The sequence below is a fragment of the Primulina eburnea genome, chromosome 18, assembly GCF_022965805.1.
Source record: "Primulina eburnea isolate SZY01 chromosome 18, ASM2296580v1, whole genome shotgun sequence".
NCBI classification, from domain to species: Eukaryota; Viridiplantae; Streptophyta; class Magnoliopsida; order Lamiales; family Gesneriaceae; genus Primulina; species Primulina eburnea.
In genome coordinates this window covers 23,031,130-23,103,218 of record NC_133118.1, presented here as the reverse complement: position 1 = coordinate 23,103,218, position 72,089 = coordinate 23,031,130, and the positions used below count along the sequence as shown (strand labels likewise).

The following is a 72,089-nucleotide window of genomic DNA, read 5'->3' as shown; positions in this document are numbered from 1 at the left end:
TCGGACGGACGGATTTCTCATAAAAGGCGTAAGGATTTTCAACCCTTTTTTCAGAAACATTTTCTCGATTTTCTGTTCGTTTCCTTCCTTCTGAACAATGAAGGATTCGTGTATATATATATATATATATATATATATATATATATATATATATATATATATATATATACATGCAAGAGGACGAGTGGCTCATTCCACCTATTACACGTCTCGCGCATATGCGCGACATCATCGGCGCATATGCGCGAGACCTACTGGTCTCGGCGGATAAGATTCTCGGCAGCTCGCGTATATGCGCGCCCTTTTCCGCGCATATGCGCGAGGTCCTCTGCCCTCGTCGCGCATATGCGCGCATATGTGTTGCGCATATGCGCGAGGCTACTGTTCCTCGCACACTTTTCATGCATTATCTCGACTTTTCCGGTCCGATCCTTTCCGTCTATAATCATATCAATTATCCCCAAATCATTTCAGATTAATAGGATAAAATCCTCGGGCCTTACACTAGATACTCTATTTGCCGAACTCACTTCCATGGGGCATAAAATAGGTGAAAATGAACGTGCGGAGCTTCTACTTCAAAGCCTACCAGATTCATATGATCAACATAGCCAACAATATTCTTATTGGCTTTCTAAGATTCGACGATGTCTTAACTGTGATTCTCAGAGAAGAAAGCCGCCCAATATCAAGGAAGATAGGTTGGTAACTTCGAAGCTGGCAGAGGCGTTGCCGATGATAAGAGGAAGATTTATGGACCGTGACTCTAGTGGAAGCTAAAGATGAGGTAGATCAAAGTCAAGAAGTAAGAAGAAAAATATTTACTGCTTTAAATGTGGCAGTAAAGGGCACTTCAAGAAAGAGTATACGAGTATCGATAAAAGTTCTACAGGAAATGTGGCCAGTACTTCAAGCAGTGGTGAAATATTATTCAGCGAAGCAACAACAGTTGCAGAAACTAGACAAAAATTTTGCGACACGTGGATTATGGATTCAAGAGCGACGTGGCACATGACGTCTCGAAGAGAATGGTTTGATCATTATGAACCAGTCTCAGGAGGATCTGTATTCATGGGAAATGATAATGCATTTGAAATCGTTGGGGTCGGTACTATCAAAATTAAAATGTTTTATGGAACCATTCACACCATACAGGATGTATGACATGTGAAAGGACTAACGAAAAAACTTTTGTCCTTGGAGCAATTGGATTATATAAGGTGCAAAACTCGTATCGAGAACGAGATCATGAAAATCGTGAAGGGTGCGCTTGTGGTTATGAAGGCAGAAAAGGTTGCTGCAAATCTGTATGTACTTTTGGGAGAAATACACAAGGAGACAGTGTAGTAGCCCGAATGCCGAATTGGGTAATTAACGGATTAATGGTGATTAATCATGATCGGAAGGTCCGAAGATGGTTCGGAAGCACCGAAAAAGTTCGGAAGGTCCGAAGTGAGTTCGGTGGATCCGATCATTAGGTGTCAAGAGTTGATCGACACGTGGGAGTTCGGACGTTCCGAAGTGTAGGTTCGGTGGATCCGATCATGAGGTGTCAAGAGCAGCTGGACACGTGCATGTTCGGACGGTCCGAAGTGTATGATCGGAGGATCCGATCATGAGCTGTCAAGAGCCAATGGACACGTAGCGTTCGGACGTTCCGAAGTGGTGTTCGGAGGATCCGAACATGGCCTATAAATAGTGGTCGGATTTCCTCATTTTGACTCGCCAATTCAGAGAGTTCCATAGCATTTCAGTCGTTTCTGACAGGTTCTAGTCGTGTTCCGAGATTTGGGCACTAGCGGGGAGCTGCTGGTCTTGTAGCAGAGCTGTGCTCTAGTTGGGAGCTAGCGGCATCAGCGGGCTAGCGACGGACGAAGGTTTGGAATTTTATCAGTATTTATCTCAGGATTATCTAGTTAAGTCTGGTAGATAAGTTTAGTGATGGTTTTCACTTGATGAATAGGCTTGGATTAGACCTGTTGTCTGGTGGTTCCAGTGGATTAGGATTGCTGTGATAGAGGTACGAAAGTACTATCCGAGATATCCTGGTTGAGTATACATTCTTATATGTGTTGCATGATTATGTGGTGCATTGATATATGTCATATGATGCATGCTATTATGTCACGTTTATTACTGCACGTTGCATTTCATGTTGAGCCGTATTCTCCTTTGAGATAGCCTTTACTGTTGAGCTGTATCTCTTTCGAGATAAGCTATATCTTGGGGCCGCTCAGCCCTGTCTTGTGGACGCATGGACACCGAGAGTACACAGTGGCCGACGGGTCGGGAGGGCTTCGGTGGTCCGGGACATTTTTAGGTCCACGTCTGTCTTGTAGTGGATGCAGTGACCCAGAGGTGTACCGCGCGGCACTATCCACTTGGCGCCTCTAGACTGAGCATTGTTGAGATCCTTTTGTGATTCCTGTTTCTTGACTACCCCGGTATCATGATCATAGCATGTGCATTTCATATAGGTCTGTATACTCATACTTTTGTACTGGGCGTTCTTATCGCTCACGTCCTCGGTTTTGTTTATTCTTGGACACCCCATTCCCACGGGGCAGGCCTCAGGTTGGACAGCTCAGGAGGAGCAGGAGGAGGACGTTGAGTAGCTGGTTGGTTTAGTTTTTCGGTATTGTTTTGATTTGATATGGTTGTATTGGATATTTTATTTTGAGTTATTCTAGACTTCGATTGGGTTGTATAATCGGTATTGTTGTTGACTTTTCCGCTGTTATCTCTGATTATTGTTAATTAAGTTAGTTGCATGCTTAGTTCTCAACTAGTAGGTGATTCTGGAACGGGTCACTACATTTATGGTATCAGAGCATGCAAAGATTTTTGGGACATTAGTAATTCTGTTTTGAGGATTTAGGAGTTGATTTTAGTTTCCTTTCAGATGTCAGGAGATGGAAGCAGTCACGGTAGTGTGGGACATGGCCGTTATGGCGACGATGAGGCTGGCCGAGAACATCGTCGTAGAGATCGTGATGGAGGACGTCACCAAGATCATGATGAAAGGAGACGTAGGAACCGTGTCAACATTATAGATTTAATGAAGATTGGCACCAACAGAGATGAAAGAGTTGAAACAACAGTTAGCAAGGTTAGCTAACGGAGACCACACATCTGGTTTTGCATTCCATACAGATGGAACCTTGTGTCTGTCAGGAAGAATTGTAGTTCCAGAAGATTCTAAATTGAGAGACGAGATTTTATCTCAAGCTCATAGGAGTAAGTTGAGTATCCACCCTGGAAGTATGGAAATGTATAAGGATTTGAAAACCAAGTTTTGGTGGAAAGGTATGAAGAGAAGTGTTTACCAGTTTGTAGCCAAGTGTTTGGTGTGTCAGCAAGTAAAAGCTGAACATCGAAGATCAGGAGGATTACTTTAGAATCTCCCTATTCCTGAGTGGAAGTGGGAGCATGTAACGATGGATTTGGTCACCAATTGCCGTTGCCTTCTAAGAATTGTAATGCAATTGGGGCTGTTGTGGACCGACTGACTAACTTGTCTTAGTGCAGTGGCAGAGTCGAGGTACTGAAGAAGCCACTTGGGAGTTAAAGAATCGTATGCGGTCAGAGCATCCAGAGCTCTTTTGAGTAAGTACTGTAAGTTGTACTATGGATGTATGTTTTTCCGTTGTAAACCAAATATCAGTTGTGTTTAGCAACAATTGAGATGTAATAACAATGATTGTTATTTCATTTTGTTCATCCTCTAAGCCTGATTTCGAGGACGAAATCGTTTTAAGGGGGGGAGAATGTAGTAGCCCGAATGCCGAATTGGGTAATTAACGGATTAATGGTGATTAATCATGATCGGAAGGTCCGAAGATGGTTCGGAAGCACCGAAGAGTTCGGAAGGTCCGAAGTGAGTTCGGTGGATCCGATCATTAGGTGTCAAGAGTTGATCGACACGTGGGAGTTCGGACGTTCCGAAGTGTAGGTTCGGTGGATCCGATCATGAGGTGTCAAGAGCAGCTGGACACGTAGCGTTCGGACGTTCCGAAGTGGTGTTCGGAGGATCCGAACATGGCCTATAAATAGTGGTCGGATTTCCTCATTTTGACTCGCCAATTCAGAGAGTTCCATAGCATTTCAGTCGTTTCTGACAGGTTCTAGTCGTGTTCCGAGATTTGGGCACTAGCGGGGAGCTGCTGGTCTTGTAGCAGAGCTGTGCTCTAGTTGGGAGCTAGCGGCATCAGCGGGCTAGCGACGGACGAAGGTTTGGAATTTTATCAGTATTTATCTCAGGATTATCTAGTTAAGTCTGGTAGATAAGTTTAGTGATGGTTTTCACTTGATGAATAGGCTTGGATTAGACCTGTTGTCTGGTGGTTCCAGTGGATTAGGATTGCTGTGATAGAGGTACGAAAGTACTATCCGAGATATCCTGGTTGAGTATACATTCTTATATGTGTTGCATGATTATGTGGTGCATTGATATATGTCATATGATGCATGCTATTATGTCACGTTTATTACTGCACGTTGCATTTCATGTTGAGCCGTATTCTCCTTTGAGATAGCCTTTACTGTTGAGCTGTATCTCTTTCGAGATAAGCTATATCTTGGGGCCGCTCAGCCCTGTCTTGTGGACGCATGGACACCGAGAGTACACAGTGGCCGACGGGTCGGGAGGGCTTCGGTGGTCCGGGACATTTTTAGGTCCACGTCTGTCTTGTAGTGGATGCAGTGACCCAGAGGTGTACCGCGCGGCACTATCCACTTGGCGCCTCTAGACTGAGCATTGTTGAGATCCTTTTGTGATTCCTGTTTCTTGACTACCCCGGTATCATGATCATAGCATGTGCATTTCATATAGGTCTGTATACTCATACTTTTGTACTGGGCGTTCTTATCGCTCACGTCCTCGGTTTTGTTTATTCTTGGACACCCCATTCCCACGGGGCAGGCCTCAGGTTGGACAGCTCAGGAGGAGCAGGAGGAGGACGTTGAGTAGCTGGTTGGTTTAGTTTTTCGGTATTGTTTTGATTTGATATGGTTGTATTGGATATTTTATTTTGAGTTATTCTAGACTTCGATTGGGTTGTATAATCGGTATTGTTGTTGACTTTTCCGCTGTTATCTCTGATTATTGTTAATTAAGTTAGTTGCATGCTTAGTTCTCAACTAGTAGGTGATTCTGGAACGGGTCACTACAGACAGAACTAGCTGTTGCATCAAATGGTTCAAGAGAAGAATTAACAGTGTTATGGCATAGAAATCTCGGGCATATGTCAGAACGGGGGTCGAAAATTTTCTCAGAACGGAAGCTGCTGCCGGGACTTACAAAAGTATCACTACCCTTTTGTGAGCATTGTGTTACCAGTAAACAACACAGATTAAAGTTTGACACTTCTACTGCCAAAAGCAAAAGCATATTGGAGGTGATTCATTCGGATGTTTGCCAAGCACCAGTTGTATCCCTGGGAGGAACGAGATACTTTGTCTTGTTCATTGATGATTCTCTAGGAGATGTTAGGTTCATTCAATCAAGAAGAAATAAGATGTTTTCCAAGTCTTCAAAGATTTCAAAGCGAGGGTTGAACTTGTTTCTGAAAATAAAATCAAGTGTCTGAGGACTGACAATGGAGGATAATATACTAGTGACGAATTTGATGCATTTTGTCAACATGAAGGCATCAAAAAACAATTCACGACGTTTTACACACCTCAACAGAATAGAGTGGCAGAGCGGATGAACAGAACCTTGTTGGATAGAACAAGAGCTATGTTGAGTACTGCGGGTCTAGAAAAGTCATTTTGAGCGGAGGCAGTCAAAACTGCTTGTTTTATTATCAATCGTTCTTCTTCACTGGCAATTGATATGAAGAATCCGATGGAGATGTAGACCGAGAAGCCAACAGATTATTCTCATTTGCATACATTTGGAAGTTCGGTGTACGTTCTGTACAATGAGCAAGAAAGATCAAAGTTGGATTCGAAATCCAAAAAATGTATTTTCTTGGGTTATGCTGATGGAGTAAATGGGTTTCGCTTGTGGGATCATATTGTTCACAAGTTTGTCATCAGCAAGGATGTTATCTTCGAGGAAGATAAACTAAAGGGAGACAAAGGCAAATTGAATTCAGAAACTACTATTTCAGGTGGAAAATAAGACATACGAAGGTCAAATTTCTTGTGAAGCAGTACCAGAGCAAGAAAAACAAGAACATGTTGAGTCTGAAGTTTCCAGTGTGAGGCAGTCAACTCGAGACAGAAGACCACCAGGTTGGCTTTCAGATTATGTCACTGAAAGCAATATTGCATATTGTCTATTATCATAGGATGGTGAGCCATCAAGTTTCCACGAGGCTACTCAAATCCCGGATGTATCCATGTGGATGATAGAAATGCAAGAAGAGTTGAAGGCATTAGACATGAATAAAACTTGGGATTTTGTTACACTACCACAAGGGAGGAAAGCTATTGGAAACAGATGGGTCTATAAGATCAAGCGTGATGGCAATAACCAAGTGGAACGATATCATGCTAGATTGATGGTAAAAGGGTATGCTCAGAAAGAAGGCATTGACTTCAATGAGATATTTTCTCCTGTGGTTCGGCTTACAACAGTCAGAGTGGTGCTGGCATTATGTGCGGTGTTTGACCTACATCTAGAACATCTAGATGTTAAAACATCATTTTTTCATGGAGATCTTGAAGAAGAAATCTAAATCCTCCATCCAGAAGGTTTTGCGGAAAAAGGCAAATAGAACTTGGTTTGTAGGTTGAACAAATCTATGTCTGGTCTCAAACAGGCGCCGAGGTGTTGGTACAAGAGATTTGATAACTATATCATGAGCCTTGGATACAACAGACTAAGTGTAGACCCTTGTACATATTTCAAGAGGTCTGGTGATGATTATATTATTTTGATGTTGCATGTGGACGACTTGTTGGTAGCAGGTCCCAACAAAGATCACGTCCAAGGATTGAAGGCACAGTTGGCTAGGGAACTTGATATGAAGGACTTGGGACCAGCAAACAATATTTTAGGGATGCAAGTTCACCGAGACATAAGTAACAGAAAGATTTGGCTTTCTCAGATAAATTATTTGAAGAAAGTCTTGCAACGCTTCAACATGCAAGATAGTAAACCAATTTCGACCCCTCTTCATGTTAACTTCAAGTTATCCTACAAGATGTGTCCTAGCAGTGAAGCAGAGAGGATGGAGATGTCTCGAGTACCATATGCATCAGCAATGGGAAGTTTGATGTTCTCTATGATCTGTACAAGACCAGACATTGCTCAAGCAGTGAGAGCAGTTAGTCGGTATATGGCGAATCCTGGACGAGAGCATTGGAGCACGGTTAAAAGGATGAAGCATAATTCATGCATGGTAGAATTTATTTCATGAATTTTTAAAATTTCATGCATTAGGGTTTCTATATGCATTTCGTGCTCGAACGAGAATCGAAGATCGGAGAATTTTCAAGAAAATTATTTTATTACATGATTAATTTTTATTAATTATTATAAGATGTGTTAAAGATATTTTTCAAGAATTGGGCTTTTTTGGCTAATTTTACCCACCTTAGCATAATTTTTAACGGTACGTAAATTTTATCGAATCGGGGGACTTTTTGAGGGTTCGGCTAATATTTTAAAAAACTTTCCAGCACGAAATATTTTCCGGGGTTAGGTTTGGACTTAATGGGCCTACTTTTTTAAACTTTTTGGGCTTAAAACCCTTTTAATCATTTTTCATTTAAAATTAGAGCCCATTAGTTAACTTATTTCTATTTAATAACCCACTATTCAAACCCTAACCCTACCTCCCTCACATCAGCCGACACTCCCCTCCCCCACCATCTTTTTTCTCGTTTTCAGCATCCCTCAGCTACTAGGCTTCGGCCAAAGGGTTTTCTTCAAGAGAAAAATACTCCCGGTGTTTTCCTCGTCTCGTTTTTGTTCAACAAACATCAAAGGAACGTTTTGTAACATCTTTTCTGCATCATTCACGTATTATATGTCTGTCGTGTATGCATTATGCATGAAATGTTCTGATCCAACATGATACATGAGATTTGTTCGGGTTACTTGCATGTTATCGCGTTTCTTTGCCTTCTACTCACGTTTTTCTGCGTTTGTGCAAGGAAATACTATATGATGGGGTTTAGGTGCTGGAGTTGGAAGCTTGGTCAAGATCGGTGAGTTTGAGAGGGCCAATCGAAATTGGTGGTTTGTGCGTTGGGGGGGAGGGGGGGCTCGATCGTGTTTCCGTTGTTCTGGCTGCGCGAGGGCCTTCAGCCCTGGACCAGACCCTGGTGGGTCTGAGTTGGGGTCTAGAATGGCTCGAGCCATGCTGGAGTTGAAGGAAAGATCGCTCGAGCCAAGTGGAGAAAGATTAGCCGTGGTAGGAGCTTTTGATGAATCTCGGTTCTTCAAAGATAGCAGCGTTCATGGGACTGGTTGCTTGGTTCTGGTAGGTTCCTTAAGGTCTTGTCTAGGTCCTAGAGGTCTTGGTTCGGGGTTGGAACGGCGGGTGGTTGGCTAGGGGCATGATTTTGGTAAGGTGAGTGAGTTAAGGTACAAAATAGGAAAGGCCGAAATTGTGGCATATTTTTTGGAAGGTGATTTTGGGCCTGATATTAAAATTTTAGGATCCTTTAAGTGTTTATTAGTTATGGTAATAATTTGGGAAAAATTCGGTTAAGTTTTGAGTCGATTCGGGTTAAAACCGGGACTTCGGTCCAAGTTTTAAAACAAATCGATGAAGTTCTGAAATGAGTTCGAGTTTACATCTAGCAACGTTTTTAAAAATGTTTTGGGACATTTTAAGGAGTTTGGTAAGCTTCGGGTCAATTTTAGAGGTCCAAGAGTAAAACGGAAATTTTTGGGTTTCCGGGTTTCGAGGGGCAAAATGGTCATTTTGCACCCGGGGTGAGATTTTGGTACTGACAGTGCCCTAAGCACCATTTTATCATGTTTTAAATTTTATGCATGATGTTAATGATTTTTTTGAAATTACGATTAATACGTTGAATGCTTGGTTTAATAGAAAATTAATATTCATGTTTTTATTAAGTGGTGTATATGATGATGTTTTTGAAGGATGAGAATTGGTTGTGACTGACTATGTATACGTATATGATGACATGGGATGACCTTCTTTGACACGATATGATTTTACACGACACGTTTATGTAGGGGTGTGCATTCGGTCGGTTCGATCACCGACCGAACCGAATTGTCAATAACGGAACCGAACAGAATTTTATTTTGATAACCGAACTGACTGAATTAGTTTTAATAACCAATCATAAATTAACCTAATTAAAATTGGTTATTTCGGTCGGTGACCGAATTAACCGATATTTTTTTAAAAAAATAAATTAAATATAAAAACATTAAAAATATTATAAATTATATAATAAATCTATTTTTTTAAAAAAATTAATTTATTATTCGGTTAATTCGGTTAACCGATTTTTTTTTATGAAAACCGAAACCGAACCGAATTAACCGATTTTTTTAAGCTTTCAAAACCGAATTTCCGAAATAACCGAACCGAATTTCCGAATTGGCTCGGTTCGGTCGGTTATCTCGGTTTAACCAAGATTTTGCTCACCCCTACGTTTATGTTATGTTTTTAAGTTCAGAAAAGATATGTTGAGTATGATATTTTTCATTGTTGTGTTCAAGTACATGTACTTGTTATTTCTGATACAGGTTTGTTGAGTCTTTAGACTCACTAGGTGTGTGTGATGCAAGTGAGCTTGATTCTGGGGATACTAGAGGTGTCGAACTCTGAGTAAGTAGCCCTGGTGAGGTGACACGACCTGTAATGTACCGTACTTTTAAACATACTTAAAATTTACGGAAAAATAAAAATTTTCTTAAATAAATATAAATCCTTCAAATGGCGATAAAGATCAGCTGCTCGTCCAAAATATTTGCAACAAAAAAAAGATTACTAATATAATTTACAAAATGATTGGTTCAAACAACGTAAAGAAAATCTCATGAAAATCAGAGTATTTGAATCAACATGCATAATTCTTAAGAACGTAGGCGGTCCTCGGGTTTAGCCTCCTGCTCAGTCCGAGGTGGCTCATTGGTCCCACCCCTCGTCTCCTCATACTCGTCCTCACCTGCATCGATCAAGTCTAGTAAGTTTAAAGACTCAACATGTATAAACTGAAGATAATAAGAAATACGTAATAAACCACATGCATCTTTAAAGTAGAGCGTACATACTTAAAAACTTGAACGTACTTGCATAAACATAGACGTGCCATCGTATAGTAAAAATTTTCATAAACATACTTGCATCATAAATACTTGAACATGCATATACTTTATCATTTTGCGTAGAGATATGTTTCAAAGTAAGTGACTCATACATAAATGCGCTTGATCAGACAAAACCACAGTACTGGGCTGGTAGGGAAAATCTACTACCGCATACATGAGATCCCCGATCATGTTTATCGGGTGGATTGGTCCCTGATCATGCTTTACAGCTTTCCAATCCTGATCTAAACCCGGTCATGCTTTACCGGGGTGGTTACGTCCTCGGCCACGTTCCCCGACTTCGAAACCCGTTCATAATTGGTTAAAAGACATTTAGCATACCTCAAAAACATAAAATATTTTTCCTTGCACGTCGTCGTTGGTCCTTCGGTCATTGTATAGTGAGATGTGAACATACTAATACATTATGCATGCCTGCCCAAGACCAAAATTTAAAAATAATAATAATAATTTCCCAAAATGCTTGGCGCTCGGGCAGTAAAATCTCGCGCCGCCCTGCGCGAACATTTTTGAAAACCAACACAGTTTGAGCAGTCACACGATAATGATCATAATTCACTTGTTTCTTGTCCAAAAATTACGAATTTACTATCAAATCAAAGTTATCAAAGAGTATATGTTTTATATGGTGAATGTTTTTCTAGAAAATCAACCTAAAATTCACAGTAATCAAAATGACATCAAACTCGATTTTTAAGATCTAAAAATCGTTTTAAACATCATAGTTTGAGCAGTCACACAAAAATGATCATAACTCACCCATTGGTTGTCCAAAAATTACGAATTTACTGTCAAATCGAATGCATAAAAAATTACTACTTTTTATATGTTGAAAGTGTTTCCAAAAAATCGACTGAAAATTCAAAATATTTGAAATGACAGCAACATCCGTTTTTGAGATCTAAAAATCATTTCAAATTCAACATGGGAAAATTTTGCTCAAACTCTTGCACATCATACATTTATTTTTAAACATAATATAACGAGATCAATGCAGAAATAATATATTATACATGCCTTTGATCTTAAATTTTGAAACGACGATACTAAAGCGGGAAGGATACGAGAGTTGATCCGAGACGAACGTGACATGATTTTCTTCCAACAAGAGGGACGAGAATCTCAGAAAATGTAGGGGAAAGCTAATATGAAGGCTGGTGAAATGAAAACTCAAGAACCCTACCCTCCAACCAAATGAACGTGTGAGTGTGTGTGTAAAAGTGTGTGTGTGCATGTGTTTTAAATGAATTAGGGAATAAATTTTTGAGTTAATTTGCTAATTAAAAATGTTAATAACAAATAAAATCACTACTTAAAATACTAATACCTCACTAAAATACTAGCATCACAAAATTTAAAATAAAACACACAAGTGTTCAACTTTAAAAATTTAAAAACCCTAAAGATCATCTAATAATTAAATTAGGCTATTAAAATGCTAAAAACTCAGTAAATCATTTAAATATGGCTCAATCCTACTTAAAATAAAATATCATGTTTTAAAATTTTCAAAATCGTCGTCGGTCTCTTTTCCTTGATATCGCATCGAATAATCGCCTGAAACATGAAACTCAAGAAAACATTTTAGCGTGCAGGACATAAACAGAAATAATTTAAATTAATGCAAATTTATAAATCATGTACCGTTAAAAATCATTTTAAATTTTAAATAATAATTTAAAAAATAAATAAATGTATGAGTTTTACGTGCACTGATTTTGGGCTCTACACGACCCAAGGACCGCATGTTTTTTTTTTCGCATTTGAATTATGATTTTTTGGAGAGGAGTTAAACATTTTTATACGTTGATGATATTACTATTTTCACTCGTTTATTTTTACGTTAGATTTTGGATGATGTTGGTTATTTTAAACTTCGCTATTTTTATTGTCAAATAAATATGATTGTTGATAGGATCGGTTTTCGTAACAAGAGTGTTTAGAAGGGGGGGTTGAATAAAAACTTACACTTAAAGTTGTTCTTTAACAATATTTGAGTTCAGTTTAGTGACAAACTGAATCTCGGAATCTTGTTGGTCAATAACAATCAGTTAAACTAGAGTAGTTGCGGAAAGTAACTGACTGAAAGATAGAATACGAAACTGAAAGAAATATGCAAGAGTTGTTTCTGGATGTTCGGAGAATTTAATTACTCCTACATCACCCCTTCTATCACAATGATAGGATATTCACTAAAAGACTTTGATCAAGTACAACACTTGTACAGACCCACTTCAGTTTGGACTTACAACTGCCAAAACTGAAACTCTTATTTCTACACAAATTCTCAGTACATAACTGATATTAGCACAATTGAATCTAATAGCTTTTAGAGAGTGCTAATAAGCTCAGATTGTAGCCTTGATTGCAACGAGTAATTCAAATGAAAGTGAGCTAAGATTTTGACAGAGTAACAGCAAGCTTAAGATTGAGTAATCGTCTTTGTTTCTTCTGCTGTTCTTCAGTCATATTTATACTTCTCTTTCAACGGTAACTTTGATATGCATTTGAATTCTAGTATCCGTTGAATGCCACTTCATCATTTGTTGGGCAATGTTCTCTTCATTGATTGTCATACGGCGTCTTAATTGCAGTAGCCGAAATACGTTGTTCTATGCTGTAATGATTGAGGTGCGGCTTTCCATATTCATTTGTTGTTTACTATGTCCTTTTGTCGGTTGAATGTTCTTTCCCGAGAAGCATTCAGTTGAGATATGTTTTGACTGAAACTTATGCGGCTGAGTATATTAACTGGTCGGTTTTCTTCATTTGTTCAGCTGGTTTCAGTTGTTAAATATTCAGTTGTCTCATAATTCAGTTAGTTTCTTCAGTTTGTCAAACTCCGAAATTTGGTTTCCAACAATTTCCTCTTTTTTGGTGTTTGACAAAACTAAGCATATATTAACTGAAGGATTGAACTCTTATAGGCTGCTTCTTAAAAAAAACTGTCTCAAAATAAACTGCTAAACTGCTAACTACTCTTCAATGCTTTTTCTGAGTCATACTAAACTTCCCCCTTTTTGTCAAACTGAGCCATGTGGAGAGATAATTGTCGAACTTCAGTAGAAATGATGCCGACATCGGCTGAAATATTGGAGATGGCAGTAAGAACTGAGGTTTGCAGTGAGTCTATTTTGTTTGCAACAGATGTTTCTAGTCTTTAAACTCGTTGGTTGATTACATCTTGAGCAACGAAAAGAGCGACAGTTGTGGCTTTGTTCGGCTTGTGTTCTATGGCAACTGAGAGTTCAGTTACAACTTCTTGAATATTCTTCAGCTTTGCAAAAACAAAATCTTCGGATCCATTCAGCTTTACAGAATGATAGTATTGGGTTGACTGAATGGATTTGATGGCATCCATTATTTGATTCATATTTGTCTTGATGGTGTTGATTTCTTCGAACAATGCTTCTGAATTTGAGATTTCAGGTGACATGACTCATATATCTTCCTGATGTGGAACTTTTTCTGGTGGAGTGAAAATTATCATAGTACGATCAAATGTCTCTTCTTGACCTTGAGATGAAGAAGGTTGATTCTGAGCATCAGAAACACTTTGTTCTAGAATAACAGGGTTATCTGTGGTAACTGCTGTTGGAGAATCATGGGCTTGTTCTTCTGTTTGATCAACAGCTGAAACTTGGGGGGGTTCTTCAGTTTGAAGGTTTCCAACATTAGGCAACTGCTCTTCCACAGATTTAGTGAGTGTTTCCTCTTGGTTCTGAGTGAGCACTTCAGTTTGCTCTTCAGTTTCAGATGTTACTTGTTGAACTGTTTCTGGAGCAACAAAAAATTGAGCTTGTTCTGCATTATCAGAGAATTGAACATGTTCTTCAGCAATAAAAGTTTGAACTGGGTCTTCAGATGTAACCAGAACTTCTTGTTCTGTTTGTTCAGTCAGAGGATCAGCTGATTCAAGATTATGTGCTTCAGTTTGAGCTTCCTGAGCAACTGACTGAATGATTTCATCGATATTGGTGAAGGTAAATTCAGTCTCAGAGTACAGATGTTGATCCCCGGCTGTTGTTTGTGGAACCTCCTGGGCTGATTTTTTAGAAATGAGTTCTTCAGAAGATTCATTCTGCTGAGATGATGAAGATTTGTATTCCTCTGTTCCTGAAGATTTTTCTGGAAGAACAAGTTCTTGATCTTGTTCCCAAAACCTTATTTCCCTATGTAGACCACTAAGATCTGCATCCAGTTGAGTGAACACAGCTCTATCTTGATATGCAGTTCTTTCAACTGTCTAACCAACTTAGTCAGTTGATTAGCCCGTATTTGATCAAAGAAATATTGTCTCCTTTCCAGTGCTTGAATAATGGTAGCAGCTTTAATTACCCTCAAAACTATCTTTTCTAGTTTAATAAACGTCTTCAGTTGGGATTTGTGCTTCAGTTTCTTGGCAAAAATTTCGGTCCTGAAGCTTTTCCAACGGTCAAAAGCTGTGAGTTTTGATGTGGCAAATGTATTTACCTCTTCCCAAATTAGATCGCTATGAGTTTGAATGGAGTGAGATGGCCTTGGCTCCTCCTCAAGCTTGCCTTTTCCCTTCTCCGTGGTTAGAATATGAGGAATTTGTAAGCCAGATTTTGTAGACTCTGCTGGTTCCTTCAATGTGACGCCTTTTGGTCTAGCCTCAGGTAAAATAGTGGGTTGATTTACACGAGTGAAAGGAGCTTTTACTCTCGTGGGTATCTTTTCAGTTGGAACTGTATCATCAGGAGGGATGACCTGCAATGGAATAGCCTGAATAGGCTTTTCAGCAGCTGACTGAGACAGTTTCTCAGTAATGGTTGGTTCCACTGCTGATATTGTTTTGGTTCTTTGTGTCCTCGGTTTCTTGATAAGTTTGGGAGATGGAGTTTTCTCAGAATCTTATTCACTGAGAATCAATTTTCACTTTGTAGCCTTCAGTTGGGCCAGCGTCTTGGCTTTCTTGACTGATTTAGGAGCAGCTTGCTGCATCCCAATCTCCTTCTAGACTTTTACGAATTGTTTAGGCGAGAGATCCATCTTGGTTTTTGGTGGCAATATATTCTTGGAAGTGAATATCTTGAATTTTGAGAATTTTTCGGCATTGTTAGCTACCAGTCCTTTGAGTTTCAGAATATAACTGATTGGAATAGCAAACCCCCTGGACTGTTTTGTTGATTGAAGCATATTCTTTAGAATGCTGAAAATAATGTACTTCCAGTTGGCTTTCTTCTCACCCATGATGATTGTCATCACCTGGAATTTCTCAAGAGTGAGAGCTGCATATGAGCCAGCTTTAGCTAAAATTCCCTTTGCTACAATATCAGCCAACAACTGAATTTCTGGTTTCAGTTCTTTCTTTGGGTCGGAGACTTTGATTTTCCGCCCATCAGCAGATAATGAGGATTGCATTTGCTCAATATCGAATGTTTTAACTTCAGAGAAACTGACATATCCATCAGTCGGCAAGGAAAATATTTCTCCAAAGTTTTCTTCAGATAAGATCAGCAACTGATCATTGATAGTGACAGCGATGTTTCCTTCAACAGTAACATACCCTTTCAGATAGAATTCATTCACTTCCTTCGAGTATATTTCTTGTGAAGATTGTCCCAAGAACATTCTGAGCCGAGCAGATTCAATCTTCAGAAAGACATTTTTGATATCAGCTTCTTGAATTGATAAAACTGAGTCAAAATCAATTGCCATGGAATTCATCACGTGAGCAGGGATTTGATTAGCCATTTCGGAAGGTAAGATGATCTGAAATTCGTAGAAAATAAGCTTTGGAAATTAGTATGCTCTTAGAACTGATCGTATGCGTGAAGGAGAAGAACTGAATTGAAGCGGGTATAGTACATTTGAGCGTGACTGTTCAAATTCTGGACACGTGTCAGTCCATGAAAATTTTGAATAAAAAATTAAGTGTACGTGTGCTGTAATCGTGTGTATAAAGGTTAGCGGTTTTAAAGTAAGCGACGTTGTCAATCTGCAGTCACGTCAATTGATTTAGAATATAATAAATTTTAATTAGTTAACGTATGTGAGAAGATTTGTAAACAATCCAACTGAACGATCAATTGGGAAACTGATTCATTTCAGTTGAGAATTTACAAACAACTGTCTTCTCAGTTAACCTTTTTTAAAATTAATATTCCCCATAAATTGGTGCATATAATAATTAAAGTATTGCTACAAAATAATTTAAGAGTGCGAGAAGTTATTGGTCTTGCTGAACTGTTGACGACTCTTCAGCTGTCTTGATATTCTCCTATAAATAGAAATAAATCAATTAGTTTTAGACATATCATCCAAAATATTCAAAAATGTCTGACACAGGTGACTCAAGTCTTTCTCCCTTTTCTGTAGAGGCCAGGAAAGCTGAGATTGAAGACGAAGTCTTCTATGAGAGTCTGCATTATTGGGAGCGATTGCAGGAGCTTGAGCTCTTGTACAATTCTGGGGAGGCCACCACTCCTGAATTGGTGGCAGAACTGAATCAAGTGCGAGAACACTTGAATATTGTTGTGTTGGTGGACGTCTTCAAGGATGGTCACATGTATCAGCTGATGCTCCGCAAGGAATTGAAGATCCTGAGGCGCATAGCTCATTCTCACAGCTTTCTCATGACTGCTCCTTCTTCTTTATCTGTTTGGCTGAAATTTTGGATAATTGTTGTGGAGAATATGTATGATGATGTAATCCAGACAAACATTTATAATTAATGAAATATTTATCTGATTTTAACTCTGTTTTTCTGCCAGTGATATGTTTCATCAGTTGTGACATAAACTGATGAGAAACTAACTGTCATTTGTCGATCATGAACTGGGACTATTTAAACAATTATTAACAGAATTCAAACTGGTGTCAATTGACTATCAACTGACAACTTAAAGTCCTTGGTAAATGTGAAAGACGCATTAAATGTCGTGAGACTCTTCAGCTTCTCCAACGTCATTTTCCTATAAATAAGATGATAGTAATAAAAATGTGATGCAATATCAGTTCAAAAATATTTCAATATGTCTGATTCTGATGCATGCAACAGCACTCATGTTCATGTTTCTGAGCAGTCAGCCCCTCGTTTAACAATCATCAAGAGAAAGATGGAGACATATGTCTTTCAGAAGGTGATTTCAACTTGGGAAAAGATTCATGAGTTGAAGAGGGTGAGTGACGGTGGTGCTATTCCTACTCTTGCTCAAGAGGCAAGAGCACTGAAGTACCTTGAACATTTTGAAGTTAGACATGTTAGGGATTTGGTTGAAGACAAATGTCTTTTGGAGGATATTCTATGGAAGGAGTGGCATGTTGTTGATAAAATTTCGAAATCGAGGGCATTTGCTAGAGTTCAAATTTATGAATTAAATGATTGGTTAAGGCGTGGCTAGATTCAGTTGATGCCATGATATCTTCTGTAAAATGGGAACGTTGGTATTCTTAATGAAGTGTTTATTTTCAATTTGTTGTGTTCTTATTTTCTTCGTATAATTCTGTTAGTGAAGCAATATTACTAATAATTTCTAAGATAAATCAATTAAACCAAGAATATTTCGAAAATAAGAAAACTTAGCCTCGGGTAATGGTTTTGTGAAGATGTCAGCTGCTTGCTATTCAGTTGAAATATATTCTAGTCGAATATCCTTCTTTAACGCATGATCCCTGATGAAGTGATGCCTGACATCTATATGCTTGGTCCTTGAGTGAAGAACTGGATTGTAAGTGATGGCAATTGTGCTGGTATTATCACAGAATATGGGCGATTCCGTTGATGTTACTCCATAATCCTTCAGTTGTTGCTGAATTCAGATCAGTTGTGCACAACAGCTACCAACAGCAAGATATTCTGCTTCTGTTGTTGAGGTAGCTATGGATGTCTGCTTCTTGCTGAACCAAGAGATCAGTCTGTCTCCTAAGAACTGACAAGATCCACTTGTACTTTTGCGATCAAGCTTACATCCTGCATAATCTGCATTTGAGTATCCAACTAAATTGAAGGTGGGGTCTTTGGAATACCATAACCCAACATTTTGCGTGTCCTTAAGATATCTCAGAATTCTTTTAGCAGCTGAGGAATGTGATTGCTTAGGGTTTGCTTGAAATCTGGCACACATACAGACAACAAAAACAATATCAGGACGACTGGCTGTTAGGTATAACAATGAACCTATTAACCCTATATACAATGTCGCCTCCACTGATATTCCCCCTTCGTCAGTGTCTAGTTTAACTGATGAGCTCATGGGAGTTGTTGCAGCTGAACATGATTCCATATCAAATTTCTTTAGCAACTCCTTTGTATATTTTGTTTGACTAATGAATATACCAGTTTCCAGTTGGTTCACTTTCAGTCTAAGAAAGAATGTCAGTTCACCCATCATGCTCATTTCAAACTTATCCTGCATTAACTTAGCAAACTTTTCGCACAATTTGGGGTTAGTTGACCCAAAAATTATATCATCAACATAAATTTGAACTAGTAGAATATGATTATTTTTAGTAAATTTAAACAAGGTCTTATCAACTGATCCGACTGCAAAGTCATGATCAGTTAGGAATTTTGAAAGAGTTTCATACCAAGCCCTGGGAGCTTGTTTAAGACCATATAATGCTTTGTTCAAATAGTATACATGATCAGGAAATTTGTGGTTTATAAAACCTGGAGGTTGTTCAACATATACTTCTTCTTGTAAGTGGCCATTTAGGAATGCACTCTTCACATCCATCTGGTAAACTTTGAAGTTTTTGTGAGATGCATAAGCAAGAAATATTCTGATTGCTTCCAATCTTGCAACTGGAGCATACGTCTCATCGTAGTCAATTCCTTCTTCTTGCCTATATCCTTGTGCTACTAGTCTTGCTTTGTTGCGTATAACTGAACCGTCCTCGTTTAGTTTATTCCTGTACACCCATTTTGTACCTATAATGGTTTTTGAAGTTGGTCTTGGAACTAAGTTCCAGACGTTATTGTGAGTGAACTGATTCAGCTCTTTTTGCATAGCATTTACCCAGTTAGGATCAGCAAGAGCTTCATTAGTTTTCTTTGGTTCCAGTTGTGAAACAAAGGCTGAATGAATAAATAAATTTAACATTTGATTGCGAGTTCTTACTGGATCAGATGGATTTCCTATTACCAGATGTGGTGGATGTGATTTTCTCCATCTGTACTCTGCATTTGTTTCATCAGCAACTGCTTCAGTTGGTAACTGAGTGCAATTTTCAGCTTCAGTTGATGTCTTGTTAGCTGGTATTTGAATTTTATCAGTTTGCTTTAATAACTGATTGTCATCATTGACTTCCTGCTCATTTAATTGATCCAATATTTCTGGTTCTGGTGTTTGAAAGATGTCTTGATTGTTATGACTTTCTTCTTTGTCATCATCTTCCAAACTGATATCTGTAAATCGATCAGCTAGCTCAACTTGATCAGTTGGCTTATCAGTTAGTACAGTTTCATCAAAATCAACATGTGCAGATTCTTCAAAATTTAAAGTTTTCTTATTAAAGTCTCTATAAGCTATACTAACTGATGAATATCCAAGGAATATTCCTTCTACAGATTTGGCATCAAATGCTTTTAAGTAATTTTTACCATTATCATGAATAAAGCATCTACAACCGAATATTTTGAAATAAGTGATTATACTTTTTCTTCCATGCCAGATCTCATATGGTGTTTTCATATGATTCTTATTAATCATTGATCTGTTCTGAGTATAACATGCAGTGTTTACTGCCTCTGCCCAAAATCTTTGAGAAATACCAGAATCAGCAAGCATTGTTCTAGCAGCTTCTTTAAGAGTCCGATTTCCTCTCTCAGCTACACCGTTTTGCTGAGGAGCTCATGCTTGATTCCAGCATTTTCTAGAAAACTTGAAAGTGTTTGATTGATGAATTCAGTTCTTCGATCAGATCTGATTCGATCAATCCCAACTGATTTTTCATTTAAAAGTTTTTTGAAGAGTTTAATCAGTTGTGCAGCCGTATGGTCTTTGGATTTGAGAAATATAACCCAAGTAAATCTTGAAAAATCATCTACAACCACCAAGGTGTATTTCATTCCCCCTAAGCTCATGATTGGTATTGGACCGAAGAGATCCATGTGCAATAATTCTAAGCATCGGGATGAAGATTTACAGCCCTTGTTTTTTAAAGAAGATCGTACTTGTTTTCCATACTGACATGCTGAGCAAAGTTTTTGTTTTGAAAAATTTATTTTGGGCAAACCAGTTACAAGTTCATGTTTACTCAGATAAGCAATGGATTTAAAGTTTAAATGATTTAACCTTTTATGCCACAACCAGTTTTGAGATGATTTTGAAGCAATGAAGCAGACTGGTGCATGAGGCTGTTCATTCCAACTGACTTTATATGTGTTTCCACATCGTTTGCCAGTTAGTATGATTTCATCAGTTGATGTTTTAACTAAGCATGAGTTTTTATCAAATTGTACCGAGAATCCATTGTCGCATAACTGACTGATACTAATCAAGTTATACTTCAGATTTTCTACTAATAAAACATCTTTAATAGTAAAGTTACCATGGATAATCTTACCATTACCCACGGTTTTACCTTTGGAATTATCTCCGAAACTGATGTTTGGATCACTATATTTGATCAGTTGAGATAGCATACTTGCATCTCCTGTCATATGTCGTGAGCAACCGATGTCCAAATACCATATTGAATTTTTATTTGTACATGTTACCTGCAAGCACACACATAATTTGATTTGGTACCCATATCTATTTGGGTCCAAATCTTATTAGTCCCTTTGGAACCCATACTTGGATTAGTCTAACTGACTTTCCAGTAGCTGTATTCCAAATGGTTTTTCTCGGTTTTTGTGTGCTTGGTGAATAGTGTACAGATGATACAGTATGTATTTTAGCTTGGTTCAACTGATTGTTTAGTCTGTATCTTTTCTGGACTTGTTTGCAGTTATAATAATTTGAATAATTCTTGCTAAATCTTTTTGATGAATGATTTTCTGAGTCAGTAGAGATTTTTGGACTGTAACCAACTCCATGTCTGGCCTTATACATATTCTCAATAGGTTTTTCATTCAGTTTGCTGGGCTCAAATTTCTCTTGTTATACTGTTGATCTGACAAATTGAATGTACTTTCCTTTGTTCATTGTCAGCTTTGGTTGAGTATCATTTGAAAACGTTTCTTCTTGATTACTGAAACCTAAACCAGTTTTATCAAAAACTGATTTTTGTGAATTATGCATCTCATTCAATGCAGTAGACGACTTATTCCAAGATTGAATGAGTTCAGTTTATTTTGAATTTTCAAGGATCAATTTCTGGATCAGTGACTGATCTTTCTTTCTCTCTGCTTTTAGCTCAGCGATTTCCCTTTCTAGACTCAACCTATCAACCGATTCATCAGTTTTGGTTTTGTTGTCCATGGGATCATTTTGCTTTGACTTTATTTCCTCAAATGATGATGCAAGTTTCTGGTACTCATTTACCATTTAATGCAATGTTAAAATGAGTTCTTCTCGTGTAAAATCAGTTGAACTAAAATCAAATACCTGTTGACTTGTACATTCTGCTTCAGTATCATTTGCCATTAGACATTTGACTTCCTCTTCATCACTTGAGCTATATGATCTTTCTGGTTCTGATTCATCACTATCAATTTCTGCCCATTTGGATTTGTTCTCTTCAGCTAATAAAACTTCGTGTTTCTTTCTGTAGGTTTTATTATCATCTCTGGGTCTTCTCTTATGCTTATATGGTTTCTTTCTTCTGTCAGTTGATCCTTGACTGTCCTTTTTAGGTTTAGGACAGTCAGCAATGTAATGACCTGTTTTGCCACAATTGTAGCAAGCATTTGTTTCTTCTTTGGAATTATTTCTCTGGTATTGCTTCTGAAGGTTTCCTTGGTTCTTTCTCATGAACCTCCCAAACTTTTTGATGAATAATGACATAGCATCATTGCTTAACTGATCAGCAGATTTCTCAACTGAACTAGTTGGTTCAGTTCTGACAGTTGCTAAAGCAGTTGTAGTTGTAGGAGTAGATGGTTCTCCTTCTCTGTTTTGCAGTTCAAATTCATAAGCTTTTAAGTCAGCAAATAGTTCATGAAGTTCGATCTGGTTCAAGTCTTTAGATTCTCTCATAGCCATAGTTTTGACATCCCATTCCTTTGGAAGACCTCTCATCACTTTTAGTGTAACCTCTTTGTTGGTATACGCTTTTCCGAGTGCATTTAATTCATTCACAATACTGCTCACCCTTTCATCATACTCGTTCATTGATTCTCCAACCTTCATTTTGATATTGTCAAATTTCTGGACAGCAACTGAGAGTTTATTTTCTTTTATTTGGTCATTTCCTTCATATAACTGAATCAACTTCTCCCAAATTTCTTTTGCTGTTTTGCACATCTTTATTCTGTTGAAGGTTGCTTTGTCCAGTGTTTTGTATAGAGTATCTTTGGCCACATTGTCAAGATTAGCTTTCCATTTGTCTTCAGTTGTTCACTCTTCTCTGGCTTTTGAATTCTCTGTGGTGCCCCTTCAGTTATGACAATTGTTGTGTTTGCTTTTAGAATCTTCGTGGGTCCGTCTGTTATGACATACCACATATCATCATCTTGTGCAGCTAAGTGAGCCTACATTCTGATTTTCCAGTCATCGAAATCTTCTCTTAAGAACATAGGAATTTTATTGAATGAAGTCATGCTAGCAGATTTATAAATCAGAAGTATTCAAGAACAAGATTCAACTGCTCTGATACCACTTGATAGGATCGGTTGTCGTAACAAGAGTGTTTAGAAGGGGGATTGAATAAACACTTACACTTAAAGTTGTTCTTTAACAATATTTCAGTTCAGTTTAGTGACAAACTGAATCTCGGAATCTTGTTGGTCAATAACAATCAGTTAAACTAGAGTAGTTGCGGAAAGTAACTGACTGAAAGATAGAATACGAAACTGAAAGAAATATGCAAGAGTTGTTTCTGGATGTTCGGAGAATTTAATTACTCCTACATCACCCCTTCTATCACAAGGATAGGATATTCACTAAAAGACTTTGATCAAGTACAACACTTGTACAGACCCACTTCAGTTTGGACTTACAACTGCCAAAACTGAAACTCTTAGTTCTACACAATATTCTCAGTATGTAACTGATATTAGCACAATTGAATCTAACAGCTTTTAGAGAGTACTAATAAGCTCAGATTGTAGCCTTGATTGCTACGAGTAATTCAAATGAAAGTGAGCTAAGATTTTGACAGAGTAACAGCAAGCTTAAGATTGAGTAATCGTCTCTGTTTCTTCTGCTGTTCTTCAGTCATATTTATACTTCTCTTTCAACGGTAACTTTGATATGCATTTGAATTCTAATATCCGTTGAATGCCACTTCATCATTTGTTGGGCAATGTTCTCTTCATTGATTGTCATACGGCGTCTTAATTGCAGTAGCCGAAATACGTTGTTCTATGCTGTAATGATTGAGGTGCGGCTTTCCATATTCATTTGCTGTTTACTATGTCTTTTTGTCGGTTGAATGTTCTTTCCCGAGAAGCATTCAGTTGAGATATGTTTTGACTGAAACTTATGCGGCTGAGTATATTAACTGATCGGTTTCCAACTGATCAGTTTTCTTCATTTGTTCAGCTGGTTTCAGTTGTTAAATATTCAGTTGTCTCATAATTCAGTTAGTTTCTTCAGTTTGTCAAACTCCAAAATTTGGTTTCCAACAATTGTTTTCAATGTTATTTCGTAAATGCGAGCTTTTAAAAAAAAATATTTCCGTACTTTTAAAATGATTAGACGTTTCAATTTCTCTTGTGCCCCTTCTTATTTTGGTCATCCTTCTTAGGTTACGGGCAATTATCAATAAAATGTCCAAATTTTCCACAATTGAAGCATGTCATGTCACCAGGTGGTGAATCCTTCTTAAAGTTTCGGTTTGGACTTTGGTATGCTCGGTGATTCTTCTTCATGAATCTTGAAAATTTCTTCAGAAATAGGGACATTACATCATTGCTGATTTGTTTAGCAGTCTTGTCAGATGTAGTTTCAATAGCAGCAGCAGGTGATACACTTGGAACAATTGTAGCAGTAGCAGTAGCGACAAGAGCCTTGGTAGGTGGATCCAACAAGGGCTCTTCTCCACTTCTCACTTCCAATTCAAACTCATAGGCTTTTATATCTACAAACAAGTCATGTAGCTCCAACTTGTTCTGATCTTTTGAAACTCTCATAGCCATTGTTTTGAAATCTCATTCTTTGGGTAAAGCTCTTAACACCTTGAATGTCACTTCTCTATTGCCAAGTTCCTTTCCCAAAGCTACTAGTTCATTTACTAAATTGTTGAATCGCTCATCAAACTCGCTTAGTGTTTCTCCAGCTTTCATCTTAAGATTTTAAAATTTTTGCATTGACTTAGACAACTTGTTTTCCTTTGTCTGTTCATTTCATTCACAGATTTTGATGACCCAGATCTCTTTTTTTGTAGGACACATTTTGATTTTGCTGAAAGTATTCTTGTCAAGTGTTTTGTAGAGAATATCCTTCGCAATATTGTCTAGATTTGATTTCTTTGTGTCCTCGCTTGTCCATTCACTTCTTTGCTTTTGAAGCATTTGTGGTGCACCTTCAGTAACAGCAATAGCTGTATTAGGCTTTATAATTTTCAAGGGACCATTTGTGATGACAAACCATATATCATTGTCTTGGACTGCAAGATGGGCTTGCATCCTGATCTTCCAATCATCGAAATCTTTCTTTGAGAACATAGGGACTTTGCTGAAATGTGTCATTTCTGTTGTAGATTTTCAGAACGAGAATAACCTGCTCTGATACTACTTGTTGGGGATCGATATAGAGTTTAGAGAGGGGGTGAATAAACACGTTTCTTTCTTTGACGTTTTTGCAAAGGTGCTAGAATCCTGTTAGAAATTATAGCTTATCTTGTTCGAATATATTTCCAGCAGATCAAAATAACTTGTGTGGAAATGATCTGATGGTTTGAGGTAACAACAATAAAACAGTAGGAAGTAGATAGTAGTTGTTTTTGAAAGTTCGAAGATTAAATTTCTACGTCTCCCCTTCTTTTGTTTTCAGAAGGTATCACTAAAAGACTTTGATTTTTATAGTACAGCCCTTGTACACACCCACTTCAGTAGGGCTTACCCTTTGCCTACTGAAACTCTTAGTTTCACAACACAAAATAATGAACATAACAAGGTTCTGGAAAAGACTCTTTTCCAGATTATAAACTCTTCTCAATAAGATATAGTAAAGTGAATAGCTTGTGAAGAGATAATGGAACAGCATCACAAGATGATCTCAAAAGATCAGATATCTGCTATAAAGAGTGTTGTGCTTTTCTGTATATTGAGCTTGAAGATAAAGAATGTGTTAATTGATAGTGATCATCGTTGTTGTCTATATTGGATTGATCCTTTTATATATAGAAATCTTGAATCCAACGTCTATAAATAAAACGACTTCTTTGACTTCTGAGTAAATCAGTTATATCACCGAAAAAGGATCCTGCAAAAAATTTCAGAATAATCAGTCTTAGTTTTATACCAAAACTAATAAGGCGCTTAAATATCTTCGTACAACATTAAATGGTGCAATTAATACTAGTACTATGTAAAGTTACGATAACATTTACTACTTGTATCATTCAAAACGAAAGACGTTAAGTTCTGCTTCTACTTAGGCTATGTTCTGCTTTTACAAGCCGTTCAGTACTCGATAAGTACTGCTTCTGTTTTAGTGATACGAGTGCTTCTGCTATTTATGTTGTCTTCTGTTTTTACTATCACGGCCTACTAGTTTTGACTCTCATCACCACAATTAAATTAAGTCTAACAATATCGTATCAGCATATTTTATTGACATCCGACACGTGTGCATATTAGTTGTTACACCTATTGATCGTATCATCCACCTGATATTTTCATATCGCAACCATTGGTTATATTCATCTTTTTATTTTAAAGTGTATGTTCATAACACAAAAACTCATGTGAGACGGTCTAAAGGTTAATTTTGTGAGACAGATATTTTATTTGGGTCATCCACCAAAAATATTACTTTTTATTGTAAATATGAGCATGATCGACTTATTTTACGAATAAATATCCGTGAGAGCGTCTCACAAAAGACCTACTCTTATTGAAATCACATGATGTTATTTATCTGCCATCACTAAGTCTTTAAAGACTTAATCTCTTTATTTTTTTTCATCTATTATAATTTCCATAAACATATTTTGATGATTTGGATAAAGAGGATAAATAACGAAAATATTTGAATAGTTTGCAAATTACGTAGTGTTTAATCGGTTTGTAATAAATACTGCCTTTGAGGCTCCTCTAAATGGGACATAATCCCCATAGGAAATATGGTCATATTGCGAGGGTTCAAGATTCAGGCTGCATATTTCTTCTATGTTGTTACTTTGGAAGCCATTTTTCGGAACGAATGTATAACTATAGTTTTAAGTATTTTTATTTCTTATTTTAAACTATAGTTCAACAACTGATATTGTTATTTATGTTTCATTCGTTTGGATATTCTACAACAGATGGAATAAGGTATCGTTTGGTGTGCTTGATGATGACGACATGCATTAAACTTGATATCCACCCACATGATGAAAATGTATAGATAACTATTGTATGAATTGAAATTTTATTATTATATCATTTGGTGATCATGATTGATTAAGATTTCGTAAATATATTTAAGATATGAGTAGGTAGGTATCCTATAAGAAGGTCTCATCGACCCCGTTCACACATAGTTAGAAGTTCTATTTTTTACATAAAAAATATTACATTTTCATGGTCGGGTCGAAATCTATTTATCGTTAGACGGTTTCACAAAATTAATCTGTGAGACTGTTTTATATGCGTCAAGATATTATAAAATAGTAAACACAATAATCATACAAGTTAAAAACATACCAAATAACATACACAAAAACTCTTGTGTAAACCATCTTAAGGATCAATTTTATGAGACAAATTATCGATCCAACTAAATTCATTAGTATTATTTTACTTTTTATAACAAAAATATTGTTTTTCATTGTATGCATAAAACGAATTGGGACAAATTTAAACATCACTACCTCTCTGTTCAGATGTATTGGAAAAATCTAAACAGGTGAGAAAATATTCGAACTACACCCAAATAAGGGAATCTAATTCTCCCACTTTTCTTTTCCAAAACAAAAGCAGATTCTTCTAGCTAGCAGAATCAATCCCCATCCATGAAGGTCGTATATCGAATCTTGAGCACTCCTTTGGTCTACTTTCCTTAGATTCTCGAGGCCATCAAGCCAGAAAGTAAATGAGTTAAAGAGAGGAGCATAAAGATTGTAGTGCTGTGGGATGATAGTGGAGTCACACTTGCCCTGCTAGTATCCGTGTTGCCAAAGCCGGTCCCACCCAACGGTGCGAGGCTGATGCCTGGAGTCGTAGAGCTCGGCATTGTGCCTATTGTGGTGCCGCCGCCCGTGTTTGGGGTTCCTCCTATAGTTGGGGTTCCTCCTATAGTTGGGTTGGTCGATGGTGTCGTGCTGCTACCGACGTTGCTGCAAAAGAGTTGAGTTGGATTAGTATAGTGACGAAGCCAAGAGCCAAGATCATCAGTTAAAGTGAAAATGAAAATTGTAAAAATGATACTGATTGACAAAGATTTCGAAATACAAAGATAAATTTTCAACCTATCCCGATTCGAGAACACAAAAAGTTATAGGGGGCTAAGTCCTTTTTGACTTTTTTCTGCAAGAGGTCGAAAATTGTGCAAAGTTTGATGACATGGTAACATAAAAGACAAATGATATTTACACGTACATCAACATCACAGATCACATGCCTCAGCCTAATTATATCACTTGAAACCAAAGATAAGTAATTTTCAAGATTCAAAAGGTTTCGATATTTAATCATAAATAACACAACACCAGCAACTGTTTGAAGACAGAAAGGAAAAGAAAAAAGACACCACACCTGGAACTTGATGGGTAAACACAGCCAGAAACAGCACCTGAAAAAACATTTTAAAAAAAAACATTCAAGAAAAATCGCCATTGTTACAGAGAAAGGAACAGAATTTGAGCTGGTGATTAATGGGGACTCACTAGGGGCTGTGGGAGAGACAGTAGCACTGCCTGCAAAATCACAGCTCCCAGTGACTTGGCCCTTTCTCTGGTAGTAACTATTCACAGCATAGTTACAGTGGTCCTTCACTGTATTCGGGTTGTAACAAGCCCCATTTTGAATTATCGGTGAGCAATCAGCTCCAGCTCCACAAGCATAGTCTATGTTCTTCTGATATGTACTGTCACCTCCACTACTACAAACGCAATACGCCGCATCTGTGTGATGAAAATCAAAGAAAAAGAAGGATAAAAACGGATCAGATCTCGAATTATGAAGTAAACCTGAGGGCCTAAACTGAATTCTTGGCTTCACCAAGTGACTCATAACATACGTTGAAACGAAAATGGAAAACTTTTGCAGACCCTTTTCACTTTTCTTCAAGAAAGCGATATGTAAGGCACTAAGGCTGAAAACCAAGAGCAGGTACCTGAAAGCCCAGCCATGGCCGGGAAAAGCACTAAACTGATCATAACAAGAGCCATGTTTGCTGCAAGATCCCAAAGATAATATGAGAAGAGATTACTTTAGACGCTTTCTTATCCCAGATGGCAGGCCGAAACAGAACGAACAAGGGATGAAAGTATGGAGCTTGAAAGAGGAGAAAGAGACTATGGGGGAATGGTTGTTTCTACATAGTATTAATACATCCGCCAACCCAGGTGGCCTTTTATGTTGGATCCGGTTTTCTACACGCCCAAAGCGGAAGTTTTAAAATTTTTATTTATTTTGACAATCAAAATTTGTTTGGACGCTCGTATGATTTTAACAAAACATTCATAGGGCGTTAGAATCGTTATACCTTTGGTGAATAAATCACTGGACACCAACCGATCCGGTATAATAGATCTGGCTCTTGATGAATCCCTACGAACTTTCTTCAAGAAATCCTCCTATCAAGTCCACGACTAGATTGCTTGATCCTCTTCTAATTTGCACTAGAAAAGTAGAAGAGATTTTACGTAGGAGAGAAATAATTGAGAGACGGCTCAAACCCTTTTCTTGAAAAGTTGGCAAAAGAATTTTGGAGAATTTTTATTGTGATTGTCGAGAATCACAAATAAGAATTGTGGTTGGTGGCTAGGGTTTTTTTTTTTTTTGTTTGCATTTGTTATTTATAATTAAATTAAACCCTAATTACATAATTAATATTAATGGGCTTGATTTAATTAATTGAACTAGTCCAACTAGTTTAATTAATTTAATCAAAGCCTATTAAAACTTTAATTATTTATTATGTTGGACTTGTACTCCTACAAGCCCATTAAACATAATACCCACCATATTTAATTTATTAATTAATCAACTCAACTTTTGAGCTTAATAAATTAAATACATTATGAATTCAACATTTGAATTTATTATTTAAATTATAAATTCAACTACTTGAATTTACATCACCTCCAAAATTTAATATTTAATAAACCCAACATTTGAGTTTAATAAATTAAATTCTCAAATTTTATAAATTCAACTCCTTGAATTTATTCTCTCAAAATTTAATTATCATAAATTCAACTCCTTGAATTTACTATATAATATAAATTCAACTTTTGAATTTATTCTCTCAACGGGAACAAACAATCCAGTACTTGTGTGACCCTCAATGGTTCAGGGATACAGCTAGCCGTGGGTTCACAACTCCTTGTGATTCAGAATAACATTTATTCTTATTCGGGCTTACCCTAGTTAGCCCCATTCTATTCATCAACACCTTGATCAAGAATGTCAGAACTCATTTCTGATTGCACCCATCGGATCATGGTAAGAGCGTCTAGTAGCATCGCCCCATGATCCCCTAGGTATCACTGATAGTGCCTGCAAGAACCAGTCGATTATGATTAACGTACAGTACGATCCCTTCATCTCATATATCCCGATCGAATCTGCAACCATTGGTTCATCGAGGGTTGCATATTAATTCGATAACTATGTGTTACATATAATAGTGGCATCGCGTGTACTATTGGAGAACTCCTTCTCCAACGTACATCTCATACTCTGGCCAGAGATTCCATGCACTATTATTACATCAGATCACATAGGATATCCACACCCGTAGGTGAGCGGTGAATCCCCGACTACAATGCACTAGCTCCTATATGTGTCGCGACTGTACCCAACCTCGCCACCTGATGACTCTCCTGGAGCCGGTAAACGAGTCAAAGCACAGCCCTAGCATATAGAGCCTCAGAGTTGTCTCGGGTCATAAGGACTAATGGTGTACAATCATAACCACGGACTTATCCTCTCGATGAATGATAACCACTTGGAAAGTCCGAGGGAGGGTTGTTCGGTATAATCATCATATGACTACCCATCTGTATGTTTGGACATCTCTATGTCCTTACCAAGAAACGCAGTATACAACATCACAGACGCTAGTCTCGAGCTCAAGCGACCTTTATCCCTGTTTTAGGCGGCTGAATCGACTAGGAACGAATTTAGAATATGCAGTGTTTACAAATGAGTTTCAATATCGAATTACGATTCATTTGTATTAAAGCATAATCAAGGACTTTATCTATGCTGCTTGCATGGGTATACAGATAAAGTATAACGAACCATGAAATAATGAATTATACTAAAATAAAGATTGTTCTTTACAACCGAGTCAATAAAATCCCTAGTCAACAGTTGACTTGCAGGGCATCTACTCTAACAATCTCCCACTTGCCCTAAAGCCAACTACCCATAAACTTTAATCCCATTGCTTCGCGATGCTTCTCAAACAATGGTCCTGGTAAGGGCTTCGTAAGTGGATCAACAACGTTATCTGCAGAGGGGACTCTTTCAACTGATATGTCTCCTCTTCCCACAATCTCCCGTATGATGTGGAACTTCCTCAGTACATGTTTGGATCGCTGATGAGACCTTGGTTCCTTTGCTTGCGCAATGGCACCAGTGTTGTCGCAGTACAACGGGACTGGATCAACTCCATTAGGAATAACGCCCAACTCTTAGACAAAATTCCTCATCCAAACTGCCTCTTTGGATGCATCAGATGCAACAATGTATTCAGCTTCAGTGGTGGAATCCGCAACGGTGTCTTGCTTGGAACATTTCCAAGAGACAGCCGCACCATTTAGCATGAATACAAAACCAAAGGTCGATTTCGAATCATCTACGTCACATTGGAAGCTAGATTCAGTGTCGCCTTCCAATTTTAATTCTCCACCCCCATAGACCATGAACAAGTTCTTAGTCCTTCTCAAGTACTTAAGAATATCTTTCACGGCCTTCCAATGCATTGGACCAGGGTTCGCCTGATATCTGCTTGTAACACTCAAAGAGTAAGCAACATCAGGACGTGTCGATATCATACCATACATGATACTACCAATGGCTGACGCATATGGAATACGTGTCATCATCTCTATCTCTTCATCAGTTTTGGGACACATAGCTTTAGATAGAGTAATACCATGACACATTGGTAAGTATCCTCTCTTGGACTCTTCCATAGAGAATCGTTTTATAATGGTATCGATATATGTGGCTTGGGTGAGCCCCAACATCCTTTTTGATCTATCTCTATAGATTTGTATTCCTAATACATAGGATGCTTCACCCATGTCCTTCATGGAGAATTTACTGGCTAACCATACTTTAGTTGATTGCAGTAATCCTATATCATTCCCAATGAGCAGGATATCATCAACATAAAGTACCAGGAATGTCACTGCACTCCCACTAACTTTCTTGTACACACATGGTTCCTCAGGATTTTTAGCAAAACCAAACTCTTTGATAGTGCTGTCAAATCTGAGGTTCCAACTCCTCGATGCCTGCTTGAGACCATATATTGATCTCTGAAGTTTGCATACCTTATGCTCACTTCCTACTGATGTGTATCCCTCAGGTTGAGACATATAAATTTCTTCTTTGATGTCTCCATTGAGGAATGCAGTCTTTACATCCATTTGTCATATCTCATAGTCATACCATGATGCTATGGCTAGTAGTATTCTAATGGACTTAAACATAACAACTGGTGAAAAAGTTTCCTCATAGTCAACTACTTGCCTTTGAGTATAATCTTTTACAACCAGCCTTGCTTTGAAGGTCACTACCTTCCCATCCGCCCCAAGCTTTCTTTTGTAGATCTATTTGTACCCTATGGGAACGATTCCCTCAGGTTGATCCACCAATGTCCAGACTTGGTTTGAATACATAGAGTCCATTTCTGACTGCATGGCTTCAAGCCATTTGGTTGAATCAGTATCAGATATTGCTTCTTTAAAATTCATTGGATCACATCCAACACAAGGCTCATCGTGGCCTTGTTCATGAAGAAGTGTATATCTGGCAGGTGGTCTAATAACCCTATCAGACCTTCTAGGAGCTTGTACTTCAACTACTGGTTCTTGGGAAATGGGTTCAACTTCTATAGTTGAGGGAGTATCTTGAATTTCTTCAAGTTCTATCATCTTGCCTTTTCTATCTAATAGAAATTCCTTTTCCAAAAAGGTGGCATTTCTTGAAACAAACACTTTTGCTTCATTGGGATGATAGAAATAATATCCAACAGAATTCTTTGGATATCCTACAAAGTAGCACAAAGTGGATCTACTATCCAATTTGTCTCCCACTGTCTGCTTCACGTAAGCAGGACATCCCCATATTCTCATGTAAGAATATTTGGGATTTTTTCCCATCCATATCTCATATGGTGTTTTATCCACTGCACTATTATAGACATTATTCAACAACATTGACGCGGTTTCAAGCGCAAAGCCCCAAAACGATGTAGGCAATTCAGTGAATCTCATCATTCATCGAACCATGTCCAACAAGGTTCTCTTACAATGTTCAGAAACACCGTTCAATTGTGGTGTTGCTGGTGGAGTCCACTGTGAGAATCACATTCTCTTTTAGATAACCCAAAAATTCAGCACTCAAGTATTCTCCACCATAATCAGATCGAAGTGCCTTAATACTTCTTTCTAGCTGATTTTCTACTTCAGATCTGAATTCTTTGAACTTTTCAAATGATTCAGATTTATGTTTCATAAACATATCCATACCTCGAATGGTCATCAGTAAGGATAACGAAGTAGGATTGCCCATATTTTGTGCTAACACTTAGCGGGACACAAATATCTGTGTGGATCAAATCCAATAGACCATGCGCACGTTCCACGTTTCCATCGAATGGAGTCTTGGTCATTTTTCTTTTAGACAGGATTTACAAGCACGTAGAGAATTTATGTCCGACAAGTCAAACATGCATTCTCCCACTAGCTTGTGCATCCTTCTTTGGGAAATATGACCTAGTCTAGCGTGCCATATTTGTGTGAGATTTGGATCATCTAACTTTATTTTGGTTTTTGTTGAAATCATGTTTACTTGGACATTCACTTATCATTTCCAGAACATTTCTGGCACATATAATTTCTTATGTCCGGACTTCTTGCAGTAAAATAAATATGTTCTAACTTATCGTGCTTCGTAAGCCTTTTAAGTGTCTTTCAGAGTTTGCCTCTTATTGGGATTGTTTTTTCTTGTGAGGGTCAGAACATTTCTTTCCCTTATCTTGTGGGTCATTTTTCGCCTGACGAGAGGCCCATTAGAAAAACAACAATTCTATGTTTTATAGTGATCTCATAAGTTATAAGCGTATTGACTAGCTCTTCAAGGCTATCAACTATCTTATTCAAATTAAAGTTCACCATAACCCCGTCAAATGAGGAAGATAAAGACAACAAATTGATGTTATCTTGTAACTCATTAGGAATCACATATTCCAGGCCCACCACATTCTTAGCAAGCCCAGTCATACGTACACCATGCTCATGGGCCAAAGCCCCATCATTCATGCATGTAGTCATGAGCTTTTAAAATGGTGTGCATAGTTTCATGCACCATGCAACTCTTGCATGCGCATTCGAATGTCAGCAGCATTCAAGATTTCCTCAAACTGTCCCTACAGTTCATTTGACGTAAAAGGGAGCATGTTACACTTTAGCTTGCATACTATGGTCCTACCATCTTGCATGCTTTGTCAGTTCAACAAGACTGACATTAGTGTGTATGCTATTTTCTCTGAATTCAGAACAATTTTCCAACCAGTCTTGAAAATTAGATTCGGTTAGCTTGTTAATAACAAAATTGGATTATGTGACGAAATCGAAAAATATACTGACATGAAAACAGAATAATAGTTGCTGATTATTTTAAAATAATTTTAAGATATAAAATATGGATTTCATTTTATAAATCTCCCTCCCACTATTTTGACATTTCCACCACCCTCTGATGAAAAAGGGAAATCGTATTTCCTTAGTGGGCACGTAGAGTCCAATTAGCCAATTATAATCCCGAATAATATCAGCCAATTATAATTTCTAAAAGGTAGAAGACAATTGCATCCCTATGCAACCTCCGCGTGTTTTGCCTCACGTTTAATAAGGACCCAATAATATGACGCCGTTTATTTTCACGTGTCAAACCAACCCATCAATATTGAATTAAAGTAGACGGTCGCCATGAGTTCCCCCAATAATATGAGCCGAAGTCATGGGAGTTCCACTCAATTCACATCATATGTCCGGTGGAAGTCACAGCTTTCCGGCGTACAGGCCTCCCCAATAATATGAGCCAGACACTATCCGCGGGTAGCGATCAACATGCAACCACGGTTGATGGAAGGCAAGGAAAAATTAAACTCTTTTAATTTTTACTTTTTCGGTTTGATATAAATTTTGAATCATATTCAAAATGAGGGATTTTAATTTTAAAATTGTCTCATCATTTTAATTTAAAAATCGTGTGCCACGAGTTTGTATGTTTGCCGGATTCATGCAACTATATTATCCAATAATATACATACATGCATACTACTATATATCGCATATATCATAATATGACATTCAACAATAAATAAGGATGATCGATCGCCAACACTATTAGATCCATGTGAGTCATACATGGATCTAAGTCCAAACCTAGGTGAATGCAGGGATGCAAATGCAACTATTACAAAAGCTTCCAATATTTTACATGTCTTCATCTTGATCATCGGGCCCACCATCTTCCAGTCTTGATCTCCCACTATTTCTAATGATTACATTTAAATAGCCATGGCACATAAGGGATACATCTCATGGGGTGGGAACGGGCCATAAACCAGGCCCACTTTAATAATATCAAATATTATAAAATTGAATAAAAACAGTAAAATATCCTAACATACACCTAACACATTGGTCAAGGCTCTCGATCATCCTTCATGCATTTAATATCAAATATTAACATCAATTTAATTAATTGATAAATCATATATCTAATAATTTTATCACTAACCACCACAATTATTAAAGAATTTAATAAATTAAATAAACTCTTTTATTTAATTTCCAATTAAATCAATAATAATTGATTTCTTATAAAACTCATTTTTACCATAAATAATTAAAATCATATTCTAATTATTTATTTTACAAGAAAATTATTAATTTTCCAAAAATTAATTTTCCAAAATAAAAAATTGAATCAATTTCAAAAATATCAATTTTCCCCATAATTTTGAAAAATCAGAAAATTGCACCCCGGGCCCAAACAATTCAAGCCCATCAATTTTGCACGCTTCCCGAGACGATCCCGGGTCGTCGCCCCCGCTGCCCGCCCGCTGCCCGAACGTTTCGGGCAGTGGCAGCAACCTGTGCGCGCAGGCGCGCACAGGTGCGCGCAACGCCGCGCGCAGCGTGCGGACGCTCCGCACGCTGCGCCGCTCTGCGCGCGCACGCTGCGCGCGCGCGCTGCGCGTTCCTGCGCGCAGGGCGCTGCGCGCTGCGCGCGCAGCCCTGCGCGGGGTCTGCCCGGAACAGTTCCGGGCAGATCGCGAAATTTTTTTTTTTTTTTTGTTTTTCCGAAAAATTTAATTTTTATGGTGCATCAATATTTCTGAAAATTTTCTTGTGTGGTTAGAAACAAATTATTCAATATAATTTAAATCATACGATTCAGAAAACCTGGCTCTGATACCACTGTTGGATCCGGTTTTCTACACGCCCAAACGAAGCGGAAGTTTTAAAATTTTTATTTATTTTGACAATCAAAATTTGTTTGGACGCTCGTATGATTTTAACAAAACATTCATAGGGCGTTAGAATCGTTATACCTTTGGTGAATAAATCACTGGACACCAACCGATCCGGTATAATAGATCTGGCTCTTGATGAATCCCTACGAACTTTCTTCAAGAAATCCTCCTATCAAGTCCACGACTAGATTGCTTGATCCTCTTCTAATTTGCACTAGAAAAGTAGAAGAGATTTTACGTAGGAGAGAAATAATTGAGAGACGGCTCAAACCCTTTTCTTGAAAAGTTGGCAAAAGAATTTTGGAGAATTTTTATTGTGATTGTCGAGAATCACAAATAAGAATTGTGGTTGGTGGCTAGGGTTTTTTTTTTTTTTGTTTGCATTTGTTATTTATAATTAAATTAAACCCTAATTACATAATTAATATTAATGGGCTTGATTTAATTAATTGAACTAGTCCAACTAGTTTAATTAATTTAATCAAAGCCTATTAAAACTTTAATTATTTATTATGTTGGACTTGTACTCCTACAAGCCCATTAAACATAATACCCACCATATTTAATTTATTAATTAATCAACTCAACTTTTGAGCTTAATAAATTAAATACATTATGAATTCAACATTTGAATTTATTATTTAAATTATAAATTCAACTACTTGAATTTACATCACCTCCAAAATTTAATATTTAATAAACCCAACATTTGAGTTTAATAAATTAAATTCTCAAATTTTATAAATTCAACTCCTTGAATTTATTCTCTCAAAATTTAATTATCATAAATTCAACTCCTTGAATTTACTATATAATATAAATTCAACTTTTGAATTTATTCTCTCAACGGGAACAAACAATCCAGTACTTGTGTGACCCTCAATGGTTCAGGGATACAGCTAGCCGTGGGTTCACAACTCCTTGTGATTCAGAATAACATTTATTCTTATTCGGGCTTACCCTAGTTAGCCCCATTCTATTCATCAACACCTTGATCAAGAATGTCAGAACCCATTTCTGATTGCACCCATCGGATCATGGTAAGAGCGTCTAGTAGCATCGCCCCATGATCCCCTAGGTATCACTGATAGTGCCTGCAAGAACCAGTCGATTATGATTAACGTACAGTACGGTCCCTTCATCTCATATATCCCGATCGAATCTGCAACCATTGGTTCATCGAGGGTTGCATATTAATTCGATAACTATGTGTTACATATAATAGTGGCATCGCGTGTACTATTGGAGAACTCCTTCTCCAACGTACATCTCATACTCTGGCCAGAGATTCCATGCACTATTATTACATCAGATCACATAGGATATCCACACCCGTAGGTGAGCGGTGAATCCCCGACTACAATGCACTAGCTCCTATATGTGTCGCGACTGTACCCAACCTCGCCACCTGATGACTCTCCTGGAGCCGGTAAACGAGTCAAAGCACAGCCCTAGCATATAGAGCCTCAGAGTTGTCTCGGGTCATAAGGACTAATGGTGTACAATCATAACCACGGACTTATCCTCTCGATGAATGATAACCACTTGGAAAGTCCGAGGGAGGGTTGTTCGGTATAATCATCATATGACTACCCATCTGTATGTTTGGACATCTCTATGTCCTTACCAAGAAACGCAGTATACAACATCACAGACGCTAGTCTCGAGCTCAAGCGACCTTTATCCCTGTTTTAGGCGGCTGAATCGACTAGGAACGAATTTAGAATATGCAGTGTTTACAAATGAGTTTCAATATCGAATTACGATTCATTTGTATTAAAGCATAATCAAGGACTTTATCTATGCTGCTTGCATGGGTATACAGATAAAGTATAACGAACCATGAAATAATGAATTATATTAAAATAAAGATTGTTCTTTACAACCGAGTCAATAAAATCCCTAGTCAACAGTTGACTTGCAGGGCATCTACTCTAACATTTTATACGTAGATACATGAATTCTTCGTCCGGTCGGTCGGCGGTTTTATAAATTATTTTTATTTTTTTAAGAATGTTTATGGGGGATTGAGCGTATTTAGCTAACGGAAAGCTTTCTTGTTTTGTCTCCATGCTGTGGCACTATGGGAATGTGTGTGCACGTGGATTGGCTTTAACAAACGGTCCTAAACTCGTGTATGTGGTTTGAAGTTAACCCATCTCGGGTTACCCCCAAAGCATTGAATGTTTGGTAAAATTGTTTCATTGTTACTTTTTCAACTTGTATCTCTATGTTGCTACATCACAACGACATAGGTGCATCTTCAATTTGATCTTGGTTCTTATTTTGGTAGAAAACGATGGAAATTGTGATGGATGATGACCTCGGTGAAACTTATATTTTTTTTAAAAAATAAATCGTTATTTATTGATATATGAATGACACTTAAGTGTAGAAAGTGTAGGACCAAGTGTTTTTGGTACGATGGAATTTAATTTTTTTTCAAACTCTAATATTATTATTTTTAAAGTAAAAATTTGTGCGAGACGGTCTCACGGATCGTATTTGTGAGACGGATCTCTTATTTGGGTCACCCATGAAAAAGTATTACTTTTTATGTTAAGAGTATTACTTTTTATTGTGAATATGGGTAAGGTTGACCCGTCTTACAGATTATTATGATCCGTGAGACGGTCTCAATGAGACCGACTCTATTTTTAAAATAAAATTTATGCACATAAGATTAAAATTTATTGATTAAATTTATATATTTATTAAAACTTATTGATTAACTTTATATAGTTGTGAGAGTATAGGCTGTTGTTGCAACATATTGCAACAAAAATAAGAATATCAATTTATTATAAGGGTAATAATGAAACGACTCTCACTTTTTTATTTTGAAATTCTACTATTTTTTTCCATTAATTCTAAAATCACCATTTATAAATAACTTAACATTTTCATAAATCAAAATAATTTAACAATTTAAATTTCAAGTGCATAAAATCCCTAAAATCGTCAATTACCAAAATTCGACTTCTATCTTTAACATGATCAAAATTAACTTCAAAATAAAGCATAAAATCTGTAATAAAATCCTTAACAAAATCTTTTAAACTTTGCCTATCAATCTAGTGCGGAAATAAATGTCCATCGGGAATGTACTACGGTACTCGATCTACTCAAAAGTCAGCATCTCCCTCAATATCATCATCACCTGCAGCATTCAAACTTAGTGATTCTAATGATTCACCACGTTCTAAACATGAGTAGCAAATAATACATATACAACCACAGGCATTAAAATCATATTTTTATTTAAAATAATTTTAAGCATAAATAAATCATATATTGTAAAATTATAAAATCGTAAAGATTTACATCATTTATCATTTTGGGTGAAGTTTGATCTTTGAAAGTGACTAGCCTTTTATCATCTGGTCAACTGATTAGTTTTAGCTCACCATAGCACATGGGAACGGGCATCAGGCACCGCAATGGAAATACAATCGTCGGGCTCCCTCTAAGGCCTTGTCCCGTAAACGGACTCTCTCTGACACCTTTTCTCTCACGACATTCTCATAAAATTGTAAGTTAACCGTTCCTTCTTAAAACGGATTCACCACATATCCTCCATCCTTTTTTCACAGTCAATTCACATATCTCAATACATTTTCTCTTTTTAAATCATAAAATATCATGGTTTTCCAAAAATAACATTTTAACATTACAAATTGCAAAACTTTATCATAAATCATAAAACATCATACTTTAATCAAAATCATCATTTTATATTATTTATCATGCGTTATGATCATTCGGAACGCTGCCAAGCCTTTTCGTACTGTATTTGAGTGGTTGTGTGTGTGTGAGAGAGAACTGAACAAAAAATGCACCACGAAGGTGTTCTCACACACTGAGGTAAGTAAGCTTCTAAGCTGATAACACGTTTAGGTGTTCCATATGGGATTATTGCTTCTCTCTTGTAAGCTGATATCCAATCTGCGTGCCCTTCTTCTTTTCACTTGTCAATTCTCATCATCGTCTTCACTGAGCTTCAGCTTCTATTTATAGGCATTTGGCTGAATGTATAGTGAGACTCAGTGAAAGAATTCGTTGCAGTTTGAATTTGTTCCCCCAAATAGATATCTGGAACAATTGGCTTTAAGCTCTGATCCAACGTCTCTTATTGTACATTGATCGTACAATAGATTTTGTACCTTTGTGCACAGCTGGATTAAGCTTGTCGTATCTGCAAACCGCTTCGCTCCTAACTGATGTTTTGAACAGGTCAGTTGAACTGGTGAGGTGAAATCAGTTGACTCGTCAGCTAAACTGATTTCACTGATTCAGTTGAACTGGTCAGTTTGGCTCTTCATCAGTTGAACACTTCATTAGCTGGCCAGGCTTCTGAAGGTCTTATGTTGAACCACCTATCAACTGGACAATTAGTTGAACTGCTCTTGATACTTCAGTTGTACTGGTCCAGTTTGCTCAATCAGTTGGCATTTTCAGTCTGCGTCTCGATAGCTTCAGTTTAAGCTTGGTAACTAATCAGTTCAAAACCTGATCAGTTTCATTTCTGCGCACTTAGGTAAACTCATTAGAAACAAATAAACAAGTTTTGTTAACATCAAAACAAAGATTGCGAACATGAAATGTTCCAACAATCTCCCCCTTTTTGATGATCAAGAACTTGAATAGTTAAAGCGGTTTAAAATAAATTTAAACAGTTAATAATTTTCCCCTTTTGTTAGAATAAAAAATGATCAAAAACAATAAAACGAATAAAATAGCTTTCAGTTCAAGGGATAGCAAAAAGAAAAGCTCCTCCTCAACAACTGAATAAAACGATTTGAAAACAATTTTTCATTTCGAAGGATAGCAAATTTAAAATCAGTTTTAAGGAATAGCTCTCTCTTAAGAACTGAATCAAAAACTCCCACTCAAAAATATAATCGTTGCGCGATTTTTTAAAATAAAGTTAAAGCAATAAACACTCAAGCAGTTAAGACAACGTATAAACTGACAAAATCAGTTCAGTTACATGCAAACTAACTGGATACACATGATGTTAGTTTAATCCATTATTCATCCCTTGTATTAATATAAATCATACCATCTTATGTAAAAAATTTCTACTACAATTAGCAAATATCAAATAACATTAAGTATCAGTTAGTTTATATAAAACAAAACCGAGTGTACCAAAAATTGGTCGCTTAGAATTCTTGGAATGCTGCATCGATTTTGAGTTTCTTTTGCCATAAGAATAGCTAATTGCTTTGGACTTGATCTCTATGCTGGCTAACTATTCGAGCTGACTCAAACTGGACTCAACTTGTGCTGAACCGCATTGATCATCTATATTGATCTGATAAGGCAATGAAGCGGAGGCATTTTTAATGATTAAGCTCCACTTAACTCATCAGTTTCAACTAATAGTTGGGTTTCGTCTGTTGATCAGTTGAACTGGTAAGCTGACAACTGAAATCTTGTCTGCTGATCAGTTTAGCTATTATGCTGTCAGTTGAACCGAAAAATTCTGCAAACAGCTAAACAAAAAAATATCACAGCAAACATATAAACATTATCAGAGAGTTTTGAAAACCATTTAAAAACATTTTAAAACACATTTTAAAAGAAATATCAGTTTTCAAATGTTCTTCTTAGAACAGCTAGCTCTGATACCAATTGTTGGATCTGTAAAATCCTCTAAAAACATGATGAGCTGCAATAGCTCGTGTTCTAAGAATGTTTACGCCGATGAATTAGATCGAGTTTGAAATTAAATCAAGCGAAAAATACTCGAAGTAATCCTTCGTTTAAAAAACTAATCGATTAAAGCTTTTAATCTTGTGTAACTAATTAATTGAAGATAAGGGGGATCAGTTCTCACATTTATCAGTTCAGTCATGGTGAGAACTGAACTGATAGATACTCGAACTGATCAAGTCAGTTTAAATCTAGGGGTTAACAGTTAGAGTACACAAGATATGTTTATGGATGTTTGGAGACTTCAACTGCTCCTACGTCACCCCTTCTACCTCCTCGAATAGGATACACTCGAAGACTTTGATTATTTACAACAAGTATAATAACCCTCTCAGCTTAGTACTTACCCACTGCCTAACTGAACTCCTAGTCTAGACTGAGGCATTACCTTCCAGCCAACACTTCTTTAACGTCTATGTGAGAAAGACTACATACACAAGTTTATTGTCTTTGTGCAAGACTGTATATGAGTGGTGGCGGTGTGTGTGTGTGTGTGTGTGTGAGAACTAAACAAATAATGCACCACGAAGGTGTTCTCATATACTGAGGGAAGTAAGCTTTTAAACTAAGCTGATAACACGTTGAGATGTTCCATCTGGGCTGATTGCTTCTCTCTTGTAAGCTGATATGCAATCTGTGTGCCCTTCTTCTTTTCACTTGTCAATTCTCATCATCGTCTTCACTGAGCTTCGGCTTCTATTTATAGGCATTTGGCTGAACGTGTAGTGAGACTCAGTGAAAGAATCTGTTGCCGTTTGAATTTGTTCCCCCAAATAGATATCTGGAACAATTGGCTTTAAGCTCTGATCCAACGTCTTTTATTGTACATTGATCGTACAATAGCTTTTGTACCTTTGTGCACAGCTGGATTAAGCTTGTCGTATCTGCAAACCGGTTCGCTCCTAACTGATGTTTTGAACAGGTCAGTTGAACTGGTCTTGAACTGGTGAGGTAAAATCAGTTGACTCGTCAGCTGAACTGATTTCACTGATTCATTTGAACTAGTCAGTTTGGCTCTTCATCAGCTGGCTGGGCTTCTGAAGGTCTTCTGCTGAACCACCTATCAACTGGACAATCAGTTGAAATTCTCTTGATACTTCAGTTGTACCGGTTCAGTTTGCTCAATCAGTTGGCACTTTCAGTTTGCGTCACGATAACTTCGGTTTAAGTTTGGTAACTGATCAGTTCGAGGCCTGATCAGTTTCAGTTTCAGTTTCTGCGCACTTAGGTAAACTAATTAAAAACAAATAAACATGTTTTGTTAACATCAAATTCAAGATTGCGAACATGAAATGTTCCAACATTAACCATGACCCTAATTGAGCCCCAACTATCCCTTGCCGAGCCGCAAGCAACCCAACCCTAGGCGAGCCTTCTTCCTCATCGTAACATGAAAGAAACAAGCGTAAAAACGTCAAATCTTTTGAAAATAATCATCGTATCGTTAAACCATCGAACATAAATATTTTTCATCCATAATATGATTTGAATGTTGCGTAAAATGGTTTATAAAACGTGCCTTTGTGTTTAAAACACTCGAATACGCGATCGTTGGCGAGAGGCACGAAAAGGGACGAAGGGATGCCGAAGAACCCTAGTTTTTCCTCTTTGAAATTTTCGAAAATTTATTGTGTGTTGTGTTTGCTGGTGTTGGATGGTTTAAGCTTCAAAAGACCTAAGTTTGTAATTTTTATAGATTTAATTAGCATGATAATGAGCTTAGGTTTTGGGCCTCAAGTATAGAATCAATTGGGAATACTCAAATTAGTTATATTGGACCAAATAACACTTATTTAGTTAAAAACTAAAAGTTTGTAAAAATTAGTTTTCAAAAATAATGCATTTGATATTTTAAAAGTCTATTGTTTGCCCAAAACCAACTTCCTGGGAAAAATCGAGATCGTCTCGTAAAATATTTTAAACTATATAATATTTAGAAAAATCAAATCATTTTTAATCATATTAATAAACTTTGAAAATATTTAATGAAAAATATTTATTTTGTTTTGGTCGTCTCCGGTCTCTTTTGCCCAGCCTATTATCGAATATTCGGTTTAAATCCTTCAATTTCATGAAATCATACCATATAATAATTTAATCATATAATATTCATCAAATAAGCATTTAAAATCAATTAAATAAAAGAGTTATATATTTAATCATTTGCATGCATGTGATTTACGTAGGTTGGTTTTGGACATTACAAGTAATAAACTCGAAAATGTGTTGAAAGCTCACTTAAGCTTGTCGAAACATGTCCGAGATCACCCAAAAAGTCATCGGAGCTCTTCGGAAACTGGTTATCGATGATCATTTACGCTTGCCGGGGAGAGATGCCAAATTAGGCTTTGTATTTTCACACTACTTATATCTTGATTTGTCTAGCTTTTGTCTATTCAATTTTTTTTTTTATTGTCTAAAGTACCACAAAATGCAAGAGTGCTATGGAGTAAATTTTTTTTTGTTAAATTGATATTTTGATTTTTTTTATTTGATTAAATGACAGAACTTTAAACTGACGTCTGTTATCTTTTTTTGGGACTTCATATCCTGAATTCACAAAATTACTCTCATTAAAACCTTTAACTACAAATTTGAAAAGCAATTCAAAATTCGCAACTCAAAATAAGACTTGAACCAACAAAAAACAAAGAAAAAGGATACTACCGACGGCCATGGAACATCAAGAAATATACAATTACAAATGTTATATACATGGCCTGCAAATATAATTTTAATTCATATGTGATTGTTTTATGTCAAAAACAAGATCATATTGTTTTACATGATATTCACCGACCTTTTCCTCACCAACATCATATTGTTTCAAGAATTTCGATATTTACTTTTTCATTTCTTCAATAATTACAGAAGATTTCTATGGTAAGAAGTGTTGGTATGGTATTTTTTTGACTTGAGAAATCAAGGGATAGAAATAGGTGAACCAAATGGTTATGAGAAAATAGTCGAGACAAGAGTTTAACTCTTTTTCCTTAAAAAGATATTGCCTCGCCCTGATGCTCACGGCCAATGGCCGTGTGATTTCAATTGAATTGTGGATTAGACTTGGTTGGCCGTGTGATTTCAATATATATATATATAATTACAATATAAATATTATATATATATATATATATATATATATAATCCTTTCGATTCAATCTTTTCACTCGATAAAATTTGAATTTAATTAATTTCTCATTCACCCTAATTGGTAATCGAGAAATAATTCTGTTCGCTATTGTGGGGACCCGGACGCTAATCATCTTTTTAATCATGATTGGGACTAATAAATCAATTATAGTAAACAGGGTCTAAATTTTTTTTTAAATGCGGAAGGTAATGGAATCAAACTCCTATACATATCAGTATAAAAGTATCACTCTGATAAAATATACAATCATACATACTTAGGTTCAACAACTACTATCAAGTGTTTAAACCCTAGCTCTAGTCCAAGTCCGTAGTCTCCACTCTAACTCGATCTTTCTTCACTTCTGTGACCCTGTACCTATCCCGCCTGTTGTCATGCACACATACAAACAAGACAACAGCCGGATAAATCCGGTGAGATATAAATATCCCAGTATAAACAATGTAGTAAATGCAATCATATAAAACATATACAAAAGCATAAACAAACATCAAAACATGTATCTAATCTGATTACATGAAGCAATGACTCGTGATCTATTCTTATCTTATCTCAAATCTAGGGATCCCAATCTAATTTAGACTTTGGTATGCTGTATCGAGTGTCTACGATAGACGTCGATCTACATCTAAAGTTTATCGATACACCGTAAGTCTAGAGTCTTATCGGTTCTGAGAAAGACTCGGCGGTTCTGCCCTAGCTAGGCTGATCTGCCCTAGACTCGGACTCTGACTCTGTTCTAAGTCAATATATCAACATATCAATCTGATAATCTGCAAATATCAATGAAATAAAATAAAGTATGTGATTTAGGGAAACTCAAGTCAAACCTAACTCGAATTGTGCAATCCCGAATCAACATTTATTTATACCTTTCTTGTTGTCGATCTGATACAATCAAAGTCTTGATTCAAAGTCTGTCACTATTCAATCTGGCAATGACAATACCAATATTCTGTATCAATATTCTAATCAAATCATAACATCTCTGTTTTATCAAATTCTGACAGTATAACAGTACAATCTTGCGATACTGATAATACTATATCAGTCTATACCAATTCCAATCATTTACAATCAACCCCCGTTCAAATCTGATATTGAGTCTAGTCAATTTCATTCTGAAATTCATAACAATTCCATATTCAGTCTGTTTCTTAATCTGACTTCGATTCTACGTTGTCTAACATGTCAAGAACAACATATATGACGTGTATTCAATTCTAACAACATCATAATTTCAAAACATGTCAAAACGTAGTAAAACTTACGTCCAGTTGTAGCTTGCGTTGATAGGAACACAGTACTGAAGTCGGATTAAAAATCTAACGGACGGATTGATCGTAAATCGAATTCTAAAGTCAAGAATCAACTTTTCCAACGTACATGCAAAAGCCAAATGTCAATTTTCCCTTCAGCATGTCTCGCGCATATGCGCGACATTTCTGGCGCATATGCGCGAGACCTACTGGTCTCGATCTTGGCAACTCGCGCATATGCGCGACTTATTTCCGCGCATATGCGCGATGTCTTCTGGACATCCCTTGCATAGGCTCGCGCATATGCACGACATCTTCCGCGCATATGCACGAGGTCTTCTGCCTGTTTGGCGCATGTGCGCGCATTCAGTCGCTCATGTGCGCCAACCCCTCTGGACCTCTCGCGCATGTGCGCGCGTATACTCGCGCATGTGCGCCGATGCTACTGTCCTCGCATTTCAATTTTTACACGTGATCTCCTTTGGTGTCTCGGTTAGCCCTTTCATAATCACATTAAATTAGTACTCAATAATGGTTAATTAATCGTGATTAATTCTCGGGCATTACATTTCTCCCCCCTAAGATACGATTTCGTCCATGGACTCGTCATGGTGTAGAAGAAGCAACTTGGGAGACTGAATCAGATATGAGACAAGAATTCCCAGAGTTGTTTCGATAATGTAAATTTCTTATACAGTTTTGTATATATACTTCTTATTGATACGAATAAAATGCCTATGATTTTGAGGACGAAATCATAGGCATTTTATTCACGAAATCATAGGCATTTTATTCGTATCAATAAGAAGTATATATACAAAACTGTATAAGAAATTTACATTATCGAAACAACTCTGGGAATTCTTGTCTCATATCTGATTCAGTCTCCCAAGTTGCTTCTTCTACACCATGACGAGTCCATTGCAGTTTCACAAGTGGAATCATTTTCGTTCTGAGCTGTTTTTCTTTGCGATCAATAATCTGAATCGGTTTTTCAACATAGCTCAACGTTTCATCCAGCTCGGCCTCGTCTGGTTGAATAGCATGTGAAGCATCAGGAATGTACTTCCTTAATAACGATACATGAAAGACATCATGTATCCCAGATAATGAAGGCGGTAGGGCGAGTCGATAGGCACGATCTCCTATCTTCTCGAGAATCTCATAAGGCCCAATATATCGTGGAGACAATTTTCCTTTCTTTCCAAATCTGACAACTCCTCTGAAAGGTGAAATCTTCAAAAATACTCGATCTCCTACGTCAAATACCAACGGTCTGCGTCGAACATTGGCATATTTGGCCTGTATGTCTTGTGCTGCCTTCATTTTCTTTTGAATTAGCTTCACTTTTTCTGTCATATCTCTGATCATATCTGGTCCAATTTCAGGAACTTCAGAGATATCATCCCAATAAAGAGGGGATCGACATTTCTTTCCGTACAACGCTTCAAATGGTGCCATCTCAATACTTGTCTGATAGCTGCTGTTGTACGAAAATTCACAAAGCGGCAATGCATCTTGCCAATTAGTGCTAAAATCTAGCACTACTGCTCTCAGCATATCTTTCAGTGTCTGGATAGTCTGTTCTGACTGCCCGTCGGTCTGTGGATGATACACGGTACTCAGATGTAACTTTGTACCGAGAACCTGCTGCAAACTCTGCCAGAAGTGGGAAGTAAATCGTGGATCACGGTCTGATACAATCGACTTCGGCACTCCATGCAATCTGACTACTTCTCTGACATAGATCTCTGCCATCTGGTCAAATCTGTACGTCATCTTGTACGGTATAAAACATGCAGATTTGGTCAATCTGTCAATCACGACCCAAATCGCATCACAACCTTTGGAGGAACGCGGCAGTTGCGTCACAAAGTCCATGGAAATGTGATCCCATTTCCACTCAGGAATGGACAAACTCTGTAATAATCCTCCTGGTTTCTTTCTTTTTGCTTTCACCTGCTGGCAATTCAGACATTTGGAAACAAATTCGGCGATGTCAGTCTTCATTTGTTTCCACCAGAACTGTCTTTTCAAATCATTATACATTTTTCTGCCACCAGGATGAATACTAAATCGACTGTTGTGCGCTTCTGCCAATATCTGGCGTTTCAAATCTGAAACATTCGGCACAACTAGACGATTATTCCATACAAGACGTTATCACGTACCTGATATTCTGATCGATGCCCTGTTCTAACCATCGATACTGATTTCTGTACATTCTGATCACCTCGCTGAGCTGCCTTAATTCTCATAATCAACTCTGGTTCTACTTGCACCGTATAAAGTCTCAACGGTTTATAATCTGTTTCAAATGCTAATCCAGACAAACAGCAGTCTTCTATCAAATTTGAAACACCAATCGTCGATAAAGATAAAGAACATACCTATCGATTCAATGCATCAGCTGCTGCATTAGACTTTCCTGGATAGTATTTGATTTCACAATCAAAATATTTAAGCAAATCAAGCCATCTTCGCTGCCTCATATTCAATTCAGATTGTGAAAACAGATATTTCAAACTCTTATGATCAGAATATATCTCAAACTTCTCCCCGTAAAGATAATGTCGCCATATCTTTAATGCAAAGACAATGGCAGCCAATTCAAGGTCATGAATTGGATAACGGGTCTCATGTGGTTTAAGCTGTCTTGAGGCATAAGCAATAACATGCCCTCGTTGCATCAACACACATCCCAACCCTCTGTGAGAAGCGTCGCAATAAACCACAAAATCACCAGTACCGGATGGAATAGTCAACACCGGTGCACTGGTCAACCTCTTCTTCAACTCCAGAAAACTGGTCTCACATTCTTCAGACCAAACAAACGGAGCATTCTTCTGAGTCAGCTGAGTAATTGGTTTAGCAATACTCGAGAAATCTTTAATGAATCGACGGTAATATCCCGCTAAACCCATAAAACTGCGAATTTCAGGCACTGATGTCGTTCTTGGCCAAGAAATCACGGCTTCCACTTTACTGAGATCAACAGATATACCATCTCCAGATATAATATGACCCAGAAATACTACCTGTCTTAGCCAAAACTCACATTTCGACAGTTTAGCATATAATTTTTCTGCTCTTAAAATTCGCAACACAGTTCTTAGATGCTCAGCATGCTCACTCCTATTCTTTGAAAAAATCAATATATCATAAATGAATATAATCATAAATTCATCGAGATATTTCTGGAATACACGGTTCATCAATCCCATGAATACAGCTGGAGCATTCGTCAGACCAAAGGGCATGACAATAAATTCATAGTGTCCATACCTGGTTTTGAATGTTGTCTTTGAGATATCAGAATCTCTGACTCTCAGCTGATGATATCCAGATCTCAAATCGATCTTGGAATATACTGAAGAACCCTGCAACTGATCGAATAAATCATCAATACGAGGCAAAGGATATTTATTCTTTATCGTTGCCTTGTTCAGTTGCCGGTAGTCGATGCAGAGTCTCATCGAACCGTCTTTCTTCCTCACAAATAATACTGGAGCACCCCAAGGAGAAACACTCGGTCTGATGTACCCCTTGGCCAGTAAGTCTTCCAGCTGATTCTTCAATTCTTTCAATTCGACTGGTTCCATTCTGTACGGAGCTCTAGAAATCGGCACTGTACCTGGCATCAGTTCAATGCTGAAGTCTATCTATGTAACTGGAGGTAATCCCGGAATCTCATCTGCGAAGACGTCAGCAAACTCACATACCACTGGCAGATCTGCCAATGCTGGACTCGACTTCAGTAAATCTACTGAATATACAAGGAATCCTTCTGCTCCTTTCTGTAACAATCGAGTCATAGATAATACGGATATTAAAGGAATTCTCGATCTAGAACCCTTACCGTAAAAATTCCACTCTTCAGCCATATCTGGTCTGAATCTCACTATCTTATGGAAACAATCAACTGTTGCTCTGTACTTGGTCAGCATATCAATACCGATAATACAGTCAAATTCAGACAAGTTAGCTGCATTAAAGGACGCCCCTATTGCATTCATTCATAGGATTCATGAATGCTCGGGTCGATTAGCCAAGTACGATGCAATCTAACTCAATCTCATGCCCGTCATACTGTAGTATACAATGCTTTACAGAATTTACAGATATCAAACCCATCCCCAACGGAGAAGAGACAGACACTACAGTAGCTAACGACTCTACAGGCAGTGCATGACTCAATGTAAATCGTTCAGAAATAAATGTGTGTGAAGCACCAGTATCAATCAGTACGTAAGCAGAGTAACCACATAAAGAACAGTTACATGCCACAACGTCGTCTGGTGCTTCCTGGGCCTGCTCCTCTGTCAAAGCGAATACTCTGGCTTGCTGTCTCGGAGGCTGGCTAATAGTCTGGCTACCTCCTGGCCTCTGCTGTGACTGAGCTGGCGCTGGCTGGAATGTATGAACAGCAGCTGATTGTCTCTCAGTCTGTGCTGCTGATCCCGATGACTCGGCCCCCTGAGTTCTCTGCGAACCTCTCTGTGGACACACTTTAGAAAAGTGTCCCGGCTGTTTACAGAAATTGCAACTACCAGTCACTCCCTGGCATTGCTCAGTAGCATGTCTTCCTCCGCAAGTCTTGCAATAAACTCCAGTGTAACTCTGGCTCTGTCTGGAACCACCGGAGCTGGAAGAACTACTCCCCGATTTCTTGAATTTCTTTCCCCTGGCTTTCAAAAATTCTTTCTTTCCTCCACCGCTGCTGCCACCCTCGAATCTGGGAGGTGGTTGCTGTGGTCTCGGTGCTGGAGGCACAAATGAAGCCCCTTTCTGTCTCATCAGACTGGCTTCTGCTCCCTTGGCTCTGTTCAGGGCATCAGTAAAATTATTCGGTCGCCCGGTGTTCACCAATGTGAAAATATCGGGGTTCAGGCCATTGATGAACTGATCAGCAGTAGCTTCTTCGCTGTCAGCCATATGTGGAGCAAATTTCAGCAAGGAGGAGAACTTTGACACATACTCTTCTATGTTCATCTGTCCCTGCCTTAGATTGGCAAACTCCGCCCCCTTGTCCTTCCGGTACGACACTGGAAAGAATCCTTGATAAAATTCAGTTATGAATATATTCCAGGTGATAATCGTACCTCTATGCTCCATGGCTCTCTTTCTCGTGATCCACCAGTCCTTGGCAACGTCGTGTAACTGGTGTCCAATTAATTTCACTCTCTTCTCATCTGTATACTCCAAGGATTCGAACAACATTTCTATATCATCAAGCCAACTCTCACACTCCACAGCGTTCTCTGTGCCTTTCAAGGTTGGCGGATGAAATGACTGAAATCGTTTCAGTAACGTTTCCATTGGAGTCGGTGTGACATCCATTGTAGGATTGAATGTACTTCCCTGTTCTGGTACTCGTCTCAGAGGCATATCTGATAATCAAATAGATTAGTAACAGATACAACAATTCTGTTTCAATCCTCCTCTGATCATCTTACTGCTGATCTAGAATCAGTACTGATCCAATCTCAATAAAACATATTACTATATCAAATCAGATAAACAAGTAACATGTAATAAAGCAGTAAGACATGCTAGCATTCAAAAGCAGGAAAGAAAACCTCAATCTACCCCGCTCACTAGCCTCTTCTATCTCAATCTAAAAGATCTATCGCTCTGATACCACCTGTTGTGGGGACCCGGACGCTAATCATCTTTTTAATCATGATTGGGACTAATAAATCAATTATAGTAAACATGGTCTAATTTTTTTTTTAAATGCGGAAGGTAATGGAATCAAACTCCTATACATATCAGTATAAAAGTATCACTCTGATAAAATATACAATCAAACATACTTAGGTTCAACAACTACTATCAAGTGTTTAAACCATAGCTCTAGTCCAAGTCCGTAGTCTCCACTCTAACTCGATCTTTCTTCACTTCTGTGACCCTGTACCTGTCCCACCTGTTGTCATGCACGCATACAAATAAGACAACAGCCGGATAACTCCGGTGAGATATAAATATCCCAGTATAAACAATGTAGTAAATGCAATCATATAAAACATATACAAAAGCATAAACAAACATCAAAACATATATCTAATCTGATTACATGAATCAATGACTCGTGATCTATTCTTATCTTATCTCAAATCTCGGGATCACAATCTAATTTAGACTTTGGTATGCTGTATCGAGTGTCTACGATAGACGTCGATCTACATCTAAAGTTCATCGATACACCGTAAGTCTAGAGTCTTATCGGTTCTGAGAAAGACTCGGCGGTTCTGCCCTAGCTAGGCTGATCTGCCCTAGACTCGGACTCTGACTCTGTTCTAAGTCAATATATCAACATATCAATCTGATAATCTGCAAATATCAATGCAATAAAATAAAGCATGTGATTTAGGGAAACTCAAGTCAAACTTAACTCGAGTTGTGCAATCCCGAATCAATATTTATTTATACCTTTCTTGCTGTCGATCTGATACAATCAAAGTCTTGATTCAAGGTCTGTCACTGTTCAATCTGGAAATGACAATACCAATATTCTGTATCAATATTCTAATCAAATCATAACATCTCTGTTTTATCAAATTCTGACAGTATAACAGTACAATCTTGCGATACTGATAATACTATATCAGTCTATACCAATTCCAATCATTTACAATCAACCCCCGTTCAAATCTGATATTGAGTCTAGTCAATTTCATTCTGAAATTCATAACAATTCCATATTCAGTCCGTTTCTTAATCTGACTTCGATTCTACGTTGTCTAACATGTCAAGAACAACATATATGACGTGTATTCAATTCTAACAACATCATAATTTCAAAACATGTCAAAACGTTGCAACTCGCGCATATGCGCGACTTATTTCCGCGCATATGCGAGATGTCTTCTGGACATCCCTTGCATAGGCTCGTGCATATGCGCGACATCTTCCGCGCATATGCGCGAGGTCTTCTGCCTGTTTGGCGCATGTGCGCGCATTCAGTCGCGCATGTGCGCCAACCCCTCTGGACCTCTCGCGCATGTGCGCGCGTATACTCGCGCATGTGCGCCGATGCTACTGTCCTCGCATTTCAATTTTTACACGTGATCTCCTTTCGTGTCTCGGTTAGCCCTTTCATAATCACATTAAATTAGTACTCAATAATGGTTAATTAATCGTGATTAATTCTCGGGCATTACAGCTATGTAGCTCGTTCAAATTATTTTATCGATTCTAAATGAGTACAAAACTCATTTTTCTAGCAATCCCCCACATGAATAAAAATTAATGCATGTGACTATGGTGAATCGATAAATAGCATTCTAGCAAAATATTGTTGCATCAGGATAGGTAACTTTTGGCTTTGAACCTTCTTTAGTAAGATATAATCGGATTTACTTGGCAATTAGTGGACGTGATGCCTTGAACTATTCGTTGTTTTGTGTAAACCAAGACAATTCTATTCACACAATAACATTTCAACATTTCATTATGTTCTCACTGTTGGGTCCATTTCGGCCATGGACACCTCTTGGTTTCGCGAGTGCTTTTCATATTTGAAGCGGCCACACTTCCCACTTACGCCGGTGATTTCCTATGAGAGTATCCCACTATACTCCAATATACGTATTAGTGTATCTTATTAATCATTAAAGGTAAAACCTAGCCTCATACCCTTTTGTGGACAACATCTCTATCATAGGAATAGGTAGGAGATTTCTCCAAGGTGTTTCTACCAATCTTGTAATTTAGTTGTCCCTTTTGAACCTAGATATTGGGATCTCGAGTCAACCAGGTTAGGTATCCACTACAAGATTTTAATTTTGGGGTTTTAATCTCATTCCTCTTGATAGATAATTCATTGATATCTTTTGTATACGTTTTGTAAGTGAATCCGCTAGATTCTCCTTTGATTTTACATAATCAATGGAGATAATGTCACTAGAGATCAATCGCCGTATGGTATTATGTCTACGATGGATGTGTCTAGACTTACCATTATATATAGTTTTTTGTGCCCTTTCAATTGCTGATTGACTATCACAATGAATTATTATTGAGGACACTGGCTTATTCCAACAAGGGATTTCTTCTAAGAAATTTCGAAGCCACTCGGCTTCTTCTCCGGCTTTGTCTAAAGCTATAAATTCCGATTCCATTGTGGATCGAGCAATGCAAGTTTTCTTAGAAGACTTCCATGATATAGCCCCACCACCAATAATAAATACGTAACCAGTAGTGGATTTTGAATCATTTGTGTCAGATATCCAATTTGCGTCACCATAACCTTCTAGGACCGCAGGATATCTCGTATATTGTAATCCATAATTTAAGATGTATCTTAAATATTTCAGTACCCTTATTAATGCCTTCCAACGATAATTGCCAGAATTACTTGTAAATCTGATGAGTTTGTTTACAGCATAAGCAATATCTGGACGAGTGCAGTTCATGAGATACATCAGACTGCCTATAATTTTTGAATACTCTAATTGAGATACGGGTTCACCTTTATTTTTGGAACGATGCAAACTTGGATCTACAGGTGTTTTGATCAAGGACATATCATTCGCATTATATTTTTCCAATATTTTCTCAACATAGTGAGATTGCGACAAAACACGTTCTTCCGATGTTTTGGTGACTTTTATTCCCAAAATGACATCTACTTCTCCCATATCTTTCATATCGAAGTTTTTTGTTAACATCTTCTTAGTGTTCTTGATGTTATTAATATTGCTTCCCACAATTAACATATCATTGACATACAAGCATACTATCACATATGCTTCATGTGTGCCTTTGATGTAAATACATTTATCTCACTCGTTAATTTTGAATCCATTTGACAACATAGTTTTGTCGAATTTTTCATGCCATTGTTTTGGCGCTTGTTTAAGCCCATATAATGACTTAACGAGTCTACACACTTTTTTCTCTTGTCCAGGAACAATATATCCTTCGGGTTGTTCCATATATATTTTTTCCTCAAGTTCCCCATTGAGGAATGCTGATTTCACATCCATTTGATGTATTTCTAGATTATGCAATGCCGCAATTGCTATAAATACACGAATAGATTTTATTCTCATCACTGGAGAGTATGTAACAAAATAATCAAGACCTTCCATTTTTCTATGTCCTTTGGTAACTAATCTAGCCTTATATTTTTCAATAGAGCCATCGGTCTTGTATGTTTTTAAGAATCCACTAGCATCCTAATGGTTTATTTCCCAGAGAGAGGTCAACCAATTCCCATGTATGGTTTTGCGAGATAGATTCTATCTCAATGTTCATTGTCTCCTTCCAAAAAGAGGCTTCAGGACTTGATAGTGCTTCACTAACTGTCCTTGGTTCATTTTCCAACATATAAGTTAGAAAATCATGGCCAAAGATCATTGTTGTTTTAGCCCTCTTACTACGTCGTGGTTCTTGTTGTTCTTCTTGAACTCCACCGCTCGTACTTTCGTAAGTCCTTTTTAGAGAACTTATTTCTTTATTTTCTTTATAAGGAAATGTTTTTTCAAAGAAGACAGCATTCCTTGATTCAATAATTGTTCCTTCGTGCACATCGCTTATTTCAGATTTATGTACAAAAAATCGATATGGACTACTATTATTTGCAAATCCAATAAATATACAAACTATTGTCTTAGGCCCAATTTTTACTTGTTTTGGTTTTGGCACTTCAACTTTTGCCAAACACCCCCACACTTTTAAATATTTGTAGGAATGCTTGTGACCTTTCCATAATTCGTAAGGAGTTTCATCCTTAACTTTGTGTGGTATTTTATTAAGAACGTAGTTGGCTCAAAGGATTGCTTCCCCCCACGAGTTTTGGGTTAATCTTGAACTCAATAACATTGCGTTCATCATTTCTTTAAGAGTGCGATTTTTCCTTTCAGCAATACCATTTGATTGTGGTGAATAAGGCGCAGTAGTTTGATGAATAATGCCACTTTCGCAACAAAATTCCTCAAATGGTGCTCCATATTCTCCACCTCTATCACTGCGAATAATTTTTATTCGTTTAGTCAATTGGTTTTCAACCTCATTCTTATAGTGTTTAAACACTTTGAGAGCCTCATCTTTGCTACGTAGCAAATAGACATAACAATACCTTGTGCAATCATCAATGAAATTAATGAAATACTTTTTTCCTCCTCTAGTTTGCACAAACTTCAAATAACATAAATCAGTGTGAATTAACTCTAGAGAAGTTGTATTTCTTTCCACGGATGGAAACGAGGCCTTTGTAAATTTTGCCTCAACACAAATATCACATTTTTGTTTTTTGTTTGCATTAATTGAAGGCAATAAATTTAACTTTACTAGCTTACGTAGTGAATTGACCCAAACGATCATGCCATAAATCACACGACTCAACCAAGTAAATAAAATTGGTACTTTTATTGCTTTCAATGTTACGAAGTACATTCATCGCATTCAGTTTGAAAAGGCTCTTTTCTAGATAGCATTTTTCTACAAACATATCATTCTTAGATAGTACAAATTTACTAGAATGAAACACTAGTCTAAATCCAGCCTTGACAAGTTCTGATCCCGACACAAGATTCTTTCAAATGTCCGGAACATGTAACACATCAATAAGAGTTAGTTCCTTGCCGGATGTCATCTTGAGCACCACATTTCCAAGTCCCACCATTTTTGACGTAGTAGAGTTACCCATGAAGATTTTTCATCCACTAATCGGGGTATAGGTAGAGAACATTTCTTTTTCAGCGCAAACATGCCTTGTTGCTCCTGTATCGATGAACCATTCTTTTGGATTGTCCATTAGATTGGATTCAAACACAACAGTAAAAAGCATGAGATCCGTCATGTCATTTGACAATTTCTCATCTTCGGTGATGTTCACTTTGTCCCTTGACTTCTTTTGATTACCTCGGTAATCTTGTGCCAAATGGTTAGGCTTGCCACAATTATAGCAATTTCCTTTAAACTTTTTGGCCTTTCCTTTCTTTGGATCATTTCTTTGGTGCTTTCTCTTCTTGATAGTTTTTTGTTTCACCAAATTTTCTCTCGCCTCAAAATTGCTCTTTCCGGCCTTCCTTTTTGGATGCCCTGTTGTCCTCCTCAATTCTTAGGCGCACAATCAAGTCTTCAAGATTCACCTCTTTACGTTTATGCTTGAGATAATTATGAAAATCTTTCCACATAGGAGGCAACTTTTCAATCATGGCCGTGACTTGGAATGAATCACTAAGGGTCGTTCCTTCCGAATGAATTTCTTGCAGAATTACTTGTAACTCTTGCACTTGGGCCATAATCGGTTTGGAATCAATCATATTGAAATCCAAGAATCGTCCGATAATGAATTTCTTCAAGTCGGTATCCTCAGATCTATAATTTTTGTCAAGTGACTCCCATAGTTCTTTTGTCGTTTTCACTTGACAATACACGCTGTATAATGCATTGTCTAGTCCATTGAAGATATAGTTTTTTCATAGGAAGTCGCTATGATTCCATGCATCAACGGCTGCCCTCTTTTGAGTATATTGTTCTCCTTCATCAACAGTATCTTTGAGGAATTTTGCCAAAGCTAAGGTGGTCAAGTAGAAGAGAATTTTTTGTTGCCACCGCTTGAAATCAATACCATGGAACTTTTCAGGTTTTTCTCCATAATGGACAGTTGGAGTTGTCATTGTACTTGTTGAGGCCATTTTAGTTCGGATATCGTTTTAAGATTGTTGGTATGGTATTCTTTTGACTTGGGAAATCAAGGGATAGAAATGGGTTAACCAAATGGCTATGAGAAGATAGTCGAGGCAAGAGTTTGAATTTTTTTCCTTAAAATGATATTGCCCTGCCCCGATGCTCACGGTTGTTGGCAAGTCGTTTCCCAAGATACAACGACTATGGCTTTAAAATAGTAGCACTACAAATTTTAAAGCGACACGAACTTGAAATGTTTAGAATGCAATCAATTTGGTATGCAAACTTTCTAATTTCGAATTCTAAGCGTTAAACTTAAAAATTCAATTCCAAGAGTTTAAATCTTGCAAAACTTGGATTTAAGTGCAAATGCTTAAAAAATTCAAAACGAGAAGACAACTCTCGAATTTAATTCCAAAGTTTGAATTTAAGCGTATAAGCTTAAAAAATTCAAACTCAAGATTTTATATCTGGAAAATTTGAACTTTAAGCGCTAATGCTTAAAAATTCACATATAGAACTAAATGTAGAGAAGAAGAAGAAGAAGAAGAAGAAAGGTGCTATGAATGCAAATGAGGGATGTCCTATTTATAATAGATGAAAGCCTTGAATCAAAAGACATGTCACTTCATGAAATGATACACCATTTCACAAAAAGGCTTGCACCTTTTAATCAAAGAGACATGGCCTTTCGGCCAAGTCAAATCCCAATTCAATTGAAATCATGGCCGTGTGATTTCATTATTGTAATATTATATAATATATATATATATATAATCCTTTCGATTCAATTTTTCACTCGATAAAATTTGAATTCAATTAATTTACCATTCACCCTAATTGGTAATCGAGAAATAATTCCATTCACTATTGTAACGCCGCAGATTCACGACTATCCTCACTATATCAAGACGGGTCTTTCCAGCGTGCTTATGTCCTCACTCACACGCACCATGAGAAACTTCCCAAGAGGTCACCCATCCTAAAATTGCCTCAAGTCAAGCACGCTTAACTTTGGAGTTCTTATGTGATGAGCTTCCGAAAAGAAGATGCACCTTCGTGATATGAGTAGTACTAATCAAATCTTTTTAAGCCCTTTTCAACTGTACAGTCCATTACATTGAACAGTCTCGGAATCCCTCTCATTCCCGTGTGGGTCGGTTCATTCATGTTCCCTACACCTAGAAGCCTGCCAGGAGCCGCTCATTGTCCGTGCAACTGATGGCACCGGCGATCACCCCCGCCCTCTTCGGCCCCGGGCCTTACATGCCCACCAGCTTCTGCTTGGTTCGTCCCCGAACCACACCATACTAAGAGAGGTCGGCTCTGATACCAACTTGTAACGCCCCAGATTCGACGACTGTCCTCACTGTATCAAGACGGTTCTTTCCAGCGTGCTTATGTCCTCACTCACACGCACCCTGGGAAACTTCCCAGAAGGTCACCCATCCCAAAATTGCCCCAAGTCAAGCACGCTTAACTTTGGAGTTCTTATGTGATGAGCTACCGAAAAAAGATGCATCTTCGTCATATGAGTAGTACAAATCAAATCTTTTTAAGCCCTCTTCAACTGTACAGTCCATTACATTGAACAGTCTCGGAATCCCTCTCATTCCCGTGTGGGTCGGTTCATTCATGTTCCCTCCACCTAGAAGCCTGCCAGGAGCCGCTTATTGTCCGTGCAACTGATGGCACCGGCGATCACCCCCCGCCCTCTTTGGCCTCGGGCCTCACAACTACGTAGATCACTCAAATTATTTTATCGATTCTAAATGAGTACAAAACTCATTTTTCTAACAAGAAGAGGAAAACATGGTTTTATCCCACCAAATTCTGATAATATTTAAAATACTCGCACAAAAATTCAATATTAACCACAACAACCAGCTTTTTTGAGTTGATAAACTAAATTGGAAAACCCAAAAACAAAACGTGAAATATGTCTAAAATACAACCATCTAACATTCTCAATGTTGTGATCCAATAACGGATGGATATCTTTCTTCAACTAGTTCCGAATTCTCTATTCAAGTAATCTACAAACAACCTCTTTTCATTGTCTGCGTCGAAAGGTGGAGGCGGACCATTTAAACTCGACTGCACGATTAATTATATGAATGTTCGTACGAGCATACGCAGCTGTGGCAAGCTAACAAGTTGTGAAATGTTCAGATTTGGTGAGGCTGGTCCAAGAGACAGACCGTTCAAGGGTCCTCCCTATAGCCTGAGATTGAGCTTCCACAATCATATTTGTTATCTCTAGTGTTGCTCTATTGGGTTCATAAAGAGAATTTGCCTCTGTTAACCGTGCACTTTGTATCGCAATAGTAGGTTGCAGTACCTTCATGTCCCAACGTTTTGAGTCTACCTTTTTTGTTTGATATGTAGCAGGATCTACTATAGCATATGAGGATTCTTCGATTCCATCTCTAGAAAGCCATAACTTGAACAATGGGGAATCCCAACGGTTTCTGCTTCTGGCCTCTCGAATCTTCTCACCAGATCTTCAAAAATTTTGCCATCATAAAAAGAGTCTGATTTCTCCATGTGTTCTTCATTCCATTTTTGACAAGTGGTCTCTTCGACATGACAATGGAGCATACAATATCTAGTTCCATCTGCACGAGCCAGGCACGAAAGCTCATATTTGTAACCATTTATGATGTTCAAAAAATCCACTATGATTATATTATCTCGGGATAATGATCAATCGACTTGGGATCTAAGTACTCCTCTCAAATTCTTTTCTGCAACCATCTCGACATAACTTTGGTTATTGATGTTACCGGGTAAATCGGGTGAGCAAGTCGGGGCGATCCACCGAATGATGATATAGTGTTTATGGAAAATGAGTAAGGGAAGGATATATCTTGTGAGGAAAATATATCTCTGTAATCTTGGGCTTCTACCGTGACCTGCAAACAATGAAATGAACTCGTGAATGGGCGTCAGAGGAGTGTCCGACGTATCAACTCCGATGCTTAAGTTAACAGGTGAAGAAGAAAGGTGAAATGGCTTGTACATGTGTGAATATATGTGAGTGCTTGATAATCCAAAGTTCCAGAATCTGTAAATGAGATTGATATATGCTATTTATATGAGGAAATCTCATGATTACCTTGTTTCAGTGCCCACTTGCTAAGTATGGTAAGGCGGCTGCCCATACCCTGCTTCTGCTGACTTCTCTGACACGCCAAACCCATGTTGTTCTAACAGAAATGATTGTCAAACATAAGATAGCCCATACTGGTACACTCGAATGTGACACACTTCTCGAGGTAGCTCGGGTAGAAAGTTCCCGGGAGTTTGTCTGAGAGCTCGGGCTCTTGATTGTCCGGGAAGAAAATATTCCGGGTAATCCCATGCTTGGCCGCTAAAGACAGTGATCTGCATATTGATTCTATTTTGGGCTATCCATTTAGTTTCCTGGGTCATCCATGACCCGGGCTCCTACGGGGGTATCACCACTCATCCCTTAAGTAGTCGGGCTAGATTCTTACTCGCTGTCCCGTTCAGTCACACTTGGGCTTTAATAGAAAGATTACTAGTTCCAGATTATAAAAGCATCGAGGGCTTCAAATATCCCAGAGATGAGATGAAGTGCTAGGAGATTTAATTTATCGGGATGTAGATAAGATGTCGGTGCCTCATGTCTCCCGGACTTTAAATAAGATGTCGGGGCCTCATGTCTCCCAGACTTTAAATATTTTGTCGTTTAGTATTCTTGGGCAGTCAAGATGATGTCATGATGACGTATACCCTAGAATTCCAACCGTCTGAAACGTTTCGTATTCCGAGAATATGATAAGTCTGACAGGCTTCGATATATGTGCACATCCTTTCATATGCCTGCACAATTTCCAAGATGCATCTTAACCATCCGATTCAACTTTTGATCAACGGTTTAGGATAATATCCTCATCCGCCTATATATATCAACCCACCTTCTTCATTTGTCACTTTCTACAATTTCAAATTCTCTCTATATTTTTTGCTTTCTCCGACGTGCAGCGCTCCTCCACTCCGGTGATCTTCCTACTCTCAAGCCTTCATCTCTAATCGATTCACGTAAGTTTCTTCTTTCTTTTCTTAAAAATGTAGAACTCCACCTCTGGGCAAACACGCAAGGTTCATCAGAGTATGAATCAGCAGCGGTTCCTACGGGGGTATCACCACTCATCCCTTAAGTATTCGGGCTAGATTCTTACTCGCTGTCCCGATCAGTCACGCTTGGGCTTTAATAGAAAGATTACTAGTTCCAGATTATAAAAGCATCGGGGGCTTCAAATATCCCAGAGATGAGATGAAGTGCTAGGAGCTTTAATTTATCGGGATGTAGATAAGATGTCGGTGCCTCATGTCTCCCAGACTTTAAATAAGATGTCGGGGCCTCATGTCTCCCGGACTTTAAATATTTTGTCGTTTAGTATTCTTGGGCAGTCAAGATGATGTCATGATGATGTATGTCCTAGAATTCCAACGGTCTGAAACGTTTCATATTCCGAGAATATGATAAGTCTGACACGCTTCGATATCCGTGCACGTCCTTTCATATGCCTGCACAATTTCCAAGATGCATCTTAACCATCCGATTCAACTTTTGATCAACGGTTTAGGATAATTTCCTCCTCCGCCTATATATATCAACCCACCCTCTTCATTTGTCTCTTTCCGCAATTTCAAATTCTCTCTATATTTTTTTCTTTCTCCGACGTGCAGCGCTCCTCCACTCCGGTGATCTTCCCACTCTCAAGCCTTCATCTCCAATCGATTCACTTAAGTTCCTTCTTTCTTTTATTAAAAATGTCGAACTCCACCTCCTCCACCTCTGGGGTGAATGCGCAAGGTTCATCAGAGTATGGATCAGCAGTGGTTCGCTCTGATTCCTCTTATTCTCCCCCCCCCCCCCCCAAAATTTCATTGACTATCTCTCCCGAAAAAATGAAGAAACCGTGGGTTCCTCTACTGCGGGCCCCTCTCGAGTTTTTAAGAAAAGGAAAGGCAAAGCCCTAGCCTCCAACCCACCCTCCTCTGAGGCCCCGAGTGCCTCATGTTTTTTTTACCATGGCAAGCACCCTTCATCCCGGAGCCAAGGAGGAGCTTAGAACCATAGTCTCTATCCCTGCTTCCTTCTCCATCCTTATTCCCGGTCCTTCGGATAGGGCAGAAAAGCCCCCGAAAGGTTTTTACACTTTCTTTGAGGACCAGCTTCATAGTAGTCTTAGGTTTCCCATCCCTTCCTTCTATACTGATGTGGCCCATTTTCTTATAGTTCCCATAAATCAACTACACCCTAACTCTTTCCGCATCATGGCCTCGGTATTTATTCTTTTTAAAATGTACAACCTCCTCATCAACCCCCTCATCCTCTTTTACTTTTTCATTTTTCGCTTCGGTGACAATGTTTTTTCCTTCTTTTCCTGGCTGAAAAACCGCTTCCTTGATGGCATCCCTTTTTCTCTAAAGGGGTGGAAAGACAGATTCTTTTACATAACCCTTCCTTCCCATCCTCTCTGTCTTACTAGCTTCTTAGCCAATCTCCCTACCCAACCCGAGCACCCCCACGGCTACAAGCTTGAAGAGCCCTACTCCAGGAGTCACAATCTAGTAAGGGAAAGAAAATTCCCTTCCTCTGTCTTGCTGGAGGAGAAAAATTTCATTACATACGGGTTGAGTACCCGGGATGAGGACCCTATCGACAGGGTAATTGATGAAGTAGCTGGCTTGGCTGCTCAGCCTGGTAATTTTCCTTTATTCTTATGTTACTTTCCTTCTTTTCCACTTACAATATTAATTACAACTCTATCTTGAAGGTAATACTGAGATGCAGGCCATTTTTGCAAAAAAAAAAAAGGTGGCTGAGAAGGCAGCAACGGCCAAAAAGAAGAAAACGGCTAAGGAAGCAGCTGCCCAGAAAGCCCTGGCCCGAGGGGCCAATGAAACTGAAGTCTCGGTCACTACACAAGTGGCCGAGGCAAGCAGAGCGGGGCCACTCCCCCAGACTACTGCCCTGCCCCGGTCTTCTGTAGAGGATGTGGACCACATCCCTCTACGGCATCGCAGAAGAGCGATGGGTGCCCCTGAAGAGGAGGCCTCTCCGGCTGATCAAGCTTCCGGGCTACGCCCCTCGGTGACTCAACAGGCTCACTCATCCTCCCAAACTTCCAGGCAACCGCCCCCTCAGTCCAATATCTTTCTTGAAGGGCCTTCTCTTACCGAGGTCCACCTTCTCAAGAGTATGCTCCTTCCTGAGGAGGAGACTTACTTGAAGAGTTCCAGCCCCAACCCCAAGCTCTTCGAAGGTTCCAACCGTATTCTTTTTGTAAGTATAGTACCATCTCTTCTTCTTTCCCATTTTTTTTACTAACTCCTTTTGTATACTCTTGACCAGGGCGTTCAAATGATGATCTCGACATTTGAAGAAGTGGCCTTGATAGCCAAGAAGAAGCTGGTCTGGCCCGGTCCTTCCATGATCTTCACGGGCAAATACAGGAAGAGTTGGCCCGGGTTACGAGGGCCCATGAAGAAGAGACCACAAGTCTCAAGGCCTCCCTAGAAGTGGCCAACCAACAACTGGCCTCTGCTCAGACTGCTTATGGTGAAGGCTTGATCCGAGAGGAAAACATGCAAAAGCGACTTTCCTTCTTGGAGTCCAGGACTCGTTACCTCGAGGAGGAAGCCAACCAACAGCAGCACCGAGGCATTGCTGCACAAGACAAACTGGAGGCCCTACAACTTACTTAGGAGGAGTGACGGACCTCTTTGCTCAAGTCTTCCGAGCTGTTGTTGAAGATAAGTCTTATGATAACTTCAAGGTCGGATTTGAAAAATTCCGGGAGCAGTTTGAAGAGGAGGGCCTTCTTCCTACCGATAAGAAAGATTTCCCGGATATTGATAAAGCCATTGACTCCCTTCTCAAGGATGATTAGCTAATGCGGAGGTCGGGAATACTCCAGATGGGGAGGCCGGGGAGCAGCCTACTTCAATAGATTTAGAGTAGGGTTGTAATTTCTCTTTTGTTTCCTTTCTTTGTAATCTCTAGCCTCTGGGATTTTTATGAATGAAATGTTAGCCATTTTGTTTTCATACGCAGTGTTTCCATTTATTCTTTAATGCTTTCCATATACCCAGCTTTAGAAATAACCTCAATCACAACTTGTGAATAAGAAAGCACAAAAATTTCTAAGTGTTATAAATTAACCGGTCACTCCAAATAAGTAACCAGGATGTTGAATCTTGAGTCTGAATGAAAATCCTCGTACTTAATAAACAACCTAGGTGTAGACCCTCTAAGTTAGGGTACATGACCTTGGTTTGTTTCAATAACTAGTGTGGAACCCTGGGCCGGGGATCATGTCCCGGGACTTGTGAATGGTCGAGGTGTGGTGCCCGAGCCAGGTGTAGAGCCCTGGGCTTACTAATAACCAAGGTATGGAGCCTTGGGCTGGGGATCATGTCCCGAGACTTGGGAATGATCGAGATGTGGTGCCCCGAGCCAGGGTGTAGAGCCGTGGGCTTATTAATAACCAAGGTACGATCATGTCCCGAATTTTTTAAGAAAAGAAAGAAGGAACTTACGTGAATCGATTGGAGATGAAGGCTTGAGAGTAGGAAGACCACCGGAGTGGAGGAGCGCTGCACGTTGGAGAAAGCAAGAAATATGGAGAGAATTTGAAATTGCAGAAAGTGACAAATGAAGAGGGTTGGTTGATATATATATATATATATATATATATATATATATATATATATATATATATATGAAAGGACGTGCAGGCATATGAAAGGACGTGCACGGATATCGAAGCGTGTCAGACTTATCATATTCTCGGAATACGAAACGTTTCAGACCGTTGGAATTCTAGGGCATACGTCATCATGACATCATCCTGACTACCCGAGAATACTAAACGACAAAATATTTAAAGTTCAGGAGACATGAGGCCCCGACATCTTATTTAAAGTTCGGGAGACATGAGGGCCCTACATCTTATCTACATCCCGGGAAATTGAAGCTCCCGACACCTCATCCCATCTCTGGGATATTTGAAGCCTCCGATGCTTTTATAATCTGGAACTGGTAATCTTTCTATTAAAGGCCAAGCATGACTGATCGGGACAGCGAGTATGACTCTAGCCCGACTATTTAAGGGATGGGTGGTGATACCCCCATAGGAGCCCGGGTCATGGATGACCCGAGAAACTAAATGGATAGCCCAAAATAGAATCAATATGCAGATCACTTTTTTCAGCGGCCGAGCATGGGATTACCTCGGGATATTTTCTTCCCGGGCAATCAAGAGCCCGAGCTCTCATACAAGCTCCCGGAAACTTTTTACCCGGGCTACCTCGAGAAGTGTGCCACACTAGCGTGTACAAGTATGGGCTACCTTATGCTTGACAAGAATTTCTGTCAGAACAACATGGGTTTGGCGTGTCAGAGAAGTCATCAGAAGCAAGGTATGGGCAGCCGCCTGACCATACTTAGTAGGTGGACACTGAAAACAAGGTAATAATGGGATTTCCTCCTATAAATAGCAGGTATCAATCTCATTTACAGATTCTGGAACTTTGGATTATCGAGCAATCACGTATATTCACACATATACAAGTCATTACACCTTTCTTCTTCACCTGCTAATTTAAGCATCGGAGTTGATACGCCGGACACTCCTCCGGTACCCATTCACGAGTTCATTTCATTGTTTGCAGGTCACGGTAGAAGCCCAGAATATATTTTTCTCACAAGATATATCATTCCCTTACTCATTTTCCTTAAACACTATATCACCATCCAGTGGATCGCCCTGACTTTGCTAAACCCGATTTATCCGAATAACATCAAATACCATTTTGTATAAATCATAGAAAAATGATAAATCTTTGGCTTTCTTATACCTTTTCGTCATACAACTGTGGATCTTTAACTTTCCTATGCTTACAACTTAAAAAATTAGAAAAAGCCACGAAGTAAATCAAAGCCAGAACTTGACATCAAATCGAATTCAGTCAATCCTATTACTAATTTCCCAATCTCCAAGAATCAAGTCTCCCACTGCAAAACTGTTGGGATCAGGAAAATCCTCTAAAAATGTGATGAGCTGCAATAGCTCGTGTTATAATAATGTTTACACCGATGAATTAGATCGAGTTTGAAATAAAATCAAGAAGAAAATGCTCGAAGTAATCTTTCGTTAAGAAAACTATTCGGTCAAAGCTTTTAATCTTGTGTAACTAATTAACTGAAGATAAGGGGGATCAATTCTCGCATGTATCAGTTCAGTTATGGTTAGAAATGAACTGATAGATACTCAAACTGATCAAGTCAGTTTAAAGCTAGGGGTTAACAGTTAGAGTACACATGATATGTGTATGGATGTTCGGAGACTTCAACTGCTCCTACGTCACCCCTTCTACTACCTCGAGGTAGGATTCACTAGAAGAATTTGATTAATTACAGCAAGTGTAATAACCCACCCAGCTTAGGACTTACCCCCTACTTAACTGAAATCCTGGACTAGAACTGAAGGCATCACCTTCCAGCCAACACTTCTTTAACGTCTATGTGAGAAAGACTACGCACAAAAGTTTATTGTCTTTGTTCAAGACGGAATTTGAGTAGTGGTGTGTATGTGTGTGTGTGAACTGATATCTAAAAACTACCCGAAAGGTGTTCTCACACATAAAGGGAAATATTCTTATAAAACTAAGGTGATAATACGTTGAAGTGTTTCCTCTAGGCTGATTGCTTCTATCTTGTAAGCTGATATGCAATATGCGTAGCCTTCTTCTTTTCACTTGTCAACTCTCATCATCTTGTCTTCACTGAGCTTCGGCTTCTATTTATAGGCGTTTGACTGAACATACAGTGAGACTTAATTATTGTGACCGTTTCATTTTGAATATGTTCCTCGAAATTCATTTCGGAACTTTTGGCTTTAAGCTCTGATTCAACGTCTCTTATTGTACCTTGATCGTACAATATCTTTTGTACCCTTGTGTATAGCTGGAGTCCACTAGAATATGAAGCTTGTCTTGATCTGTAACTGATTGGTTCTGACTGGTGCTCTGAGCTGGTCATCTAAACAGATCTTCAGTTGGGCTGGTGAAATCAGTTGACTCGTCAGTTGAACTGATTTCATTCTTTCAGTTGAACTGGTCAGCTGGGCTCTTCATCAGTTGAACACTTCATCAGCTGGCTGGGCTTCTGAAGATCTTCTGCTGAACCACCTATCAGCTGGACAATCAGTTGAATTATTCGTTTACATTCCAGTTCGACTGGTTCAGTTTGTACGATCAGTTGGACGTCTTCAGTTTGTGATTTTGACAGCTAGTAACTGATCTCAGCTCCAGTTTGACTCGATAACTGATCAGTTCGAAGCTTCCAGCTACCTGCACACTTAGTTAAATACATTATAAACAAATAAACAAGTTTTGTTAACATAAAAATTAAGATTGCGAACAAGAAATGTTCCAACAATAACATACTAGCACACTTCTAATAACTTCATGTTCACGACTAGGAACTCCGGGCTTCATCTTCCCCAATTTATCTTACTTCTAAAGTATCCCCCACCCCCTCTTCTGGCTTAAACCAAGCCATCCCAAAAGCTAATACACGAAACCCACTTACTTCAAGCTTTCTCAAATAATCGGGGTGAGAAACACATTCTCTCATCATTTATCGATCATATATCAAGCCACACGTATCACAATCGTCAAGAATACACGAAAAGCTGGTAAATTTAATCGACAAGCGGAATTAATACCCGTTACCTAGAATTGCTATGGCGCATGTCGTCTTAAAACTCACGCAAAGTGGGATTCAAGAAGTCCCTTCATTTCTTCCAGGTAGGAAAGTCCTGCGCACAGGCAATCTCATACAGTAGGAAGTCAAGGATACAACTCAAGGTAGCAGTGGGATGCATCACGATTTTTGTTCAAACTATAGAGAATTGGAGTGGAGAAATGCGGAGAAGAGCGAGGCTTTTCATGGCCTAATTTGAAAAGCAAAAACTTGTGTGAGACGGTCTCACGGGTCGTATTTTGTGAGACGGATCTCTTATTTGGGTCATCCATGAAAAAGTATTACTTTTTTGTTAAGAGTATTACTTTTTATTGTGAATATCGGTAGGGTTGACCCGTCTCACAGATAAAGACTCGTGAGATCGTCTCACAAGAGACTCCTCAATTGAAAAACCGAAACTCTCGTTTTATTACTTTCTATAATTGTACCAGAGGATTTTGGATTTTTAACGAAATCATGCTCAATTTGTTGTTACAAAATATCATGGTTCGTTAACGCGATTACAATTGAATCGGATTGTTAAGATGCATCTTGGAAATATGTTATATTTTGTTTAATAAGTTTCGTTTATTTTAATTATTAAAAATTTAACATATAAAAAATATATTAAATTATTCACAAACCATTCAATTAATTTTATATCGTTATAAAAAAATATAATAAATTATTCACAAACCATTCAATTAATTTTTTTTCGTTTTTGAGCTACAATTTATTGTTATTTTTTTAAAAAAAAAATTGATCGAATATTTTGTCAATTTTTTTATTGTATTTTGTTTATATATAATGTTTAGTATATTTAATTTCTAATAATTCATGCAAATGAGTTGCAAATTATTGGATGATTAAAAACACCGAATAGAGTAAGGATTTCGTCCTATTTATTTATATTTATAAATACTTACGAATCACTGGTTGTAGCACATCACATTATTATAAAAAAAAATCTTTTTTAAAGTCTTTAATTTTACTAAAATGGCTAGATAGTTTTAATATAATATCTAAAATTTTAATATTAAACTTACAGAGCACCAAAGAATATCGTAAACAAAAACTATTTCATGAACAAAAATAAAAACATTCTTTGGTTGAATGTTAAGTTCATCAATAAGTTTAGTTTTAACAAATTGAAATTTAATGTACCAACTGAAAGATAAAATGTCTCATTTCGTTTATACTACTAATTACACAAGGATTTGAGTTGAACTTCATCCATGCTTGCCAGCTACGTCTCATGTCGTCTCTCGCTTTTCGTTCTACCACCGCTCTGCGACTTGCCTGCTTGGCTGAGCATCTCTCGCTAGGCCCTTCTCGAAACCGGAATGGTTGCCATTCTGAAACCTCTCATTGCTAGTGACTCGGTTAGTGTCCCTTCCCCTGGGATAGTTGTTTTGAATTCGAGCCCTTGACGGAGACCTTCCCTTGCCTTTGTTATTAACTGCAGAAACATGTTGTGATCAGACACCAACATTGGAGAGAAATCAAATTTGTTCACAATTCGAAACATTTATTCGACCATTTGTTTCGCGGATACTCAGGTCTCAGATGTAGCTCATGCAGAATCAAAGTAGAAAAGTTTAATCCCAGAAAAAGAATAGTGTAGCCAGAATCAAGAAACATAAAACATATATCATCGTCAAAAAAATGTTGAATAACCACAACTTAAGTAAAAATGAATTCGTCGTATAAATTTACACGGGCAATTTTAAAGATGATACAGATGGCCCGTGATCGTTTCGAAGGTTACCTTGATTGGAAGCCTTCTTGTACGAGATATAAGATTCCTTTTCACCAAAGTAAACATGGTGAGCCTGAAAATAGATGAATCAACATTCGAGAACTATCCCAAGATAGAGTTGTTTAAGAGGATCCATGGTTTACTATATATTTATGTAATAAAGCCGAGTATCTTGAGATGATAGAATGAGCATTGCAACATGTACCTCTACTGCAAGACGAGCAGAATCTGCTGACTCAAATTCCACAAAACCACAGCAAAATCCATCCTGGCAAAAAATCACGACCCAAATCAATAAAAACATGAAGAACAAGATATAATCGAAAACAAAAGGTTAAAATAAAAGTCCAAAGCAAACCTCATGTCTTCTGATCTGGATACTGTCTAAACCTCTCCTAACTTGTCCAAACTTTTTAACTTCTTCTGCAATTGCTTGTTTAGTGACATCATAAGGTAATTTTCCTATGTATATTCCATGACCTGTAATTGTATTTTCGAATAAATTATACCAAATGGAATGGAAGGATAAGTAGCAGCATATATTTTCAAGTCCCCAAAAGTTACCTTCTGTATAAGAGGCATTAGTAGTATTTGCTACTTTCAAAGATCCATTTCCAGGCGGAGAAGATGCTTTTGGAGTCGAAACTGCAGTTTTATAGTCAGCTTTTGGAGTTGAAACGGCTGTTTTATAGTCAGCTTTTGGAGGAATGCTAAAAGATTTTGGAGAAGTCGCATGATTAGCATTTGCCAACTGCAGATAAACACGTTGTTAGTTGATTATGTGGATGTCTAAAGAAACGGAATAGAAATCTTAAAGTAGATAGTGTCAAATAACATACGATTGAAGCGTAGCTAATTTTCGGAGAATCCTCTTTAATGTTAGACACAGGTGCAAGAGTTGAATTCATGTCCTCGTGTGAAACCTCAGAAGAAATGTTTATTGGGACAGATTTTTTCAAGACAGGAGGACTGGATTTTTCCTCGACGTTTCCATTTTCAACCTCAAATTCAGTTTGTGCTGATTTATGGCAAATGGATGTAGCACCAGGAGATGGAAATCCAAGAAAAAAGATTCAGACAATCAATTACTGGAAAAAATACTAGAATAACGAGTTCTAAGTACAAACTGAAAGGTGTTGCGACGAGCCAGGATCAAGATAAGACCTGAATTCTGAGTTCGAGCAGCTTCATCAGTTTGATTGCTTTTGCCATCTTGAGGGACAACAACATTTGTTATTGACTCACATACGTCAGTATATCGAAAAATATCATTCAAGACAAAGAAGCCTCTCTCTTGCTTTGCAAGAAAGAACGTTTGATTAAAATTCTTTT

General features: G+C 38.0%; 3 protein-coding genes and 1 pseudogene across 4 annotated transcripts in view; all 4 read right to left on the bottom strand.

Annotated features, from left to right (window-relative positions):
* Window positions 1-24,494: 24,494 nt before the first annotated feature.
* LOC140819171 (uncharacterized) lies at window positions 24,495-25,034 on the bottom strand. Its single transcript, XM_073179179.1, has 2 exons — window positions 24,711-25,034; window positions 24,495-24,629 (listed from the first exon to the last, which is right to left on the bottom strand). Exons 1-2 carry the CDS (start codon window positions 25,032-25,034, stop codon window positions 24,495-24,497), a joined length of 459 nt encoding a protein of 152 aa, XP_073035280.1.
* A 2,296-nt stretch (window positions 25,035-27,330) lies between these two features.
* Window positions 27,331-38,589, bottom strand: LOC140820261 (PLASMODESMATA CALLOSE-BINDING PROTEIN 1-like). Its single transcript, XM_073180600.1, has 5 exons — window positions 38,381-38,589; window positions 28,828-29,064; window positions 28,379-28,615; window positions 28,248-28,284; window positions 27,331-27,829 (listed from the first exon to the last, which is right to left on the bottom strand). Exons 2-5 carry the CDS (start codon window positions 28,880-28,882, stop codon window positions 27,553-27,555), a joined length of 606 nt encoding a protein of 201 aa, XP_073036701.1. The 5' UTR covers window positions 28,883-29,064; window positions 38,381-38,589; the 3' UTR covers window positions 27,331-27,552.
* Window positions 38,590-60,041: 21,452 nt separating this feature from the next.
* On the bottom strand, window positions 60,042-63,474 carry LOC140819170 (protein KTI12 homolog; annotated as a pseudogene).
* A 6,584-nt stretch (window positions 63,475-70,058) lies between these two features.
* The window catches only part of LOC140820160 (nuclear transport factor 2-like), a 3,982-nt gene continuing 1,951 nt past the window's right edge, over window positions 70,059-72,089 (bottom strand). For both annotated transcript variants that reach the window (XM_073180482.1, XM_073180484.1), the window contains exons 3-9: window positions 71,922-72,089; window positions 71,597-71,775; window positions 71,322-71,508; window positions 71,116-71,237; window positions 70,963-71,025; window positions 70,767-70,830; window positions 70,059-70,457 (exon numbers count right to left, since the gene is read on the bottom strand). The exon at window positions 71,922-72,089 is cut by the window's right edge and continues 136 nt beyond it. In XM_073180482.1, coding sequence (XP_073036583.1) covers window positions 70,276-70,457; window positions 70,767-70,830; window positions 70,963-71,025; window positions 71,116-71,237; window positions 71,322-71,508; window positions 71,597-71,775; window positions 71,922-72,089 — 965 coding nt within the window. In that variant the 3' untranslated portion in view covers window positions 70,059-70,275. The remainder of the gene's footprint in view (window positions 70,458-70,766; window positions 70,831-70,962; window positions 71,026-71,115; window positions 71,238-71,321; window positions 71,509-71,596; window positions 71,776-71,921) is intronic.

What these genes read in the sequence shown, in the direction of transcription:
- LOC140819171 (XM_073179179.1), bottom strand. Translation starts at nt 25,034, where the DNA reads ATGACACATTTCAGCAAAGTCCCTATGTTCTCAAAGAAAGATTTCGAT. An exon ending in CTACAAAAAAAGAGATCTGG is followed by an intron (nt 24,630 to 24,710) that starts GTCATCAAAATC and finishes TAAAATCTTAAG; the next exon opens with ATGAAAGCTGGAGAAACACT.
- LOC140820261 (XM_073180600.1), bottom strand. Translation starts at nt 28,882, where the DNA reads ATGGCTCTTGTTATGATCAGTTTAGTGCTTTTCCCGGCCATGGCTGGG. An exon ending in GGCCATGGCTGGGCTTTCAG is followed by an intron (nt 28,616 to 28,827) that starts GTACCTGCTCTT and finishes TTCATCACACAG; the next exon opens with ATGCGGCGTATTGCGTTTGT. An exon ending in TGTCTCTCCCACAGCCCCTA is followed by an intron (nt 28,285 to 28,378) that starts GTGAGTCCCCAT and finishes ATGTTTTTTCAG; the next exon opens with GTGCTGTTTCTGGCTGTGTT.